The 64,253-nt window shown below is 40.1% G+C and overlaps 3 protein-coding genes across 6 annotated transcripts in view; 1 reads left to right on the forward strand and 2 right to left on the reverse strand.

The window, feature by feature from the left end:
* LOC145657525 (protein NLRC3-like) overlaps positions 1-4,809 on the reverse strand; it is a 22,213-nt gene extending 17,404 nt beyond the window's left edge. For all 4 annotated transcript variants that reach the window (XM_081712795.1, XM_081712799.1, XM_081712803.1 and 1 more), the window contains exon 1: positions 4,660-4,809. The gene's annotated coding sequence lies outside the window, so the exon portion shown is untranslated. The remainder of the gene's footprint in view (positions 1-4,659) is intronic.
* A 21,364-nt stretch (positions 4,810-26,173) lies between these two features.
* On the reverse strand, positions 26,174-41,436 carry LOC113568406 (uncharacterized). The gene is made up of 5 exons (XM_035526386.2): positions 41,390-41,436; positions 38,582-38,628; positions 37,658-37,954; positions 37,136-37,426; positions 26,174-32,669 (listed from the first exon to the last, which is right to left on the reverse strand). Exons 2-5 carry the CDS (start codon positions 38,625-38,627, stop codon positions 32,524-32,526), a joined length of 780 nt encoding a protein of 259 aa, XP_035382279.1. The 5' UTR covers position 38,628; positions 41,390-41,436; the 3' UTR covers positions 26,174-32,523.
* Positions 41,437-42,634: 1,198 nt separating this feature from the next.
* LOC145659483 (uncharacterized) lies at positions 42,635-55,294 on the forward strand. The gene is made up of 10 exons (XM_081722258.1): positions 42,635-42,715; positions 42,955-43,582; positions 45,209-45,337; positions 45,627-45,673; positions 45,866-45,995; positions 47,694-48,807; positions 49,514-49,624; positions 49,820-50,000; positions 52,532-52,734; positions 53,046-55,294. The coding sequence occupies exons 1-3, from the start codon at positions 42,635-42,637 to the stop codon at positions 45,241-45,243; spliced, it is 744 nt and encodes a 247-aa protein (XP_081578384.1). The 3' UTR covers positions 45,244-45,337; positions 45,627-45,673; positions 45,866-45,995; positions 47,694-48,807; positions 49,514-49,624; positions 49,820-50,000; positions 52,532-52,734; positions 53,046-55,294.
* Positions 55,295-64,253: the final 8,959 nt, after the last annotated feature.

Raw genomic sequence — 64,253 nt, forward strand, 5'->3', positions numbered from 1 at the left:
AGGCCTGTACAGAACAACAGATAAATTCTGTATTAAGATTTCAGAAAGTGTTGGTGTCTTTAGGGGGTTCTAAAGAATGTATGTCACACTCAGTATATACACACAAACAGACAGTAAAGACAGCTGTAAGTCATATACAGTAAACACACACACAGACAATGAAGACGGCTGTAAATCATATACAGTAAACACACACAGACAATGAAGACGGCTGTATGTCATATACAGTATATACATACACACAGACAGACAATGAAGACGGCTGCATGTCATATACATGAGTCAGGATAGTTCGAACAGTCTGTACTATAGCTAGGAGCCATGTCTCCTTTTAATTAAGCATACACATACACACACATACAGAGTGTGTTACAGGATTCAGCTGTAGCAAAATTACATACATTTATGAAATATTAACAGGGGGCATGATCATAAACGTAGGGAAAGGATTATCAATTATTACTGATTAATTACCAAATTAAATTAGTTCATATTTTGTGCAGGGACCGAATGCCATTGTTTCAGATATACTTGCCATTATGTCCAACTTAATGAATAAATGTGAAGTTTACTGATTAATGAATAAAACAAATCTTTGACATTGTAAGACAAGTAGCAGACTTGCAGACAAATAAAAAAGGAAGGAGAGAAGGAAGAAAAAAGAGAAAAATTATAAATTGAAATAAGTTGAGTAGAGAAGAATGACTGGCATGAAAAAAAGAACTGAGTAACCAAGAGACCCAGAACTACACACACACACAATTTAGCTAACGCTAATTAGCCAAGAGGCTACTATGGTTAAATTAATTAATTAGCGAGAATTGAGTAAAAATGCCTGAAAGGGAAGAACAACTATCTGGGGAATCCTAACGTGAAATTAGACCTGAGGTTACTATCTGAGCTAACAGGAGAGAAAAATAAATTGGTACAAAATTATCTATGTGAATGACGGCTCATGGCTGGCCCCCCGAGCTTAGCCTGTGAATGAAGCAGAAGATTTTACGTTTCAGGGTCAGTGAAGGGCCAGATGATCAGTCCGGTCAGGGAGAGGTTGCAGAGCTTCGGAGTGGCTGAATTCTGGATGAATTCATGCCACACATAATCCCAAACTTTTCTCTGCGCTGTCAGCGGCCCTAGTTCATCACCCAAGTCAGCAAAACTGGCCGGGCTGAATCTTTTGGAGTGCCCTGAACTTCGCCAAAGTTCCTGAGATTTTGTAAAGGTATTTCAGGAAGTACACAGGTTTGTAGCTGGGTGATGTAGACTGTTTTAAACCTAAGGCTGGTGGTTGGCTAAATTAAAACTAATTACTGTTGGCCAAACAGAACAAAAGCTAATTCTACCAACAACAAAAAGAAGATGATTAAGTTGGCGGCATAGTGAAGAGCAAATTAAATAAGTTTAGATAGATTTGCAGACTGGGTCTAAGACAAACATATGAAATTAAACACTATTATAATTACATAATTCTTCTCATGAGAGGTGCAGCCTTTAAGTTACTTCTTGTAGAGTATGAACTGACTATCCGATACTGAGAATTGATTTTTAACTACTGATCTCAGGGGCAGCATGGAAGGATTGGCTCAACAGCTCTGTTCATGCATATTCATAGTTTCTTTGTCTCAATCTCAGGTTTTGATTCATTCAGGCATTTATCTCGAGTTAGCTTACAAGACATGATTAATCTAATACAGTAAATAAAAAGAAAAGAAAGGCAGAATAAACAACTGGAACACATACTGATATATTGCTACTTGGGGTTGGGTGGTAATCGTCTTGTCATGGTACGCTCCCCTTCCCTCTGATCACATGGTATGGCCCACCGCGTGCAGTGGGCTCACTGTTAACTGTTCATGCTGACTTGTTTGTAACCACGCCCCCTTTTAGCACACACCTGCACCCAGTTCTTGGTTTCGTTTATGTATGTATTTAAATGCCTGTTTGTGTGTAGTTTGCAGTCGGTCATTGTTCATGTTAAATGTTAGGTGTGTTCACAGTAGATGTTCATGGTGTACTGGATGTTGCGTGTGAATGCTGTTATCTTTTGTTTTTTACGTTAATAAGGGTGTGTCTTCGTCGACAGAGGTCTGTGCGCCCTGCTCCTTGCCCTGCGGCACTCGGGCCGTCACATGTCATTTAAGCCATAATAGGTGGGAACAATTTTATCACACTAATTTCACCTGAGCACTTAGTCCACATATTTCTAAATGAAAAGAAAAAGTTCTTACCACCAATATAAAGCTCATAACTATATATAGGAAACAGTTACATTTTTCATTAAGAGAAAGCATGATTGTTACACAAATATTATAACTGTTCTCATATTAATAGATCAAATAGTCTTCCTCTGTCTATTATGCTTGAAATGAAGAGGTAATCACATAATAGCAAGTATAAAGGTTAATATGTAAATACAGCAATGAGAGGTTAATTCATAGGTAAACTGCATTCACCATACTGGGACTCCGTCTCCGCCTTTCATAGACAGGGAAAGTTAACATACATTTATAAAGAGGGACTCAGAACAGTTCAGGTTGAAGAACCTGTTACAGTCACTAAGGGGCACTGTAGATTCATAGTCCACACAATCAAATATCTTGTTGGATTCATGAGAATTAATAAAGAATTTTCCTTATTTGAGTTTGGTTTTGTTGCAATGCTTCCGAGCGAACACTTTGTATCGGAAAGGTTAAAATCCAGTATTCCAGGAAAGTCTTGCAGATCTAGGCATTCTGAGATGTGAATCTGACCTTAAGTTTATATGACTGGTTTTCTGAATCTGGCCATATGGTTGGTTTTATGAATTTTACTGAAGGTCATAATTAATAATTATGATTAATGAATAATATGAATGATGAATAATCATAATTAAGGTCATAATCCTAATCTTTGGCCACTGACACAGAGTTTAACTGGATAATCAACCAATATCTGACAATGACAATGTTTAACTGGATAAATATATTATATAGAAAAACAAAAGTAAATAATATTCACTCATAATTCTTCCATCACTTCTGGATCTTTAGAACAGAAGCAATCTGACAACAATCTCCACAGTGACCACTTTTGCTAACATTTTGATTATTCTATTCTGTGAAACAACAAAGTCTGAACTACTTTGGCTAGAAATTATTCTGCTGGGTTATGCCAGGTTATCAATACATATGATCAATAAATATTTCAGAGAAATCATCACAATAAACAAAGAAACAAATGATGTTTCTGTTTTCTGTTGTGTTCTGTAAGGTATTTCAAATTCGTGTTATTTCAGTTTCATGTGTAAATCATGACATTTAGAAAGATGATTTATTAACAAAAGGCCAATATGTTTACTAGGATAAATAACCATATGGATTGTGTGGGTTCACATGTACTCTGTAGGATTGTGTGGGTTCACATAAACTCTGTAGGGTTGTGTGGGTTCACATAAACTCTGTAGTCTATGAAGTGCAGACCTATTTAATGAACTGTCAGTGTGGAACAGGTTTCATCTACAGCAGAAGGAAGTGTTGTGAATGTAGATAATTAAGATTATGGATAATGAAGATCAATAAAGTAAAATAAAGGAACAATTTATATATTTATTATTATTTATATTTATATTATAAAATATTAGTTCTTCTGCTGTTTTGGGGGCTTCTTCTCTTCCCAAATTACCTCCTCAGTCTTGGAAAAGATTAATTCACATAGTACACTTTTTGCTGGTATGCACAGGTGTTTTTACCATTATATAAATGTGTGGATGTACAGCACATCACTCCTGTCAGTAAACCAGAGGATCTCTCTTTACATATACTTTCTATATATCAATGTTACTATATCTATCCTACCTACTGTTCACTAGATTTATCTCATTAGCATATCACTCAATATGTCCTATCAGTAACCTTCTATCTAGACAACACTGAATCTCTCCATCTCTCAAATTCTCTATTCTCACAAAATCCTCAAAGTTGGGGTGTGTTTTCTTGACGTATAAGCATTAATAGAGTTTGTGACTGAGACAAATGTGTGATCAGGTTTGTTTCAGACACTGTCAGTCAAAGACAGGAGCGGCAGGTTCTGTATGACACTTATAGAAACACAAGCTTCGTTTAGCCGTGGTCACGTGACATGGCCGTTTTGCGCAACACTTCATATCAGTGATTCAAAGCGCTGCGCTTCAGAAACTCCAAACAAGCGTAGAAACGTCAGTGTTGACCGTCCGATCCCAAACTATAGTTAATAATACAGATAATTAACTATACAGGGAATTTGAACTGTCCACTGAGGATTTGGCCAACACTACAAATGGCTGAAACTGAACAGGAAACTAACTGTAAAAAACAAACGTTACAGCAGCAACTTTACGCTTAGGTCAGAGGAGTTTAAACTGGGAGCATTTGGAAAGATTACTGACTAACTACGACTTAAAATCGAGATTTACAATAACTGACAACGTATATCTGAGCCAGTTAAATATTTTTAAAAATATAACTGTGCGATCGTACTGGGCCATTTTAGTGTCCGTCATTTTAGATGCGTACCGTTAACTTCACCAGGACTTTAATCTTTACATTTAATCCACGTTTGGGTGGACCTACGATTTAAACACACAACTATGTACTTACAAGACACGCTGTTTAAACTGCATTTTAACAAATAGGATGAACTTACCGTGAAATATTTTAAACTATTTAAATATTTAAAATATCTCCAATCTGCCCAACTTTCAATAATGGTGACAGTTCAGAAAATACTTCCGTTTTCTTGAGAAGGAACTAACTACAGGAACATCAGTGGGCGTAAGTAGAGTATATGTCAATAATTTTCGTATGAAGCCAATTACACAACCGATTTCTTATTCCAGTCATTGAGACAATCATCAGCCAAAGTTAGCTGTCCATCATTTTGCTGCAGCCAATCATAGACTAAGCAGTCTATACAGCCAATGGCTTCACAGTCCCGCCTACACGGACTTGTTTTGCGGCTAGGCTGAGAGTAAATTTCCACTATGTCGGCACTTTGAAACATTTCGGAACTTAACAAATCATTTTGTTTGTAGATCTAACTTACGAATGATTGTAATTTAGATAATCAGCTTCACAATAAGCCTGTAAGTGTGTGGACTTTCATACCATGTTGTGCATATGACAAATAAAGAATCTTCTTAATGGCTGAATGCTGGGCGTGTGTGTCTGTGTGTGTGTGTGTGTGTGTGTGTGTGTGTGTGTGTGTGTGTGTGTGTGTGTGTGTGTGTGTGTGTGTGTGTGCTTATTTCAAGTATTGTGGAAAAATTATTTATTAGTTTACCTGTATTTGGTACATCAGAAAACTACATGGCGTACTTAATAATAATAATAATAACACAATTAAATTAATGCAAAACATAACTACCAGTTTGAGGTTTTACATTTGGTGTGGATTTTTTCAGAGAATCAAACTTCTTATTAAATCACATTAGATACAATCACAATAGATAACTCCATATAACATTAACACATAATATTCTACATTGTAAGACAAATTTAGGAGTCCTAAATAAGAAGATTGCCCACCCTCCTGGCATCCCCGTTTCCATGGTTTCCCTGTCGCCTCTTTGTTTTCCTTTACTCCCTTGTTATTATTCCATTCCTTAGTTTCGTTTTTTCCTCCCCTCATGATTTACACCTGTGTCTTGTTTAGCGTCCATTAGATCATGTATTTAAGCCCTGTGTTATGTTTCCCACGTTGTTGGTTATTTTGGTTCATCTAGTTGGTTGTAGGTTTGGTGAACCATGTCTGTCTGGTGTGTCCTTCGATTCGTTCAGTATGTGAGGTTCTTGTTGTTTTGTGCCCTAACCTTCATTATCTTTATTATTCTGGTTCAACTATGTTTATTTATGTTTGTTTGTTAATAAACTCCCTCTGCACTTGCGTCCATCCCCTCGCCTCACTTCATGCTTTAACGTTATGCTTAGACACTTCTCACAACACATCCATAAGCCAGTTAGACACAAAAGAGTATTATGCATTCTTGATCTGAAAACCCAAATCACCACTGTACTCTAGTACATTTAGTAATAAGTGGCAACTTGGCAGAGGTGGGGCCACAGTGGTTGGACGAGCAAACTTCCGATTACAAATACAAGTCAAGTACCTTAACCACTGAGCTACCATTGCCACAGATCTCCAGGAGCAGGGGGTAGGACTAAACCGCTGGAATACCGATCTCCAGGAGCAGGGTTGATGTGCACTGGTCTACACAGGTCCATTTCAGAGTCTTTGTCCTGCTCCTCTGTTCAGTCTCTGTGTGTCCCTCACTCAGTGCTGACCTGCTGTCTGTCCCTTCCCTCTCTGCTTCTTGCTCTGTGGCTGTTGTGCTTTGGCCTTTTAAACAGGAGGCGGAGTCTGTGTTTCCTCTCCTCCTCTTTTCTTTTCCTCCTTCTTCTTCCCCCCTTCCACCCCTCCCCTTGCAGTTGCTGGGGCGACTGTAGTGTCTTTTCCCTCCAGTATGGTGAGCTTCTTGCTTTTTTTGCGTTTCTTGCTCTTGGGAAGGAACCCTTTCTTCTTTGGCTTTGGAGCCTCCTGCTCCATCTGCTCTGCTGCTGCTTTCTTCACATTCTCCACTCGGGGCTTCCTGAGGAGACCACAAGACAAAGATCTGACACAACAAACCTGAGGAGACCACGAGACAAAGATCAGACACAGTAAACCTGAGGAAATCAGGAGATAAAGATCAGACGCAGCAAACCAGAGTAGACAAGAAGACAAAGATCATTTACATATATTGCATTTAGCAGATGCTCTTATCCAGATGACTTATAAAATGCTTTGTCATTTACTCATAAAATACATCCCAGCCAGTAGAGTAGGTTAGAATCCAATATACCAATGAGCTAGAATACTGTAGAAATACAGGGATCACTGCTGATGCCTAGAAGTACAAGATACATAAGTTGTATCTAAGTGTAAGTGTAATAAACAATAAGTACTAGTTTCTTAGATAACATCATTGTTATAAACAATACCCTACAATAAGTACTAGTTTAGTTAGTCAATATAGGAGCAAGGTCAGTGGTCATTTAAATAAATAAAAAACGAATAGATGGGTCTTCAGTCTGCGTCTGAAGACTGCAAGGGACTCTGCTGTCCAAACAGCAAGTGGAAGTTTATTCCACCATCTGGGAGCCAGAGAATACTCTTGATGCTTGTCTTCCATGAGACTTGAAGCATGGTATTTCAAGCTTTGACCACTGACTTCATGTATGGAGGGGCTGGACCATTTTTTATGTAGGCAAGCATCAAGGTTTTAAATCTGATGCATGCATTTACTGGAAGCCAATGAAGGGAGCACAGCAGCGGAGTAACGTATGAACTTCGGAAGATTGAAGACCAGTTGTGCTGCTACATTCTGGACAAGTTGTAGAGGTCTGATGGCTCTTAGAGGAATACCAGCAAGTAGCGAGTTGCAGTAGTGGAGCTTTGAGATCACAAGAGACTGCACAAGTACCTGAGCAGCTTCCTGCAAGAAAAAGGGCTGAATCCTTCATATGTTACAAAGGAGAAATCTGCAAGACCGGGTTAGATTTGAAACATGAGAATGACAACAGGTTGTCCAAAGTTACACCCAGGCTATAGGCAGCTTCGGCTGGTGATACCAGGGAGTTCTCAAAGGAAACTGTGATGTCATGGTAAGGGTTGGGAGTACCTGGGATGCTTTGTTTTACTGGGGTTGAGCTTCAAGTGGTGGGCTGTCATTCATGATGCAATGTCAGTCAAGCATGCTGAGATACATCTGGAGACCTGTGTGTCAGAGGGTGGAAAAGAAAGATGTAATTGAGTGTCATCAGCTTAGCAGTAATAGGAGGAACCATGAGAGATTTGACTTTTCCAAGAAAACGAATATACAAAGAGAAGAGAAGGGGGCCCAATACTGTGGAACACTGTGGAACCCTGTGGAACACCTGTGGTGAGTCTACATGGTTTGGATGTGGATCCTCTCTATGTCACCTGATAGGACCGTCCCTCCAGATAGGACTGAAACCATTTCCATGCAGAGCCAGTCACACCAAGCCTGGAGAGAACATAGGAGAATGTTGTGGTTTACTGTGGCAAAGGCTGCTGAAAGGTCTAGAAGAATCAAAACAGATGACAGCTTGGCAACTTTAGCAGCATGAAGTTTCTCCATAACTGCTAAGAGGGCAATTTCTGTAGAATGTGCTGGTTTGTAGCCAGACTGAATGGGCTCATGCAACTGGTTCTGGGTGAGGAAAAGAGACAATCGATTAGAAATTTTTTGTTCAAAGGCTTTTGAAAGGAAAGAGAGAAGTGATACTGGTCTGCAATTGGTAGCATTGGAGCCATCGAGTGTGGCCTTCTTGAGGATTGGTACCACCCTGGTGGTTTTGAATACAGTTGGCACATGTCCAGAAGATAAGAAGTTTTTGATGATGACAGAGATGAAAGCAAGCAGATTGTCTGGAACAAAGTGGAAGGAATTCGATCTAGCAGACATGTAGTTGGATTGCTGGAAGTCAGGAGTTGAAGAATTATATCTGAGGAGAGGAGAAAAAGAAGTCAGAGAGGTGGATGTTGGGGAATGCACACTGGTTGGAAGAGTAGGAACAGAGGAAGAGGAGTGGTGGATTGCTGCAACCTTCTCCTCAAAGAAGGTGCTGAAATCCTCCTGAGTAAGAGATGAGGAAGGAGGGGGAGGGGGAAGATTAAGGAGAGAAGAAAAAATAGGGACGAGCTTGTATGGATCACATGCTGATGATTCAAATTTTTCTCTGAATTTGCAGATGTTACTTCCAGTGAGAACTTGAAAAGGAGAGACTGGTATGAGCTGAGGTCTGAATCTAGGTGAGATTTCCTCCACTGCCCTCATTAGTTCTCTCCTGTGGCAGCAGAGTGTAAGCCAGGGAGCATGTGGGGAGGACTTTGCAGGTCTAGAGGAGAGAGGGCACAGAAGATTCATTGATGAGGAGAATGTAGAAATGAAAGTATTTGTAACTGTATCCTGTCACGGTTAGTCCCTCCCAGCTTCCATGTTCCATGTTTTCTCTGTCTTGTGTATTTTAGTTCCATGCCGTAGTTTCATTTTCTCCACCTTTCGTTTGATTGCTCACTCCTGTCCCTTTGTTAAGTTCATGTATTTAAACCATGTCTGATTCCCTGTGTTTTTGCTATTCATTGCATGCATTTGTGTGGAATATATTGAATGTTTGAAGGTATTGGATGTATGTAAGCCCATCTTTGTTTCTAAGCCTCTGTGTCTGTTAGCCTGTTTGATTCTAGCTGTTTTGCTTTTCCTTAGCCTCCGTATGTTACTTCTTAGTTTCTGTTATAGCCTGCTTTCCCTGTTTGCCTTTGTGTGTTTTTGGTTTGTCATTACTTCCCTTCGTTTATCCTAGCCCTTGGTTTATTTATCATGTATTCTCTGACTCTCCGTATTGGTAATATGACCCTGGACTACCCTAATGACCACGACTTTGGATCTGCGCATGTCCGCCTCATTAATGGGGCTGGGGATGTGAATAAAAGAACACAGCTTTTTCAGTTAATCAAATTTAAAGGAATTGACGTAGAAACTCAGAGTGATAGGCAGAATGAAGCAAATTGGCTGAGTGAGTGAGAAGGTAAAGCTTTTCTTAGTCACAACAGAACCATGTCTGGGGGCGTGGCTGTGTCACGTCTGGGGCCATGGCTCTGCCCCTTCCCAACAGCTGGGTTCCACAATTTGTAGTGGAGGATACTGAGGCTCTTAAAGTAGTCGACTTGCTTGGGATAAAGGCACAGGGGGCCCTGGTATTTCTCATTTTCAGAATGTGACACAGATGGTCTCTCCAAGTTTTTATTTGGTTTGGAGCATAAAAATGGTCAGAGGAGATGGATATGTGCCTTCAAGTCTGGTACTGTACTCTCAGATCCTATGGAGATTCATAGAAGAGCAGCACAGTTTTACACTAGGCTATATATCAGTGAATATAAATCACACCAAGAGTCGGAAAATATTTTCTTAGATGGTTCTCCTCATGTAGAAGAAGAGGCTGTATTGGGTCTCGAGGGGCCACTGTCCCTGGTGGAGTTGCAGAATGCCCATGAGAGCATGGAAGGTGGTATTGATGGTATTGATGGACTGCCAGTGGAGTTTTACAAATCCTTCTGGTGTGTGGTTGGAGAGGATGTGCTGGAGGTTATGAACGACAGTCTCACAAAAGGGAGCACTCTTTATTTGTGGGTATAATTACACACAGAAGAAGAAAGCACAATGTCAACTTCTGAATTTCATTTTATGGCAATCTAAGATGGCAGTGTGGATCAGTAGGAAGTGTTTAATTGAGGGTCAGAGAGACAGTAGTATTGTAAATGTGTTTAAAAGATTGGTGAGGAGTTGTATAGTGTTAGATTTTAAGTTTTATTCTGCTATGAATGATATGACTACTTTTGGAAATATTTGGGGTTAGAATGATGTTTTATGCTCTGTGACAGATGAGGAAGTGTGTTTTGGTGTTTCTTTAATTTAAATGTTCTTTTTCCTTTTTAAAATTGTATGCTGTGTTTGAATGTGTATGAATATCATAATTGATTATTAAACTTTATTGAGAAATCTCAGAATGTCTCTCTGTCCTTCTCCATCTGGGTCCCTGTAGGGCTCTCTCTCTCTCTCTCTCTCTCTCTCTCTCTCTCTCTCTCTCTCTCTCTCTCTCACTTCTCCATCTGGAGTCCAGGTCTCGGAGAGGGAGAGAGAGAGAGAGAGAGAGAGAGAGAGAGAGAGAGAGGGAGGCGACCCAGACTCCAGATTGAGGGACAGACAGTGGAACAGAGAGAGGGATGTGCGCACAGGCACCCAGACTCCGCATAGAAAGAGAAAGATGGAGAGAGAGAGAGATGGAGGGCCGCACGGCGACCCAGACTCCAGATGGAGTGAGAGAAAGAAATAGAGGGAGAGAAAGAAAGAGGGTGAGCCGCATGGGGACCCAAACTCCAGATGGAAAGAGAGAGAGAAAAAGAGAGAGTAAGTAAGAAAATGTAAGTTGAAGTAAAAAAATGGAGCAATCATAAATTCTCCAACCCCAATCAACTTCAAAACACTCAACTGAATTTCCCTTAGAAACCTATATAAGGAAAAACAGGAAATTATTTTCCCTCCAAAACAATATGGAAGCTTCTTCACAAAAAAAATTCACAGGTAACCTGTTTTATTTACTTCATTAAAATATACAAACGTTCCTGGCCAGATAAACATTATACTTAAACTCTAGTAATATATTATAAGAACAATATTTCATCTCAAATACTTACATATATTTCTCTTCCTCTGCAGGTCCTCACTAAATAACACTATTTCCATGTTAACCATCACTTAATAAATCACATCATCAATAAAGTTTTACCAAACAATTCCTGTGTGTTAATTTACATGCACACATATATACACACACAGCACATGTGTATCTCCAACACAGTCCATATGTACACACTGTGGTGGAGGCTAACTGTCACAAGACTTTACACTCATACTGTGTACAACATCTGCATCTCTGTCACTCCAACACTCAGAAAACAGAATGAGAAACCTTTCACAGTTTCCAAAGATTTCCACCTGATTGGAAAGATTTCTGTAGATTTGTACAGAGTTTAACACAGTGAGCTTATGATTCCACAGCATGTGTAACTTGTAGAACAGTATTTATGATATATGTACAGAAATCAACTGCAGCTCAGTCCTTTATTGGAACATCATTTATTGTGTGTGGTGTGCGTATGTGTGTGTGTGTGTGTGTGTGTGTGTGTGTGTGTGTGTGTGTGTGTGTGTGTGTGTGTGGTGTCCTTTGTTGGAGCATCAGAGTGCTGGTTTACAGATTGTCATTTATAATGTGTGTGAGTGTCAGAGAGAGACAGGTGTATTGTGTGTGGGAATGAAGAAAGAGTGTGTGAGAGGCTGCGTGTGTGAAAGAGGTGTGTATGTGAAAGAGAGGTGTACAGTGCATGTTTGTGTGTGTGTTTGTGAGAGAGAAAGAGAGAGGTGGATTGTGTGTGTGTTTGTGTGTGAAAGAGGTGTGTTCGTGTGAGTGTTGTGTGCGTGAGACAAAGTGAGAGGTATAGAGTGTGTGACAGAGAGATGTGTAGCGTGTATGTGTGAGAAAGAGAAATGTAGTGTGTGTAAGATTATTTGTGTGAGAGAAAGTGAAAGGTGTAGAGTGTGTCAATGTGTGTGTGTGTGTGTGTGTGTATGAAAGTGTAGCGGTTAAACATTTTAATAAATTGTCAGTAACAGTTGATAAGGTTAATTGGGGCATGACCCTGATTAACAGGGAAATAATTTTATGAATTTTAAATAATTTATTAGTGATTAATAATTCAGTCTCGAATCATGAGAGTCGCCAATCTGATATGTGATTATTGCACGTCTACCAAACATTATAATATCACTCTGGGCTCGCAGACGTTATAACCAAAGTATGTTTATTGAATAAGCAGAGATAAGAAAAACAATCATTGACTAGGATTCTATTAATGACCAGGAGTGTCTAGTTCACTAGACTCACTATAACGATCATAACTATGTGAAAATGATCACTGATGATTTGTGGTGAATAAAAGTAGCTAACTAGGCTAATAACGAAAAAAGAAAAGTGAAATTGTGTTAAGCAACCTGTGGGAATGCCCAACCAGCAATCTACTACTATCTAATCAACCAAACAAGACCAACGAATTAAACTTATTAATCAAACAAGAGTCGTGATGAGAGAACATGAGTGAAGTATAATAGATGTGTCAGGGGGAAAAGGGGAAACCATTGAAGCAGCTGAAGGGGGAACTAATTCTAGGAGTGAGGAGGTTGTATCACAGGTGAAAGGAAAGAGTTAACTAATCTAATCTGATGTATAAACAATAAAGTTACTAAAATTACAACCGGTAACATAAAAAGGGAAATGCCTGTTCTCACGACTCACTGGCGCTCGACCACGTAAAACCGTCTTGGTGGCACAGAGAGAGAGAACCAGCTTTCCATTCTCATATACACTGCACACATTGAACATCTACCTGTGTTGGTGTGTCCATTTTATTTTTTCTGTGTGCTTCCTCAAATATTTTAACTGTTTGTGTACATCTGTAACGGTGAGTGGTAAGGAGGCGGACGCATGTGCGGAGAAGAGCAAGCTTTATTAAGGGCAAATCCAGAGTCGTAGTGGTTAGGATAGTCCAGGGTCATAGAGCCAACACGGAGATTTACAGGGATACATTATAAACCAAAACACATGAAGGCAAACAAGGGAAGCAGTTTGTAACAGAGGCTTGGAAACACGAAGGCTAAGACAAACAGTCAGACTAGGATACACAGAGTACAAACTTACAGATACAGATATGGGCTTTCAAAAATATCCAAACATTCAAACATCCAATACAACCATATTTAACGAACAGCCAAGACACAGAGAGTAAGACAGGGTTTAAATCAGGAACTTAACAAGACTAGAAACAAGGAACAAGTGTGGAAAACAGATGAGGGACAGAGAAAACGAAACCAAGAAATGGAACAACTAGGAAGTAAAAGAAAACAGACACGATCGGGAAACCACGGAGACAGTGACGCCAGGAGGGTGGACATACGTGACAACATCCAAAAGCCAACATGAAACACACTGCTGATATGACCTACAGAGTCATACACAAGTTTCAGACTCTCTCTCCTGGCGCCCCAAACTTCATAATGGGAGATTTTAATCATTGTAATATGAGAGAGACTCTCAAAGATATCCAGCAGTACATTACCTGCCCTACAAGAGGAAATAAAATCCTGAACCATGGTCATGCATCTATAAAAACAGGAACCCCCACTGGCTGTGTGTGACCACCACACTGTTCATCTGGTCCCAGTATATAGACCAGTTTTAAAGAGGGAGGAAACACAGTCTAAAATGGTTCAGGTCTGGATTGACGATGCAGTGAAGTGTCTGCAGAGTTGTTTTGATTGCACAAACTGGTCAGTTAGGCTTAACGGTTTTAATGGTGATAGGGAGAGACACCAGACCAGTTAGATTTAATGGTTTTAATAGTGATATGGAACTGCCTGAGGCACTTAATTTTATTTGAGATTTAAACAGTCTCACTCTCTTCAGGTAAATAGAGTGTTCAGATATATACAAGTACACAGTAAAAACGAAACAATGTTCCTCCCGGACCATGGTGCAGCATTTAATCTTGTGTGTAGATGCGTGTGAGCTCACACTGGACCCCAACACAGCACACACACGTCTCTCTCTGTCTGAGGGGAACAGAAAGGTGACACGTGTGGGGTGGGAGCAGTCATATCCTGATCATCCAGCGAGATTTGATTACTTGTATCAGGTTCTCTGTAGAGAGAGTCTGACTGGACGCTGTTACTGGGAGGTGGAGTGGAGTGAAGATGCTGCTCTAGCAGTGACATAAAGGAATCAGCAGGAAAGGAGTCACAGATGACTGTGTGTTTGGATTCAATGTAAAGTCCTGGAGTCTGTACTGCTATGACAACAGTTACACTGTCTGGCACAATAAGAAGAGAACTGACATCTCTGCTCCCCCCTTCAGCTCCAACAGAGTAGGAGTGTATCTGGACTGGCCTGCCAGCACTCTGTCCTTCTACAGTGTCTCCTCTCACACACTCACACACTTACACACATTCCACCCCACATTCACTGAGTCCCTCTATGCAGGGTTTAGACATTGGTGGTCTCATTCCTCAGTGTGTGTGAGAGAGCTAGGATAGCCTCCTGTGTCCTGGAGCAACACCAGAGTCTGCAGGGAAACACACACTCCTCTACACACACAACTGGTGAACATCATAATACACACATGCTTGCTGAGTATAAAACACATACACGTTACATCTCTCGCAGTATACACTACCTCACGAACACACACACACACACAATGCAATCATAACCTCACTGTGTTAAACTCTCTGTACAAATCTACACATTAAACATGGAACTCTTTGGAAACCGTGAAAGGTTTTTCATTTTGTTTTCTGTGTGCTGGACTGATACAGGTGCAGATGTTGTACACAGTATGAGTGTAATGCCTAAAGGATTTTTACAATAAAATACTGTCAACACTCAAAATCTCATACCATAACACCAAAACAGCAAACACTGGTGAAACTGGGGAAACAACACAGTAGACAGTTAGATGCACTCACATCTCTCTGGTCCTCACACACTCAGATAAACACACACAGCACACACTGAGGTGCACCCACACACTCACATAGGCTCAATCAGCCAGGCCCCATAAAGGTCCAGGGCCTAAATTTAATTAAAAACACACAGCCAGTCATAACTTGGATCATAAATAGCACTAATTTCTGTGTATGTGTGTGAGAGAGAGAGAAAGAGTGAATGAGAGAAGGAGAAGAGGAGAGGGGTGCCGTCATCTGCTTTCTTCAGACTTTCTTCATGGTAAAACCGTTCTGTTCTTTCTCTGCCACTTCTTTTCTCAGAAAACTTTCAAAGCTGCCTCTTTGTTTCCTTTGATGCTATTGTCCCTCAAACTTAAATATCCCCAACTGCCAAATAGCCCCCCACAGCCCCTTAACAGCTACTCCATTATCCAAACTGCCCTCCAACAATTAAATACCCCTAAAAAACAATTACCCCATTAGTCAAATAGCTCTCAGCCTCAACTATTCCACAGCCAATTACCCATCAACCCTAATTAACCCCACAGCTAGCATTTAAATGCAGTGTCTCTCGTTGCAAAGCAAAATGAATAGGACAAAACAGCTCACTAAAATGGCCTATATTTAGCTGCTAAATGGCCAGTTGTCAGGTGACTAATTAGTGTGCCTACAAAGCTCTTGGCGAACGATACGCTAGCAGACACCCACAGTTTTAGATTTCATTAGGCATCGTTAGTTAGCCAGCTAGCTAAACTTAACCAAATAAGACTGTAGCTGAATAAAGCAGTCCGGACCAAACACACACACATTTATCAGGCTAACTAATAGTTAGCTAGGAGATTTCTGTCATGTTCACACCGTAAAATAACTAGCTAGGTAGCTAATAAAAATGACATAATTACACCATGATAGATCCAGATTATAATTACAAAGAACCGAGTAGTTACAACACTATTTCGTGACAACTAGCTAGCTACAATATTTGCTATTCGTGCTAAAATGTGTTCGTTATGCAAGTTAAAATAAACAGCTAGCCAGATAATTTAGCTAGCTAGCTAACTAGCTTAGCTACCTTTCTTGAGGTACCTCAGCTAACTAGCTGGCTAGGTTAGCTGGCTAGGCTAGCTAAGATTCCAGTTATAATAGACGGAACATTTCGCTATTTATATCTAATAATACATTTCCTCATTTTTAGTTCCTCATTCCTCAAAACATTTTTGTTTTGTCAAATTACAACGTTTATCTTTGTGTTATATGTTGTACGAACGTTGAATGATAATTATGGGAAATGAGCAGCCGTTTCGCCGCAAGTCAATAGAAATCGGTTAAGCTTTCTCGTACTTAGATGCACAAATTTCATCTTGTTAAAGCGGTTAACATAATTAACATGATTGGGTTTTCATTTAAACAACACAGACCATCCTTTCTCCTTCACTCCCTCTGCCAGAACTATAGGGACAGCTAATCAAACGCTCACCCACAACTACCACAGCCAGTTACCACTCAACCCTAATTATCCCCACAGCTAAACAGCCCTGGAGCTCTTGTATGTATTCATTGTTAACTACTGTATATATTCCTTGTGTCTCTAGTTTTTATCGCTGGTTATTGTTCACTCATCCTGTGTTCATTGCACTAAGCCTGCCTTTATATTAAGCCCCTGTCGTGTTCGCTGTTCGTGTAGCATGTGTTCTTTATTCCACATTTTCGCCATGTAACCTGTTCACAGTTGTGTTTCTATCGGTGTATTTGTTCTTTGTTATTGTGTTTTGCTTTCGTTTTCTGGCTCTGTCCGTCTCTACATGTTGACCCCCATTCTACTGACCCTGATTTTGTTCGAGTATGTTCCAGAATACTTGCGTCCTCTCATTGGTCTTTTCCAATTTGCTTCTCGAATTTTCATTGGCTCTCCCGTTGCCATCCCGTTGCTTTCCTGTTGCTTTGTTTCACTTCTGCTTTACAGCGTGCGGTAAGTGAAGCCGTGCGGGCATTTTACATTTTCCTTTCGATTCTTTTTTGCTAAGTGTTGGGCTCAATATCTTTTTGTGGCTTTAATTCCGGTACGTCAAGACCTTACTGGAAAAGTGAGATTTAATGGGCGAAGTTAGCGGCCAGAACCGCTCGAGCTAGCTAGCTGCTCGTTAACCTGTCTGTCGGTCATTTCTGTGTGAAATACAGGGTGTCTGACTATCTGGCTACATGACATGATTAAAATGATCTAAATGATTGATTAAATTCACCCAGCGCACCTGAAGTGGTGCTTCACATCTCGAGATGGACTGTGTTGCTGTATTGTATGTTTTCCAAGTGTTGCTGCTTTTGTGGAGAGGCGTGCGTGCGTGAGTGAGTGTCTGACTGAGTCACCGAGTGCCTTTGAATGTGACTCCTTTCTGATGGCTGAAATTATTCCTTGGGTTCGTATGCAGGCAAAGTAAACATCAGATATGTTCACATTTATAGTTATGAGAAAATATGACTCAGTGAATTAACACTTTCCAGATTAAGCAAACTGTCAACCCACAAATTGAGATTAATTCTGATTCACATTGTCATGATGGGATTCTTGATGTAAACATAAAAAGAAAATCTTAAAAAGAACTTAAAAAGAAATCCTCTGAAATATTTGGTGTTCTGGTACAGGTGCAAACACCACAACCTTGGTGTTCTGGCAGCTCACAGTTGCAATACACTGAAAGAACTCCATAGTATCCTTGACCATTAATGCGCAGCGTTGTTCTTCAGCACCTGCAGGTGTATAAATAGAGAGACACGATGATGAGGAGTAGGTGTCTCCAATCAGTTTTCAGGTGATTGAGAACAGGGTAGACAAACGGTATGGCCCCTGTCTGATGTGGGCATGTCCCTCTCGGTGGTGGACCGGCCACCATGACAGCATGCATACATTTTAAAGATATTGGAAAAGAAGACACATTTATGACACATAGATATTGGAAAAGATGACACATTTATCCAAGGTAAGTTAAAATTATGACTGAATACAATCTGAGCAAGTGAAGCTTAAGGGACTTGCACAGGGGCCCAACAGTGGCAAATGTTTAGTATTGGGGTTTGAACTGGCATTTTTCTGACTGTAAGTTGAGTACCTTAACCACAGAGCTACTACTCAGTTTTACCTGGTTTATGTTTTTTGTGTGTGCAAACAAAACTCTATATTGTCTTTCCATTCATATAAGCAGTGTACTGTCTACATTTCTTTTTTGTAATTAACAGTCACTTAGGATCATTACACCAGCTTTGTCCAAATAGTGTTTAATGACTATTCCATTCACAAACAGATGTTCCTGCACATATCTTGAAAGACAGAGGTCCCATGAAAAATAGTATGGGTACATTTATTTTTAAAATCATTAGAAATTATTCGATACAATTGATATTCGATTGATAAAGTAATCCAAAGTTGAAGTAATTGGCAGAATACTCAATTACTAAAATAACCTATAGCTACAGATTAATTGATTATTTTACATATTGCTATGTACGGTTTATCAGCCACAAGAAAACTATTTCAGGTTTTATAACATGTTTGTCAGATAAATTTAAGGCTCGTAGCAGTGCAGCCAATGACTGACAGTTTTTGGGTTTCCCTGCCCCAGTACACCTGATCCAAGTCATCAGCTCATCATCAAGTCTTCCATCAGCTGGATCAGGTGTGAAACTGTGCAGGGCAGTGGGTCTCCAGAACCACCAGATGTAGCAACCAGCAGATGTAAACTACTTTCATATGTAGGCTACTTTCATACTTCTCACGTGTGTTAGTGTTCCTAGAAATATCTAAATGAATGCTGGGAATTAGGGAATTTAACTGGGTGATACAACATAATGGCAGGACGTTGATGTTTTGGATCCTGGATTAATCCTCCTCTGGCAAATGAAGACTACTGTGCTGCTGAGGTGTACTGGGGTTTAGTTCTTTTTTTACTGTGGGTTAGTGGTTTAGTCCTGTTTCTAATGTGGGTTGGTGGTTTGGTCCTGTTTCTACTGTGGGTTAGTGGTTTAGTCCTGTTTCTACTACAGGACTAAAGACTAAAGGCTAAAGGCAGACTATTGAAACACAGGGCTATAGGCCTGAGATAAAATGTGAAAACTCCTTTTTTATAGGGTATGACATAATGTTTACTCCAACAAGGCATTGTGCACATGAATAAAATAACCTGTTATTTCCACTATTCATTACACAAAGGAGATTGAAAGTGGATTACTGTTATCTTCTGAACCCCAGTTCTGAGTACCCACTGCCCTGCAACCATCCTTGTACCTGACAAACATGGTAATAAACCTGAACTAGTTTTTCTAGTAGCTGATACTGTACATGGCAATATGCAGAATCATTTAGTCTACAGGTCTGTAATGCACCTATAAACCAGGAATACCTACTAAAGTAGACTGTGACAGTAGGTGCAAAAGTAGCCGTGTAAAACACAGACATTTATTGAAAGACAACAAAAACAATGTAGCACTTAAACTAACTTGGTCAAACACCAGCAACATCCACATTTAAACAAGAGACTTATATACACTCACAATAATGACACAAAGTGAGGAACAGATGTGATACACGGGGAGGGCGTGGCCATACAAACGAACACGCACGCACACACACATCTGAGACGTTTGGGAGGAGGGGCTGTACTGTGACACCAAGAAAATGTTTCCATCTCAACTAAGCTTTAATTCCCCATATAAACATCATTGTATTTGGCGCATGTTGTTTCCATGAACTTTGAGTTATGACATTTATACCGATACATTTAACCTGTCAATAAATAAGCTTTAAAAATAAATAAATAAATTATAGATCTAATCTGTCAATAACCACCGACAACCCACCATTGCTCTGGTAATCTGCCTCTTTGTTTGATCTATTTGTCCTTCGGTTTTAAGTAACAAGCTGCAACTTTGGATCAAAGCACAAACTTTTGAAACTATCAAAATATTCTGAATAACTACAGGCCTTCATTTGATGACAGTATCATAAACGTTTTCGCATCTAATAACACATTAGACAGTAGCTATGTTCGTCTGCCTTACCGTCACAATGAATCTGTTCGTAGGTCAGACTTTCTGACCCTGATCACTTCTGCCTGAAATCCTGCTTCAACTATTCATAATCCAAGACATCAAAATGTTTCCATTCAAACCCAACAAAAGTGCTAGTCACTATGATACTGCACATATTTAACAGGCATAAGAAGCACCGCTACAGATCATGTCGGTATAACATTAAATTTACTGCCTTCCTCGTCCTGCCTCCCGCTAATCAAAGTGAAAGTACCTGCTTGTTTTGGACTGTGCATGTGTAGAACACCACACTATATTACACTACCTTTGTACAGCGGTACCTCACTTGAAGTTTAGAATTTTACGGCACTGACCACATCTGCAGAATACGCGGTTAAACCAATTGCGGATATAGAATACTCACTGCATTAATGGGTTGACTGCCAGGAAATGCATGTTCATTATTTCATATCAAACATACGAACATTACATAGATGTGCTTGTTTGAAAATTACAGCCTTAAATAGTCAATGGAAAAACTTTTTAACAATCTTCTGTTTATACATAAATGCAGAGTTCTTAGTGTTAAACATATTAATACAATAAATGGTCTATGTAGTGTCTTCGTTTATGTAATTGGTCAACGTAATTATTATAGGTTTCTACACGTAATTATTTATGTAATGACTGTGTATATTGTTGCATCTATAGCCAGTAATGCCACACTACTAAAGTACTACGTCAGAGTAAGTAGACACAACACTTCAAGAGACACGGTGGTTGGCTTTTCTTCAGTTTCCTTTATTCTCCAAAGCCACAGTAACCACCTACAATGGGTTATTAGTGCCCTGCAGTGTCCAGTTATGCAAACTACCTCCAGGTGCAAACAAACCATATACAATACAACTGGTTTAATGGCCTCTGTCCTTGCAGATCAGGCAGCCACACATACCCCCAAGAGCAGGGCAGACTTTGGTTTAAGGTACGACATAAAAATATTTAAAAAGCTCTCTTACTGTGGCTAAGAACTGTACACATAGCGGTCACAGGGGTCAAAACAAACCAAGATGTACAACATACATATGAAATATAATTGGAGACATTGTCATCTAGAAAGCAGAACTAAAGCCACAGACGCAGCACATTTCATCAGGACCTTCACTGAGAATGACCTCAACAACATTAAACAATGTGACAAAGGAAACAAAATAATACAACAGGACTTTGATTGTACCTGATCAACAGATTGTTAAATATCAAGGGATGAGAAGGCCATCTACAGTGAACATGTCAAGAGACTATATAGAACATTTTACCAACAATTCTCTCATCTCTGACTGGGTGCCACTATTCCACACTGAATATAAAATATAAAAGAAATGTTTCAGTAACTATACACTTATTAATTATAATGGACAGTCCTCTGGCACAGCCTAAATACACTTAACAACAGGGAGAAAAGAATAAATGCATTTATTAAATTTCAAGCATACAAATTCTCACTTGGCAATGCAGGTAATCAACTGTCTCTAGAATAAGAAGAAAAGCTTACAGTCTTCCATCAGTGCATATAAATGGAATGTAATGAATTTTCAGTGCAAAAATACACCTACCTGTGAATATTTTACCAGTGATCTCAGTAGCTTTGCCAGATCTTATTTACAATATACTGTATTTGGAAACAAAGGTAAGACAACAATGGTAAAACATTCAGTGATTGGAAGTTCATCATAATGAGTTTCTGGCTGGTCATATGACCCAAAAGGTTGGGGTTTTTGTTCTGTTTTTCAATAAACACCCTGCTGTAACACAGCTCACAGGTGATGGTATCAATCCTCCTAAAAAAGCAAGACTTACAGTGCGTGTGCGTGTGTGTGTCCAAGTTGAAACCTGAGAGATAATCACACCTTTTCTAAATTTATTTATACTCCATAAAAAAAGTTTTTCTTTTTCACAGACCAAGGTGTGATCCCATCAATGGATGTTACAAAGGCACTTTTGATCATTTTAAGAAAGTAATGTTGAAATGGAAATATGTAAATACTGTTTGAATTAGTGATAAAAGAGTGGATTGATTATTTTAGCACATAAAGTGACATTAATGCTAAATTTAATCGATGTATTTGGATGTAGGTGGGATTACATAGGGGTTAATGCTATAGTGGGATTAATGCTATAGTGAGATCAATGGCTGTAGTACATTTCCAGTTCCAGTTCTAGTATGAGACCCCATGGCCAGCAGCTGCCTGAGAGTGTGAGCGCTCCTGTTCACTATGAAGGTCTACATTTATCCTCCATTACAGCCTCTCACAGGAAGAGTCATTACAGTATATACACACACTGTCTTCAAGGGGTCGTATTCAGAGTGTGAATATACACATACTATCTTCAAGGGGTCGTATTAAGGACCACGCATTTCCTCATCCATACAGCGATCTCTGCTAAAGCACTGTACTCTTCTCCTGACTTTCTCACAGTGTGTTTGCAGTGGAAAAATAAAGCGGCATATCAACACCCAGAGCACCAGACCCCCGGCAAACCCAATGAGAAGACCTTGGTAGTTTCTGACCACCCAACTCTCCTTTACACCTGAACAGAGGAACACAGATCCCTCAGCATTCATCACATTTCCCCGTTATTGTAATATTTAAATACGATCCCTCACACAATACTTGCAACAAAATATATATGATCTCCATGTATTATAACAAATTAGATTTGTGTGGTTAAATTGGTTACCTTAGTTTAACTGTGTGCATATGTGAGATAAATATTACTTACAGTAGTAAGAGGAAAAAACAAACTAAATAACATGAAACAAACTAAACACCCCCTCCACCGTCCAAGTATTTAACAGGATATATTAATCCAATAAACTGGTCCTAGTATTTTATTCAGTAGATGGGTGGTTATAACTCAGATACTGAATGAAGTGCTACTCTCATCAGTGTGTGTGTCACGGACTGCTCCTCCCCCATAAATCATGTGGTACAGCCCGCCGTGTGCAGGGGGGAATTCACAAATGTACTGTGTCTCTGTTTGTAACCACGTCCACTGGGATTGCAGCTGTAGAAGTCTCCCCAGTTGGCGGTCCCTGGCCCGCCTGGTAGTGAGTGGGCACCCGGCAGAGCCATGCAGTGTTTGTCTGTGTGTGTTTGCACGGTAGCCTGAGATTCACACTCCCAAAGGTGGACGCTTCAGGAGCTGCGGCCCTTGGGATGGGGTTCTGTCATGGACTGCTCCTCCCCCATAAGTCACGTGGTACAGCTCGCCACGTGCAGGGGGGTTCACAAATGTACTGTGTCTCTGTTTGTAACCACGACCCCCGGGATTGCACACACGTGTAGAGGGTGTAACGTATGGAGGCTTAAGCAGGATGTGGGGATGAGACATGTTGAAACAGACGTTTATTAATACACTTAACAATAAGACTTAGCAGGCTAAGGTTTCAAACACCAACAACATCCATGATAAGACAAGAGACTTTTATACACACACAACAATGACATACAACAAGGATCAGTGAGAAACATGAGAGGGCGTGGCGATGCAGACAAAGACATACATGGAGATGTTTGGCGGGGGAGGGGCCATACCGTGACAGAGATTTTAATGTTAAGTTCTTATGTGTCTATTTAAACTGTCCGTGTGTGCTCCCTTTGTTGGTTATTGTTGCGACTTTGTGTTTACATCAGTCTGTACGTACATTGTAACAGTAATGTGGGTTTGTTTGTTCCTTATTGATGTGTATGTGTTCATTGTGTTAATTATTTAAGTATGTTCTCCGTAGATGTTATATGTGAGTGCCACTATTGTCCACGTTTTATATTAATAAACGTCTTTCACAGATGAGGGGGTCTGTGCGTCCTGCTCCGCGCCCATTGGCACTTACATATAACATCCAGCGTTACAGTGTGAGTGTTTGTAAAAGCTAATATCTGTCTGTAAAGCATCCTTGAGTCTAAGAAATTTATATATTATGTAACTAATAAGAGGAAAAGGAGGAGGAAGTGTCTACTCTGATGTGCAGGGTTCCCCTCCACTAGAACCTCTTCATGTCGATGTTCTACTGTAAAATGTAATCAGTGTGGATGGACCACACACAGGTGATGTATTTTCTGTTTATTAAGTTTATTAAGAAATGGTTTATATTACTGGTCAGTAAATGAGTTTATTATTCAAAACTGAGTTTCACTATATTTTGATTGTCTTCATACTGAAGTATATAGTGAAGTATATAATGAAAATATAAAACAGCAGATTATACTCACCTTTTACTGAAGGCACAGTCATTTTCTTTCCTACAACAACATCAGACTTATAAGCAACCAGAAATCACACAGATAGAAACATAAAAAAAAATGAAATCTTGCCATTTGATTTACACATTAGGTTACCTGAGAGTATCCTGAACATGACTGTGCTCTGGCAGATTAAAGTCTTACCTTCTATGTTGACTCTAAAGGTGAATACAGTCTCCTTATTCCTGATGTCCCATATGATGTAAACGCCACTATCAGACGCTTTCAGCTCCTTCAACTGCAGACTGGAACTGATTGACACTCTCTGCTCATACTCAGAGACACTGAATTTCACGACCTATGACCTCACATAATCTGACAACGTTTGGACTGTCATCGCTAGTACCAATATGGGCACATCCAGGATAAGAGATTCTCCAGAGGTAAACTGCATGGAAACCTCAGGAGCTTCAAGGACACACACACGCACAGATTACCACCAAATGGATCACCTTATTTTTATTCTCCAATTGCAAATGTTTAGTAGGGAAAATAAAGGAGGACACTTACCCTCTATCCGTAGAATCACACTCACAGATGTACCAGGTCCTCTTAGTGTAATCGGCATCAGTGATGGTGAGGGAGAGATCTCCCTTCAGGTACTGATCATGTGACATGTGAAATCCCTCCTCTGACTGGCAGGATGTCTGGTCACACTGAGCCAGAATGTCATGTGGTTTACGGGACACAGTCCATGTGACCACACCAGAACATGTCTGAGTGCAGGGGAGAGTAGCATTGTCATGAAGATTCACCTTTAGTGAGCTGAGAGATGATGCAGAATGAAGAACTGGAGAAGAGGAGAAGACGGCGGATGGAAAACTCTGTGTTACACAGCACACACTCAACACATTCAACAGCATACATTCAACACATTCAACAGTACACACTCAACTTTCTTCAGCTGCTAGATCTGAACCAGTCCTAACTTTTTCATCAAATTGACACTAGCTGTTAAAACATTTTATACATTTAATCTCACTACAGTGTAAGTGAGAAAAGCTCATTATTTATGAGACAAGATCACTGCACAAGAACCAGTTCATACTTTCTGACTGCATAAGTCATTGCTATACCAAAACACCTACTATGAAATACTGAACTAAATTCCCAACTAACAACCTAAGTCACTAACATCTCTGTGTTAGTCAGTAACACCAAAACATATCTTATGAATGAACATGTACATGATTGAAAAAACTGCAGATACAGAGACAGAGAGAGAGTGTAGAATACAAGGAGAAACTGTGTCCCTCTTCAACTTTATATTTGATTTGACTATGAAAAGATAGATAGAAAGATAGAAAATTTAATAGATAGAAATTTAAACTTTGAATGATCTGCAACCCTGGTTACTTATGCAGTGGTGCCAGCAGAAAATATTTAGTGGGGGACAGATGGGACCAGTGAACATCTTGTGGTGGTACACTAAATTGTGTTACTGCCAGTGGGTTAGGGTTGTGGTGGTACACTGTGTTACAACAGGGTTAGGGTTGTGGTGGTACACTAAAAAGGCCTCACAGCACAGAGTAGTTTCAGGCTATGCAGGTTAATACAAAGATACAAATCAATATTATAATAGTGTATAATAAACTGAACACAATTTCATTCCTTATCAGATTATGATATTCTCATGAGATCAGCCAAGGGATCATCAATAAACCTATGAAATTCCAATTTGAATTAATTATCACCAATAAATCAAGGGTGTAGGTTAATTAAACATAAATATTAATAATTAGCTGAGAACAAAAGGTTTTATTTATGTCCAGCACAAATTACAAAAATATATTCCATTCAGATCAATCTGCTGTAATTTGTTCATCTTAATGTTACTGACAGAGGCAGAGATTGAAATGTCAGTATACGAGTACAAGCAAAAAAGCCCAGATACAGGCTACAGACACAGCATAATGCCCAGATACAGGCTACAGACAGAGCATAACGCCCAGATACAGGCTACAGACACAGCATAACACCCAGATACAGGCTACAGACAATGCTTAAAGTAGCCAAACACAGAAATGTAACATGTGACCCCAGTAAATACTGCATAAAGCCACACTAACCAAATGCACAGAACTGTACATGTAAGCCCAGTAAATACTACAAACACTACAATAACCAAATACAGGGAACTGTATGGGTATCCCCAGTAAATACTGCATAAAGTCTAAATTAGACAAATACAAAATTGTAAATGTAGCCACAGTAAAAAAAAAAAAGTAAAATAAAAATAATAAATTACACTAAGCGTCTAAGAAATTGTGCTTTAAAAAGCAGTGTGGGTATATGAATGTTATTGTGTTTCTAGCGTTTCGTGACACTTACTTAAACATACATGCATCTAATACGAATTTAATAACAAACTGCTGGAACCGATTCATTTAACACACATGTGCTGAACGGCAAGTTTAAAAATATTCCTTCTTATTCAACTAAGATGAGATTTTCCAATACAATAAAGCAAAACAATGGATTCCTTTCTCCAGTTTATCATGCATTCCTTTATTCCAACACTACACATCAATTTGTTTAATTCCCCAAAATACAAGCAAATACTAGTATTGTAATACTGTATTAAAATTGTAAACTTCATGATTAATAATGATTAATCATAGTCTATTATTGTGATTAACTGGAATCATTTTTAATCGACTGAAACCACTTATTATATATACAGATTATGTTTGGTTAGTGATTTTCTAAAGATTTTCAGTGCTGGTTCAGAATCCCCACAGTCCTGATATTTGTTATAGTTAATCAGTTAAAAACCTTGAGTTGTGTGCAACATGTGTAATACATGCGGATGAAAAAGCTCTTGTATATCTATCAAAGTTCCCTCAGCACACAGATACTGAAATGGCCGTATATGTGCACATTGTTTTGTAGTGTATCTTTGTCCTTAATCATCAGTTGTTCACTACATTTACAGTACACTATAGGTGGTGGTACCTTTGTCCTTAATCAGTGTACATCAGTTGTTTGTCCACTGTATTTTGGTGCACTACAGGTGGTTGCTTCAAAACACCTGACACTGATCTCCACGGTGACACCTACTAACCACTTTTACTAACATTTTGATAATGCTGTTCTGTGAAACTACAAAGTCTAAACTACATTGCCTAGATATTGTTCTGGTGGGTTATGCCAAGTTATCAATACATATGATCAATAAATATTTCAGAGAAACCACCATATAATAATAAAAGAAACAAAATATTTCACATTGTCAGAGACAGCAAGTTGGGACTGTAATTAACGGTGTGTTTCAATACAGTTTCTGTTGTGTTCTGTAAGTTTTATGTTTAATATGTGACATTTAGAAAGATAAAAAAAGGCCAGTATATTTACTGGAATAAATAACAACATGGGTTCTGTGGGTTCACATGTACTCTGTAGGGTTATGTGGGTTCACATGTACTCTGTAGGATTGTTTGGGTTCACATGTACTCTGTAGGGTTATGTGGGTTCACATGTACTCTGTAGCGTTGTTTGGGTTCACATGTACTCTGTAGCGTTGTGTGGGTTCACATGTACTCTGTAGTCTATGAACTGCAGACCTATTTAATGAACTTTCTGTGTGGAACTGTCACAGTAGGCCAGTTCCCTACCGGGAAGGACACGCCCACTCCAGACCAGAACCGTACCTCTTACCTGCCCCGCTTGCAATCACCTGTCTTCTAACAGGAGACACCTGCTCCTCATCACAACCTAATACTATTTATATTCCTACAGGTTCGGCGGGACAGCGCTGTGCATTAGCGGACAGGGTCACATATGTCTGTCGGTGCAACACTACTCCAACTCAGGAGATTTAACTGAACCCATTTATTGCTTCATTAGAATTCAATGGAAAATAAAGAACATATCTGTTCGACTTCGCCTCTCGCTTCCTCTGTGCCGCCTACGTCACAGGAACATGTTTCATCTATGGCAGAATGAAATGTTGTGAATGTAGATAATTATGATTATGGATAATGAAGATAAATAAAGTAAAATAAAGGAACAATGTCTCACATTTATTATAAGAATATATTTTAAAATGTTAGTTGTTCTGCTGTTTTGGGGCTTCTTCTTTTCCCAAATTAACTCTTCAGTCTGATTGGTGATTTACTGTAACAGGAAACGGCCCTTCCATCTGTTCAGCCTAACTGATTGGTTGGTTACTACAGCCAGTGGCAGAGTCAAGGCCATGCCTAGAGATGCTTGACCAGTGTGGCCACCATATTAAACAGAATCCAGTGTTTGAAAAGAGTGGCCACCAGATTAAACAGAATCCAGTGTTTGACCAGTGTGGGACACCATATTAAACAGAATCCAGTGTTTGAACGGTGTGGCCACCAGATTAAACAGAATCCAGTGTATTAATGGTGTGGACCACCAGATTAAACACAATCCAGTGTATTAATGGTGTGGACCACCAGATTAAACACAATCCAGTGTTTGACCAGTGTGGGCCACCAAATTAAACAGAATCCAGTGTTTGAACAGAGTCACCACCAGATTAAACACTGGAATGATTTAATGTATCTTGACTGAAATGCTGAAATGATGAGCAGTGTCGCACACAGAAACACATAAAACAGAAAGCAAAACACAAACAGCGATACTACATATAAAAGAAATGTTGCAAACACTAAGTAGGACACTAAACACTACAGAAGTGGCTGGTAACAGCATATGTCAGGTTAAACACTGACAAGGGCTGACTATTACTCAAGGACTTACATATACACGTTAATGATGACTAACAAGGGACAGGTGTTGATGACTAACACGCAACTAACGAGGGAGGGGCGTGATTCACACACATACACACATACATAAACACAAACACACACGGATATGGGGAGGAGTAAGAATAGTAAACAAATACTTCATGTCTTACCGTATATATTTAGTAAAGATACTTCATGTCTCTTACCGTATATATTTAACATCTCACAAAGCCACTCTGCCGATTGTGGATAATTTTGACTTCGCCAAAAAGTTCCCTTTAGCAGATGTTTTAATTGCAAATATCTCCAAATTTGTGATCTGGGCAAGTTAAATACCTGCACCATCTGGTTGAAAGATTTTAATGAGTTTTGATCCAAAATGTTTTTTATACCCTTCATAAATCATAAATATCTTCTATCTATATATATTTAATATAACACAGTCAACCCACTCCTTTCACATAATGGGGGATTTTGCAATACATAACTTTGGGATTAGTGAAATGTTAGAGGATTCAAATAGGGATTACATTTAAACATATGGCTTTATTCCACATCTTTATTCCATATGTTTAGCAAATTTGAAACCACATGGTTTGAACTACTGCACCATGATAATTTTACTGAGACACAGTGTAAAAGTGGCAGTGGGGCTGATGGTGAATTCCGTACCATGGGGGAGACCTTTCAGAGTGGAGTGACCAGTGAGCCAAACGTCTAAGGCTAAAGTGTAATAATAAAATAAACTTTTAGGTAGCCCTAGACCACCACTCACAACAGCTTGCTGTAATTTTCAAATAAATCTCACACAGAGCATCGAACTGTTAAAAACTGTTAAAATATATCAGCGGGACCCCCAGTGGAAGTGACTGTAGTAGATCATTAATTTTGGGTACACAGTTCATGTTAAGAATATTAACCTTCCCTCAAAAAAGGATTCAATAATTATAAGAAGCGTGGGTACTGAATTAACTGGAAGGTGAGAGTGGGGATCCCTGACAAGTTCCTCAGGAGAGCTTAAAGTAAACTGAAATATATCCATTAGAGTTTAGATCAATACTTAAGAGCAAAATTACATTTTTATCCAGTTGGTCCTCTAACATAAATCCACTGATCAAATATGTTTTTCTTTTAGTGTGCTGTTTTTACTTGCTAACACTTGTTAAGAAATAACAGCTATTTCACATGAATCATTTCCATAAAGGCTCCCTTTTTAAATGCCTCAAACATTAAAAGTATTCATTTTGTGTCTGTTGTTACTGCAATAAATTGTGTTCAAACTGGGACTTGTAACATTTACTTCAAAATATCAAAAATATCAATCAGACTAATCGACAGTTTCAGGATAAACAGAGCATAGATGCATTTAAAATATTGTATTTTGGTAACAATGCATCAGGCATCAAAATACAGTAATACATTTAAACAAAAAGTTCTGTAAAACATGATTTCTTCTTGTATTTCAAAATAAACGCATTACATCTTATATGCCTGAGATAAAAAAAAAAACAAAAAAACAAAAAAAAACAAACAAAAAAAAAAACACATGGCAGGTTTTTACCCATAAGGCACTGCAAGAGAAGCAGTTGGATTTGCAGAGGCACAGAGCAAAACACCTCATTAATATTCATGAGCAAAGTTTAAAACATCATTGGCTCAAAGTAGATGAAAAATAAAATTTCTAATTTTTCAAAAAGATAAACATTAAGCAACTCCTGGGAGCAAATTGCATTTTGTACTGATGACATTTTATCTCCCTGAATTTGAAGGCTACAGCCACCAGGCTTGGCAAAAAGACTCAACAGTGGACCTCAAGCTCCAATGTAATGCGTGGTGGCCCGAGTGCCGCAGGGTGAGGCGCAGGACACACAGACTCCAGTGACTGGGACGTACATTACACACGAAAAACATGAACCTGTAACGGTTAACATGAAACAAGCACAATAAACACGCATACGTTTAATGATGACAAGAACATTAACCATGACATTAAGACGTTACATCCACAATGACCAACGATCCTGCACACTATGATGAGGGTTTAAATACATATAAACAAATGAGGTGCAGGTGTGGCCACAAACGAGGATCCTCCCACTGCACGTGGCGGGCCAAACCACGTGACTTGCAGGAGGCGAGCAATCCGTGACATCCAAACTACATATTATACCAAAAGCACCAGTCTGTGTACTCCTTCTCCTTTCATTAATGCCTTCATCCTCCCTTTGGAACCATTTATTTTGATACTGTACCTTAAACCTTTATGGATTAATCATAAAATTTGTCAAATTTTCATCTTATTACACTTAGAAAATAAACGTAGTTAAGTACATATCTGCACTTCATGACAACTCTACTGATTCTAACACTGTTTGTTTACAATCTTTACTTTCTAATTACTTAATGCCTGTTGATTCATCTTGTTATCCATATATATCTCAGCTCTAACTCTAGTGAACTGATCTTGCCCTTAGACAGATTACTCTACAGACTGTTAACTAGCAAGTGCATTTAATAATAGCCAGCTGATAAAAACAGTAAACATCACAGGGTCTGTCAACCTTGCTCAAAACCAAATGACATGGAGCAGGCCTGTTTCCATAATACATGTATGATTTACTTAATACTGGAGATTGCTTTACCTGGGCAGGCAAACCTTAGCTACTTATTGAGCAGAATGCTTTGAAATTAATGCAGCATTACAGCATTGGGAAGATTAACCACAACAACTGACCATAATCACCAAGACCACAAGTGAACTCTTGAAAATATACCCTGGACAATAAGGGGAGACTCAAATAAAAAGCAACTAAAATTTAAAAGATGCTACAGAAAGAAATACCTGTTTTTCCATGACTTGACACAAAAATATTTACATGTGCATTAAATTACATCACAGGATCTCATAGTAATATTTGCATAAACATCTTTATATTACATTTTTTACATAAACATCTTTCCATTACATTTACAGTATTGGGCAGATGCTCTTATAGTGACTGATGTATGTTTATCAGTATGACAGCATGTGTCCTCTCTGAGGATCAAACCATGATTCTGGAGATGTATCTTACTGTACCTGCTCTACCAGGTGAGTTCAGGAGTGCTAACGTCATAAAACTCTGATCAGGTACGATCAAACATACACTGATCTCTGATCCCTGAATGGTACAGAGAAAGGCATTGTGGGTACATATGTGTGTGTGTGTGTGTGTGTGTGTGTGTACAAGAGAGCCAAATCATTTATCATCTCTCAGACTCTCATGGTAATTATTGGGAGATCACCTCTGCTCTTCATCTGAGTGGTTTAGTCCATTCATATTAGCTCCTCTGTTGTCATGGTTACGGTCTCCATTCACTGTATTTCCTTTCTGGATCTGCTGATTTTTTTCCTCAGCTGCACAATCACCAGCACTGCTGCCACAAGCCCCACCCACGTCAGAGCCAGGAGCACCGTCAACACCGTCACTGTGGAGGTCTGATCGGGACATGGCTGGACTTCTGCAACAGACACACACAAAGAATTGTCAGTAAATATAAGCCACTATTTAAACAGTATTGACACAACCACAACCACAACCACAACAACAACTACTACCACCCTGACCACCACCTTCCTCCGATGATCCACCTGTGCTCTGTCATAACTATGATCACTGCTGAAGCTCCAGACCATCATATTAACACACAGCACAATTACTACACCATCACTGGCTATACATATACAGTGACTCCAAGTGGTATTCAACCACCTGCAGATTTTGCAATTTTTGGCTAGAATCTCCAGGTAGGCTGTGCTATCCATCTTCCTGTGCATGCAGACCAGATGGCTGGGCCCCTTGGCTGAGAAGCAGCCCCACAGGATGATGTTAACTCCACCATGCTTGACAGTAGGGATGGTATTCTTGGGATCATATGCAGTGCCATCCTCTCGCCAAATGCCCTGGGTGTGGTCGGCACCAAAGACGATCTTGGTCTCATCAGACCAGAGAACCTTGAACCAGTCTGCCTCGGAGTCCTCCAAGTGATCATGAGCAAACTTTAGACAGGCATTGACATGACGCTTTGAAAGTAAAAGGTACCTTACAGGCTCGCCTGGAAAGGAGACCATTGCGGTGGAGTACGTTACTTATGGTGTTTATTGAAACCAATGTCCCCACCACCATGAGCTCTTCCCGGAGCTCCCTCCTTGTTGTCCTTGGGTCAGCCTTGACCGTTCAGACAAGCCTGGCTTCAGCACAGGAGGAAACTTTGAAAGGCTGTCCAGGCTGTGGAAGGTTAACAGTAGTTTCATAAGCCTTCCACTTCCGGATGATGCGCCCAACGGTGGAGACATGTAGGCCAAACTCTTTGGAAAGGGTTTTATACCCCTTGCCAGCCTTGTGACCCTCCACAATTTTGTCTCTGATGGCCTTGGAATGCTCCTTAGTCTTTCCCATGTTGACTATGCATGAGTGCCGTTCACTTGTTTGGGGAGGGGCTTTTATAGTCAGAAAAGGTGGGGAAAAAACAAAATTAATCCAAGCATGTGAAGCTCATTGATCTTAATACCTCAGTTACTTCTTAATACTTGAGGGAACCAAACAGAATTCTGTTGGTTTGAGGGGCTGAATAATAATTGACCATCTGGTAAACTTTTTTTTTTTTTTTTTTACATTTTGCAAACAGAGAAATAACACTTTTTTGCTGCAGTGCATTTCACATGTCCAGGCCCATCTACAGTCCAAATTTCATAATGCTAAGTTAACTCCAAATGTGTAAACCTTGAATACTACTTGGAGGCACTGTACATATTAACACACAGCACAATTAGGTAATTACATTTATGTGCACACAACAGCAGGACTATGGCTTTGAGAACCAGGACTCTGTTTTAAAGACTAGTCTGTTGATATTTATATATTTCTGTCTCATTTACATGTACAACAGCACAGTCTGACTTTACAATGATAAACACCCTCTTCATGACACAATAAAGTTTATCAATGCGTGAGTTTACAGATTTTTAAAAAATAAAATCACACTACTAGGGATTCTTAAGATGACAAGATGCCATTCTTTAATAGTCTGGAGCTGTAATGCAGTTATTGAGAACTACATTAACTGTAAAAATATCACAACTCCTTTCCTTGATTCCCTCTACAAACAGGATTATAATGACTATGGGATTATATTTATGATGGTGTATTGGGGCGTCTTGCCCTTCTCCTTGTTATCACCTGGTCTAGTCTTCAGGTGCTACAGCACTGAGAGACTTGAACAGTGATATTGAGGGTGAAGTGTTTGTTGATTTATTGAGGGTCGTATGTAGGGATTGAGCTTCAGGAGCAGACAAGGCCAAACTAAAAAAATATAAGCCACACTAGAAATAAAAATTATTATTTAGTTGGTTACATTTATTTAGCACCTTTCTCAAACTCAAGGACGCTTTACAGGCAGAAATCAGCTTTTATTCTCAAATCACTCGTAGACCGATGAGAAGCGGCAGCCAATTTACACACAATGTTCTCTCTATCAGAAACCACAGAACCCACAGGACTGCAGGGTGCACGGCAAGGGGAGGAGGTTAAGACCAGGACAGAGCAACACCCATAGCTGGACATACATACACACACACAGGGCACCAACCATAGCTGGACATACATACACACACACACACACAGAGCACCAACCATAGCTGGGACACACACACACACACACACAGAGCACCAACCATAGCTGGGACACACACACACACACACACACACAGAGCACCAACCATAGCTGGGACACACACACACACACACACACACAGAGAGCACCAACCATAGCTGGGACACACACACACACACACACAGAGCACCAACCATAGCTGGGACACACACACACACACACACACACACAGAGCACCAACCATAGCTGGGACACACACACACACACACACACACACACACACACACACACACACACACAGAGCACCAACCATAGCTGGGACACACACACACACACACACACACACACACACACACACACACAGAGCACCAACCATAGCTGGGGCACACACACACAGAGCACCAACCATAGCTGGGACACACACACACACACACACACACACACACACACACACACACACACACACACACACACAGAGCACCAACCATAGCTGGGACACACACACACACACAGAGCACCAACCATAGCTGGGACACACACACACACAGAGCACCAACCATAGCTGGGACACACACACACACACACACACACAGAGCACCAACCATAGCTGGGACACACACACACACACACACACACAGAGCACCAACCATAGCTGGGACACACACACACACACACACACACACACACACAGAGCACCAACCATAGCTGGGACACACACACACACACACACACACACACACACACACAGAGCACCAACCATAGCTGGGGCACACACACACAGAGCACCAACCATAGCTGGGACACACACACACACACACACACACACACACACACACACACACACACACACACACACACACACACACACACACACACACACACACACACACACACACACACACACACAGAGCACCAACCATAGCTGGGACACACACACACACACAGAGCACCAACCATAGCTGGGACACACACACACACAGAGCACCAACCATAGCTGGGACACACACACACACACACACACACAGAGCACCAACCATAGCTGGGACACACACACACACACACACACACAGAGCACCAACCATAGCTGGGACACACACACACACACACACACACACACACACACACACACACACACACACACACACACACAGAGCACCAACCATAGCTGGGACACACACACACACAGAGCACCAACCATAGCTGGGGGACACACACAAACACAGAGCACCAACCATAGCTGGGACACACACATACACACACACCTCTATCTATATCTACATGCATACACAACTCACATTGATACAGGACAGTTTTAGAGGATCCAGTCAACCTAACCTCCATGTTTTTGGGAGGAACCCAGAGGAAATCTACGCAGACACAGGAAGAACATGGAAACTCCACCCAGATAGGGACTTGAAGGCTGAGAGGCAAACATGCCACCCACCAAGCCCTGCTGCACAAAAGAACCAACTGTCCCAACTGAACACAAACAAAATTAAGTACAATATCCTTCCTTAACTCCCAAAAATGAATAAACACAGGTAAAGAATGGAGCAAATAAAAAAGGCATCAAACTCCCTATTTCCAGACAACAATTCACACAGGACTATTATAATACTCTATACACAGAATGTCATGTACAACAGCAAACATTCCCAGAAAAGCAATAAGTCAGAATGATTTAACCAGCAAAGGACCAAAAACACAACAATCAGCAAACAACGCTCACTGAACAAACAAAACCAGCCACAGGAAAAGTGGAGATGAATCTCTGTCCATCGCTTCTTCCCGGGCATTCTGCGTAGGGTAGAATGTGACAGCCAATCAAGACACAACACAGCAGTACAGGACAATTCCAGCACAGGACAGAACACTTGATCAGGTGGAGGAGGAGCATCAAGAAGAGGAGGAGCCACAGGCTATAACACAAATGTAAACAAACCCAAACAACCCTACCCATAACCCAAACAGGGTTCTAACACCTTAAAACAGAAACACTCATGATTGTTTTGGTATCAGTAAGCAGGCATCACACAAAGTGCCGTATAACATCAGTGGCTGGATCCAAGAATGTCCATGTGAGAATCCACCTCAAAGAGTCCAGTGAAAGTCAACCAGCTCCACATGACCCCAACCAAGACCAAGACCTCAAACTATGTCACTCAGTCCACACCATTTACATGATTCTACCATTCATAGTCTAACTAATACTGAACCATTGATGTGCATGTAAACATAGTTATTGACACCACCTACACCCCCCTCCCAAACAAAGTAATTCCAGACAACATTAAAATCACAGTAATCACACTTACCTTCCACAGTAACTGTGTATGTTTGAATAATCTCTTCATTCCTAGTGTCTCTGATGATGTAAACTCCACTATCAGATGGAGCTGTTCCTCTCAGCTCAACAGCAAAGATGAGTGATGCTCTCTGAGTGTATTCAGGTTCACATTTCAGTGAGTGTCTATCCACTGTGCACATCTGTTCACTAGAGGGAGCAGCTGCACCTGTGCTGTTATAAATCACCTCCACTAACTCTGACATTAGCAAATCCAGCACCAGAGGTTCACCAGGCTTAATCTGAACTGAAGAACTCAAGGCTGAGGAAAAACCCAATTAGAAACTTCATTGTAATATACAACTGATTTGACCATGTAACCTCAGAACTGCAAATCTGATATAAATATTTAACATTATATACAAGCTCCTTCTATTTTCCCTCAGATATCTGATGTTTGTGAAGTTTACAATTTTATGTTGTACTTTATATATCTGTCCACATAAATAATGGTTTAGTAACAATAACTGGGTAATCCAACAAGGACACTTACCCTCTATCTGCAGACTTACATCACAGATGTCTTTACCATTACAGGCGCAGGTGTACCAGGTCCTCTTAGTGTAATCAGCATCAGTGATGGTGAGGGAGAGATCTCCCTTCAGGTACTGATCATGGGACATGTTAAATCCCTCCTTTGACTGGCAGGATCTCTGGTTACACTGAGCCAGAATGTCACGTGGTTTATGGGACACAGTCCATGTGAGCAGACCAGAACATGTCAGAGTGCAGGGGAGAGTAGCATTGTCATGAAGATTCACCTTTACTGAAGAGGAAGCCGATACAGGCACTGAAAGACATTAAGAAAGTGGACTTTAAAAAAGTCATTAAATAATAAAATATAGAATAAAAAACAGAAATAAATTAAGTGCATAAGAGCAGAAAATGAGACCACAACCCTTTTAGACCAGATGAGTGACGGATGACTTTGCTGCCTTGAAGCCAGACTGCTTTCCAATATGCTTTCCCACTCCTCTAACCTCAATATCACCCCCGACCCCCTGACCTCTAACCTCAATATCCACAATATCTTCTAACCCCCCAACTCCACACCAGCCTCTGTGGGAGCATATTGCTGAAGAGAATTACTGAAGAGAGGCTCTGTTCCTCTCTAGTACCCAAAGCTAGTCTAGCAAGGTTGGCTATTTCAGATATAAGGTAAACATTCATCTCTATCGCTTGTTAAATACATCCAATACCAAATAATAATGGCTGCAAATTTCATGTATCAATAACAAAATAACATTTGCCTCAATTTATATTCTGCCAATTACTAAATGTTTTCTATGCTCAGGTATGTTCTCTGTTTTCTATGCTGAGCACAAAAAATATAATGTTATAAAACTAGATTATAATACAACAGAATGGGACCAAGCTGAAACATTTAGAAAACAAAGAAGCCATTCTGTCAACTTACCAGTGATGACTGTCAGCACAGATAACAGCAGGACCCAGGGACACATGCTATAGGATAGCAGGGCAGAGGAGAATCTAGTCAGTACTGTAGGGATCACTGGAAGAAACTGGAAAATTATAATAAGACACAGTTATGCAGTCCCCTAATCAACATTACCTTAAAAGAACAAGACAACAACAACTTAAACTATAGCAACAGCAGTATTCCCCAGAGAACTACAACACCATACATTATAGCAACAGCAGTATTCCCCAGAGGACTACAACACCCTACACTATAGCCCCAGAAGTATTCCCCAGAGGACTACAACACCTTACATTATAGCAAGAGAAGTAACTATAGCAACAACAGTATTCCCCAGAGGACTACAACACTTTACATAACAGGCATCCATAGCAATAGCGGAATTCTCCAGAAGTATACAACTTCAGACGCATGTACTGTCATTACTCTTGCCGCGCTTGCATTACTTGAGGCACAAAACCTGATAAACTGAGACTTATTTGGGATTGGATAGGTAAAAGACATACTTGAAACTTGCTTGATACTTAAAGCCAAAAGACCTAAATGTGCTTGCACTTATTTTCTGAAGCCACCAACTTTTTTGTTGTGCATGTCTGTATATGGTCTCATTAATGGGTGTGTAATGAAGACCATCATTTAGGAAGGTTAAATGGCTACTCTAGCTTCTGTGCCAGAGAGCTAGTTCTTTTGTACCGTGGTCAGGGCACAAGTTTGTTATGGATGTGGATTTGCTACCACACTGCCCTCAGCCTTCATGTTACTTTTTTTTTTTTTTTAAGATCTGAGTTCTGTTATGGTGGTATGCTCATCAGACTGAGGTGCTTGTTAAGGTATCATAATTTTTTAAAAAACAATTAGATCTGAAGCAGATTATATGTGATACCCGTTTAAAGAGTAATGAGTCAGACTGCCATCAGCACGTGAATCAAATGAAAACATACAGCATAAAGCATACAGTCGTGGCCAAAAGTTTTGAAACTAGCACACATTTTGGTTTTCACAAAGTTTGCTGCTTCAGTTTTTATTGTAACAATTTTTATTCTAGATTGTGAAGAGTGATCAGATGAATTGCAATTATTTGCAAAGTCATTCCTTGCCATGAAAATTAACAATCACAAAACTTATTGCATTCCAGCCACTGCATTTGAACCCTGCCACAAAAGCGCCTGCTAACATCATTTCAGTGATCTTCTCATTAGATCAGGAGAAAGTGTTAACGAGGACAAGGCAGCTGATATCACTCTGTCATGCTGATTAGAAGAGCAGACTGGTTTCTTTAAAAGGGTGCTGGTGCGTAACGTTTTGTTATGTTAACCATGGTTATTTCCAAGGAAACATGTGTAGTCGTCATTGTATTAAAAACAAAAAGTCTTCACAGGCAAGGACACTGCTGCTTTTAAGACAGCACCTAAATCAACCATTTAATCAATCAACTACATCAAAGAGAGAGGTTCAATTGCAGTGAAAAAGGCTTCAGGGCACACAAGAAAGTCAAGCAAGCACCATTCCCCTAAAGAGAATGCAGCTACAAGATCGAGTCACCACCAGTGCAGAGCTTGTTCAAGAATGGCAGAATGCAGGTGTGAGTGCATCTGTGCACACAGTGAGGTGAACACTTTTGGAGGATGGCTTGGTGTCAAGAAGGGCCACAAAGATGCCATTTCTCTCCCAGAAAAACATCAAGGACAGTCTGATATTCTGCAGGAAGTAGAGAGACTGGACTGCAGAACACTGGGCTAAAGTTATTTTCTCTGCTGAAGCCCCCTTCAGACTGACTGGGACATCTGGACAAATGATTGTCTGGAGAAGAAAAGATGAGTGCTACCATGAGTTCTGTCATACCAACAGTGGGGCATCCTGAGACTGGTTGTTTAGGTTTGCTCAATTTCCTGTGGACAAACGCAGAAACTGATCAACTCCAAGCACTGATTAGGCAAGGATGGGTAGCTGTCAGTCAAGACTTTGCCCAGAGCATGCCCAGGTAAATTGCAGAAGTCTGAAATGCTTAACTGTACTTTTACTATACTATATAAACATCCTAACAAACTGAGGGAGTAAACGTTGTGCAAACCAAAATTTGTAAATGGATCTGGTTTAGGGTATCTGAACAGTCATCATGATGCGTGAAGGAGGGGACACTAAGCACACGCATTAGTGCAGAAGGCCTCGCACTAACTTAGATTAACGTCTATAAGAGCACAAAACGTCTCTTTGCGTCTTTCGATGTTGCGTTACGGCCCGATAGGCCCAATAGCTATTACTAATTTAGCGGTAATATCGCTACAAGGTGAATACGGATTAAAGCATTTCTTTCATATATAACAATTCACATGTCTCTAAACATAATCCCTGGGGAATTGATGATCCCATGTAGAAATAACCATCATACTACGATAGGCTACATTTCTGGTTAACTTAGCTAGCGTTGTAGCTACAGACGTTAGCTAAGCTAGGAGAGTTAGCTAACAAACACGGACCCGGAATGGAGACATTTCTGAAATTTAGCGGGCATTCAACAAACTAACCGATGTGTTTATACAAAATAAAGCTAAATCGTAACTGCTGTAATTCCATTTCATTACTTAGTAAGCTAGCTTCTAAATAACATATGGGCCCGACCTTAGGTTAGCTGACCGAGTCCCAAGCAAACGTTTTATTTGTAAATATATCAGCTGCTCACCACTCTTGTGGATCGAAACAGATCAAACCGCACAAGCTGAGCTATGAGTGTGTCTTAGCTAAACACTCACGTGTGGTAAACACCTGTGCACGGTAAATCCTTACTTGTGGTAAATACCTATGCACGGAAAGCACCCTTTTGTGGTCGTAACATCCACGCACGCCACGCCGTGACGTCATACGTAGCGCCTTTCGTGCACGCAATGACAATCTGAAATAAATGTGCTCTTCAGCTTAATTAAACATATCTTGGGTCCAGTGCACCTAAAGAAAATGTGTGCTAAAGCATATGTAGAAGAGAAATGTTTTATTTTTTGGAAATTCAAACCTTCCCCTTTTTCTGTTAAATCCACTACATTTACAAAGATCACTTTCTTAGCTACTCATAAGATTTCCTAATGTGGGAAGGTGGATAAAATATTATGCAAATGTATGCAATATTGTGCAAATAGCTAATCAGTTCACTATAGTATATTTTCAAATTACATAAACACAAATCAAATTATCAATTCACTCTGATTCTTGGGAAACACTTTGCAACATATTCGAAATATGACACTGCAGTGTTTTTACTGTAGAAATTGAGTATTTGGATGGTAAGCTTGTGTAAAATGTCTCTTTGGTTCACTAGATATATAGCACATATTGAATCTTTATAAAATAAACAGATCGCATAATCCACTAAATTCTTGAAATACACTCTCCTATGTAGTTACTTTTAGTATGACTAAGTTATATTTACTGTAGGAATTTGGAGTGAAACATGAAACCTTTGGTATTTAAGGCCTCCAGCACGTTAATATATCTGCAAAAATGTCTTCCCTCAAAGCACATCTGCTTAGATCAAAAGGTGCAGGCTCTTTACTAATACCAAGAATAAGAAAATCTACCACAGGCGGCAGAGCCTTTTCCAATAAAGCTCCCACACTGGAATAACCTTTCTGTAAAGGTTCAAGACTCAGTCAGGCATTTTATTAACTACTTCCCATCTTAGGTAAAGGTGTAGATCTGGTGGTCCATGGGCACTGAGAGGGCAAATATACTTACAAATTATTTAATATTTCAGTTTTACTTATGTGTTTAGCCTAGATAAGGAGAATGCTGTATGGTTTAATTTCAGATAATGTGTTTTAATATACATTTAGTGGGATATCAATTGGTAAACTTTAATATCAAAATGATCACTATTATTATGCACTTTTTGTACTATGTAAAATCTTTTTTATGTATGTTATTTGCATTGAGAATGTTGCATAGAATAATACAAGTTTATAGAGGTATAATTTAATGTTTATTTATAAAGTATTTAAAGATTTAATATATTTTCTAGTTTTCCCCAGTGAGATCACCATGAGGGGAGCTGGAAGTACAAAGAAGAATGTTTTACCTGATGTGAAGAACATCCCAGCTCTACCCAACAGACCTACGGAGGCAATGACAAACCCGAATATTCTCCTTTTTGTTTTATTGACTCACAGGGGGGAGAAAGCAGCCACCATTTCCCAGAGATTTTCCCCCAGAGGAAGGAATATAAACCACAAGTCTCTCAAAACCTGAGAAAGTCTGGCCCGGGCACAAGATTAGCGGCACTGCCAAAGGCCACCGATGGGGGGGGGGGAAATGGTGAAAAGTCAACAGGCAGACTCCTTGAAGGTCAGTGATGCAGCCAGGCTCAATTCCTTTCTCTGGTTATAGAGCCAGACACCAAGAGCGGTGGTGTGAGTGTGAAGGCTGATCACACTCCACCAGCTCTATCCATCTCAGGGCTACCCACCCTCCACCCAAAGCTGCCTGCTTTCAAACCAAAAAGCCCCAAGCCTGGTGTGACCCTGCATGTCCCCCACAAACATGTCAGGGAAGTACCAGGAAAGGTGCAGGACAAGGACAGTGAGGTGAACTCCACACTTTACACCAGGCCAGAAGTGGGTGAGGTCCTCTACCAGGACCTGGAGAGCCTAACGTCAGACCGCCAGCATGACTCCAAGGTCGAAGCTTCCTGGCACCAGCAAGACCTGAGCTGCCACAATCTGCTGCTCATCAGGAGGGCGACCTTACATAAGGTAGAGAGCAGAGCTGCGTGCCCAGCTCCGCCTGCCGCCTACCTGGTGCTGCAGTGCAACCGTGTGCCCTGGGTGTGCAAGACTGAGGAAAAAACAAAGAGTCAGGACAAGTGCCAGGCTGGCCAGGCTGCCTCTAATCCCCCTGGAGCCAAAGACACATCTGTTGTGAAGGTTTATTTCTCTCTGTTGTTAATAGGGAGAAGGAACTGTGGGCTTGACCAGGTGGGACAACAGACAGGTGAGCATAGGATCAATGGGTTAAAAAAAATGACTTCTTTTGACATTTACTTCACCCTAGAATACTAGAGTATTGAGTTGAGTTATTTGGTTCTGTGTATCATATAGCATTTCATCAGCAAAACTAGAAAATGTATTAAACAATGGCACCTCTAAGGATATTTGAGAATGGAGTCTGTAGCGAAAACTGCAGCAAGAGAAACAAGAATGTACGAAAGAGATTACATATAAAACTCCTAAATTAACCTTATATTTCATAAGTAGTGAAAAAACAGTCAGTCAGTCATCTTAGGCAATAGTCCTGTTCAGATTTGTTTTATTTGTCTTGTATCTCAGCTCTTGTACCTGTGCATGTGAAATAAACCAGGGTCAGTGCCTTGCATCCGCTGGAAGCAACAGAAACCTTCAGTGCCATGGTTGCACACTTGTTCTCCAAAGCTGATTTTAAAGACTGCATAGACCTACAGATCTTTATGTAAATGGCCGCATTACTTAGTGAGTAAAACCATAAGACAATAAGTAAGTAAAAGATAACTGTCTCTAAGCCCCATTAACCACATTAGTACTTTAATCCTGATTTCTAAATAAATAAATAATAGTACAGTAGAAATTGCCCGATCTTGCAGTTGTGAAAGTCAAAGGCTGTCACTCTTTGGTGGTAGTGGAAGTGATTTGGCATTATGGGAAAATTCATAGATATAGTAATCATACGTTCTCTGTATGAGTGAGCATTTAAACCCCATTAAAAGTAGGACTTCAATATAGATATATTTTTTAAAACTGCCACAGCAGAGTTTTTTCAAATTTGATCTGATAGCCAAGTGCCACCACTGTTTTTTTTTTTTTCAGTGTGATTTTTCAGCACTGGAGATCCCCTATCTATTCAAAGTATACATACCAGCAATGTGTACTATCATGCAGCAGCACATCTTCATACAATATACACATTTTATATATATAACATCCGTTTTAATTTTGTTTTAGTATTCTGAGCTCATGGTTCAAACTTTGTGAATGTTTTGCTTTTAATCAAGTAAACTTAATTTTGTATTTATAAAAGTACGTGTCTAAAGCACTTCAAAAAAAAACTGTCTCCATTTCTCTCTGCTTAGAAAGCGTTAGTTTGAGGTGAGCAACCAAATACCGCAATATTGTGCATGTAGGCGCATTCCAAAGACAAAACAAAAGACAATTTCAAAAAATAATACACAACAATCTTTCATCCATTCAATAACTTACTGACAAAGGAGTAAACCAAACATATAAAATGGTGAGATACTTTTATTGACTCTGCTCCACACTTATTATTCAACTGAACATGAGATCAGAGTTCATGCCAAGAAAGTCTTAATAAAACCACCCCATACTCAAAAGAAACAAAAGTCACAAACAAGGGAAATTGCTTGTTGTACATTATATGTATATTCAGATTGTAATTATTTTTTTAGCAGCACTATAAAACATTAACTTTATTTTAAACTTTAGTATTATTATATTCTATAGTCTAATGTATTATAAAAATGTTATAAAACATTTTATAAAAGTAAATGATAACACTGCAGCTTCATGTCTTTGTTCTGTCAACATGTCTTGTGTTTACACTCCTTTAACCCCATATTGTCTTTAGGTATTGTAAGGTGGGCTCGAACCCAGGTCAGCTAAGTGATGACCCTGCCAGCCTACTCAGTGAGCAACCATGCTCAAACAGTGGGACTGTGTGCAGAACAGTTAGATCGTGCACAGGTAAACAAGAAAAGTAAGTAACCAAAGGGAAGTTGAACCCCAGCCACTTTGCTGCAAGGCACACAAAGACCTGCTAGACTGCAGCAGCTAGCTTGTGCCTTTACATTGCTCTACTGGTGGCTGGGAACAGCATGGCACAGCCTGACCTCTGAAATCTCTCTGCCTGATGTTTTTCTGATCAGCAGGTTAAGTTTGTGTGTGCATGTGAATGTGTATATGTGTGTACACGAGTGTGTATGCGCATGTTTGTGTATACAACTCTGTACTCTGTATTGCTATGTTCTCCCTCTGTCTCTCCACAGACAGTGTGTGAGGAAGGCTATCCTCCTCCTCCTCTTGCTGCTTTTTGGTGAGTCTGCATTTCTGAGTCACTACACAATGACAGAAACACACATGTACCGATACAGTGTAAGATAACAGGTGTGCTGGAACAGTTAGTAAACGATGGCAGGTGTATTTGTAACAGATGATTTGATGACTACAGTGTTAGTGATGTGTGTAGCTGACAGGGTCTTTAGTGACAGGTGTAGTTTTTTTACAGGAGCATGGGGCTGGTACTCCTTAGTCACTGCACAACTGTTGCACACTGCTTGCAGAAGAATTCGGATTGATCCCATGCACCTTCACACACCTGTCTGAGCCCTTCTGGATGCGAGTACTCTCTTCAGCCAGTGAGTTATTGCAGGACCGAAACCACACACGTTTATTAGATGCCTCCTATGTCCTAGAACACGTACTGTTATACTGGTAATTAAACCCACTGTTTCAAAATTTCTCTCTCTCGCGCTCTCTCTCTCGCCTGAGGTCTGTCTGTAGAAGTGGAAGGTTTAAGCTCTTTCGTGGTGCTGTGTGGTAGCTTTACACACCTCATGTCTTGTCTTAAACAGTGGTTGTTTTTTTCACACCCAATACTTTTATGCTTTATCGTGTACGTTCATCCAAAACCATCATTTTGGGCCAGCAGACGTTTACCTGTCCAAAAGGGTATCTGGCTAGATAGACGAGCTAATTGGAAGATTTCCACTCTCGAAGAAAAATCATGAACAACAAGAAAATGGTCACAGAAGACGGAAAATAAGTCATATCTGCTTATATACACGCAGTGTCCCCGATAATATCAGCGCGAAACAGGTAATTTAGTTGTGCAGAGATGAGCACCGCCACGCAGTTTGTTTCTCACTAGACAAACATGAGGGTCGCGGCTGCCAGAAATTCTACACCAGTTATATCAATAAGAGAAACAAAAGTATTAAGTAAGCATCGATGATAAATTACTGTTTGAAATGTAACCGTGCGTGCAACGAATGGAGCGAAGTGTTTCCTAGTTTTACATAGTTTTATGATCTCGGTTAATGGCGAACGTTTGCTGCTAGCTAGTTCTATAAGCGAGCTAGTTAACGCTATATTAGCTAGCAAAAGTGAATCTTTTATACCATCAAACCAATGCATTTAAGATGCACAACACCACATAAGGAGCCATCTATATCGCTGTAAATGGCACCTTTCCAAAGAATGAAACATGGTAGCTAATTAATCTTTGCTAGTTTGTTAACACCAACATAACTATTAATCCTGAGCCAGAATTTCAGTAGCTAGTTAGCTAGCTAGGTAGATAGCTGGTTAACTTGCTAGTTACGAAGCCGCCATCTTAGGATGTCATACTTCGCTGTCAAACGCTTTTTCCAGTATGACGGAGCATCATGTCACAAGGCAAAAGTGATAAATGGCTCGGTGAACAAAAAATTGAAATGTTGGGTCCATGGCCAGGAAACTCCCCAGATCTCAATCCCACTGAGAACCTGTGGTCTATCCTCAAAAAGAGGGTAGACAAACAAAAACTGTGATCAACTCCAAGCACTGATTAGGCAAGAATGGGTTGCCATCAGTTAAGATTTTGCCCAGAAGCTGATATCCAGCATGCCGAGGTGAATTGCAGAAGTCCTAAAAAAAAAGGGTCAACACTGTAAATGTTAAGTCTATGCTTAAACCGGATGTATTTGTCAATAAAAAGTTAAAAAATAAAAATTATGAAATGTTTATAATTGTACTTCACTGTACCATATAAACATCTGACAAAAGGATCTAAAAACTTGTGAAACCCAACATTTGTCAATCTCAAAATTTTTGGCCATGACTACACACACACTCACGCCTAGTGTATGTGTATATAATGCACAGTAACGGATCTCAATCAGACACGCTATGGTTTTTACCAATGAAGGATGTGCAAAATGTCTGCTATTGTCGAGACTGCAGAATTGACCAACCATAACAGGATCTGCAGTTCCAAGATATGGAGTAATGGATGTAACCTCTTCCCCAAAGTAAAACATCCAGATGAATCTTTCTCCTGTTTTCTGCATTTGTAGGTGTGTGGGCATGATGGTGCCGATCACTTGCGTAGAGGTCTATGGCCTATGTCCCCATGACGAACATGTGGAGAGACATCCCCATGGTGCTCAACCCATGAAGCACACTCTCAGCAACACACACACACACTCACTCACAGAGGTGATGACGGTGATTGTTTTGGGCAGTTTTTTGTCACATAAAACAGTCTCACAAAGAGGACTGTATACAGGTGTATGCAGGCACAATAAAGAAAGACAACAGTCTTCCCCATTTTACTCAAAACAGTGGATACACTGTCACACTTAAAATACACTACAGTTAACAGTTTTAATAAAGGTTTAATGGAGGACAAACCTGGAGAAACCTCATCTTAGTGCAGGTTGTGTTGGCTACTCTCTTGGTTGGATTTGATTGGCCTGACTAATGATTTAAATGAACTGAAAAGCTACTAAAAGTCTTTTCCTTTTTAAATACCAGCTGTTCTTAGTGACACATACTCAGAAGATGATTTGAAAAAAATATTATCTGGCATATTAATACAAGCACAAATACTGGCTTTAACTGTTTATCAACAGTTTTCACTCATCAAAACATTTTGTCTTCTGACATTTTGGAAATGTATGAAGAGGTTTCTTTGAGAGGTAATTTAATTTATTGAAAAAGTGTAGGACATTAGTAAAGAAAATCACATTCACAAATCCAAAGAAATAACATGGACTGGGATTGGTGGGGGACAGTTAGATGTGTTAGATCAGGGTCAGAGTGAATGACAGTGTTAGGTGGACAACTTGTATCTAGGAGTCGTGTGGCTTGGGGCACCCGTGTCAGGGAGTCGTGTGGCGTGGGGTACTGATATCAGGCAGTCGTGTGGCGTGGGGTACTGATATCAGGCAGTCGTGTGGTGTGGGGCACTTCAATGTAGGAAAGTGGCTGCTGCAGACATTTTAATGGCTGGATTGGCGCTCTGATGTCGAGCTGTATGTGTGCTGTTGTGACCACAGTGAAGACCCTGTTTCAGTCTCTGCTTTAGTGCATCCATGGAGACAGTCACCATCGTCCATCCTTGGCCCTTTTCCTACCACCAATGCCGGGAACCTCTATGTCCTCATGGCTATGGACAGATTCATGAAGGTTCAACACCTTTAACATTATTTGAATCTTTTGTTACAGGCATTGTTAATTGTTTTGTTTACTTACTTCAGATCATTTGAAATGGAATGTATAGATTAGAGTTTTTGTCTAATGATCATTCTTAAATTCTGAAAAACTGACAATGTTTAATGACCCGTTATATCATGGGACTGATTGCTGAGTGACTTTAAATGAACTGCAGTGAACTGAAAATGAAATGCAATGCATATTTACCATATATTAGTACTAAAAAGACATTTCCAAAACATCATATAGTCCAGAGAGCATGTATCTGACCACAATGGTCAAGCCTTTAATGGTAGCCCATGGACTAATGGGAGTGATGTATAGCTCCATTATTTTGTTCCTTTAATTAGTAAAAATATATCTTCATATATTTTTACTGTTCATGTGCAAGTGCAGTAGATCAAGTCCAGCTTGTGCAAGAGACACATGGTGAGGTCCAAATGCACCAGCTAACTGACAAATTTATTACAGTTTGAAAGTCCAGTTTATTTTTTTCTTTGTGTTTTTCCCTTTATCTCAACACAGATTTGTATAGACATGTTTTACACTGTGGTTATCCTACCCTTTAATGGCAATGCATTTTATACTTTAGCTAATTCTGTACAATTAAATTTAGGAGTATAGGTCTTACTTTGAGGACACTAGGCTAATTTGAAATTTGTCTGTATGTCATTTTCAGCAGGAATAACCTGCTTCTCAGGGAACAGCAGCAGAGATGAGACGGCCAGTGGAAGAGGGGAGATTGATGAGACCTTCCCAGCACCACCTCGGGAGGGACCAGAGAGTTCAGGCAAGAAAAAAAAAAAAGATTATTTGGTCCAAAACAAACCATTCACCAACATGTTTACTGTTGCAGGTTTTTAATGAAAAAATATCAGATCAGTATTGCTATCGGGTGACATTAAAACACAGGATGTTGACATTGGATTGGTACAGAAAAACTGGTATCATGCCATCTCTATTATTTACAACTGTGTGATAACAGGCTGAAATCATGGAGAGCTGATAATGTCCTCGGGCATCAGATTCAATGATGATGACACCTACTATTACAACGTCCTTCTAATGACCTACAAAGCACAACGGTCTTGCCCTACAGTACCTTAGCAAATTCATGAGAACAGGAGAGAATATACAGCAGTGCCATGAGTTCTATATCGCATCAGGTAAAATTGACTTTTTTGGGTATTAAAAGCAAACAAAAAAAACAAACTCTATTCCTGATGCTACTCCATTATGTATGTATGTGTGTGTGTGTGTGTGTGTGTGTGTGTTTGCGTGCGTTCGTGCGTGTGTGTGTGTGGTGTATAATACATTTAAGCTACCTTGGTCTTTCCTTGTGTTTCCATTCCTTCTACTTTCACTTCTGTTTGCTGGTTTTCTCATCACTCTTTTACAGCTTTGTTGCCTAGCCAAGGCTGTTATAGTGGTCTGATGATCTGAGTCACAATTATAGACAAACACAGTCTAACAATAATTAAAAACACACAAATTCACAGTTGTACTCATCATGTCTGTTAGTAAGCATATTGAGTAAACATCCACATTGTTGGCCAAAAAAGGTCAGTGAGCACTTAGAACCCTTAAATATGTACAACCAGCAGCCTGTATCAGAAAGCAGGTTTAGTGAAAACTCAGTTAGTTGGCTTAGAGTTGAAACAAACTTGAGGTTTTCTGTTTCACAAAGAGGGTTTGGCTGACTGGGCTCACTGCACAACACCGGGTATTTGCTATTTATTTGATGGGCTATTTATTTTTATCTGATGGATGAGCAGCCAAGACAAAATGATGCTGTACCTGTAATCCTTAATCAAAACCTGCACAAAGGAAAATGTTTTTAAGATCCAGATTTAAATAATCGCACATAATATGGAGCAGTCACCATTTATAGGATTTAAAAGTAAAAGATGTCAAAAAGATGTCTGTCTTAGAAAAGCAATGTTAATCACCTCAAAAATGATGGACGTGCTAATAGCAGTTTTCCTGCACGCACTGCCTTTAGCAGAATGCGTGCCAACAGTTTGGACTTACTCATCCATGCAGTCTGTACTTCACATGTGGACTTGCTATCCAAATGCATCATTTTTTCTTTCTTTTTCAATTTTCATTTGATAAAGCTGTGATTGCATATGAGGTCTTGTAAACCTAAACATTTGTAATTTGCAGGACAACCTCGGCCAATTGAATGTTTGCTGTCTAACACTGAAGCTTGAATATCTGACAACAATTTACCAGGCTTGAATATCTCTACAGTTAACCGGACATTGAGAGCGCTTCCAAACGCACACAGCTTAAGTCAGTGTTAGCTTGCAGCTAGAACACAAAATGTTCAGATTAATGCATCTGAGTTAAAAATGAAACACAATGAAATCAAATTCAATTGACTCACCTGCAACAAGCTCCGCAATCACATTTAATTTTACTGAGTGGTCAGCTAGCCGGCCTATACAAAACAGGCTATTGTTAGAAATTCTGCACATGTAATTCACTTAGCTTCACATCTCACACTGCTTATAATTATAAGATAATGTATCCACATTCGTAATAATGTGATGAAATCTGCCAACAATAGTGAGACTGACCATATTAAATAATAAGACAAACTGATCACTTAGTCCACATATTTCTAAATGAGAAGAAAAAGTTCCTACAAACAATATAAAGCACACAATTATATATGGGGAAACAGTTACATTTGTCATTAAGAGAAGCACTACTTTATTGATAGAAAGCACTACGTATTACACAAACGTCATAACTGTCCTAATATTAATAGTTCGCCAGTCTTCCTCTGTCTATTATGCACACTGTACACATGTTAAATATCTGCCTTGCTGTTACAATGAAATGACTTCCGGCACCCTGAAAATTGTTTTACACACACGCAGCTGTAACGAGGTGGCCCGAGTACCGAGGGCGGGGAGCAGGATGCACAGACTCAATCGACATGGACGAACATTTATTACATACAACATAACGGCACTCACATATAACATGAACATGAATACGTTTAACAATAACGAGACTAATCTTGACATCCACAGGCTACACCAACAATGATCAACAATACTGTACACACTAACAAGGGTTTAAATACACAAACAAGATGAGGTACAGGTGTGTGCAGGCATGGCCATAAACATATACTCCCAAGTCACGTGGCAGGCCAAACCCTGTGACTCGTGGGAGGCAAACGTTCTGTGACAGCAGCCACACTCATACACACACAAGCATAGTGCAACTCTGTGTTTACACATCAGTGATTGAATGTGCAAGTGCATGTATATGCAAGTTTAAATTATTAGGCACAAATGTAAGTAGTAGGCTATTTATGTGAAAATGTTTCATATTTATGTGCAAGTACAGTTTCCCTGATTTCTCTTTAAACAGGCCCTCATAGTTCAGCAGTAATGAGGCTAGTTAGAGTTTGCTCAGAATTAAGTACACTTTGGAATGTTATATGTATCACAGTCTCCGGTGGTGAGCCATACATGGTTAATCAATCCAGGTTGAGGAACCTGTTAAGAGTCACTGCATTAATGACATATCTGTTTGCATTGTCAGTTGTTGCTATGGCAGCAATTAAATTAGGAAATTCAAAGAAAAACAACTCATCTCCACCCTTGGAACTTTAGAACCCCATATGTCCCGTGTCATAATGTCACACATGAGGGGAATCCCATGAACACCTTTACAGATCAGTCTGTGGAAAGACACTGAAGAGGACAGATTGAACAATGAGGCGTTTCTGGAGCTGGTGTGCTGGAGCCATCGAGAATGAATATATAGACACAAAGGAGGTGGAATCCAGGAGAGATCTAATAAAGAAAACCAAAAGAGGAAAGCAGAAGTGGAATCTGAAAAAATTGAAGATAGAGTGGAAAAAATGTCCTACAGTTGGTATGGATATTTGATTATTTTTTCTGCTTTTTGGCCTTGTCTTTCTAAAAGGATTAATTTAAATCTCATGTATAAAAAAACACAGTAAACTAAATAATCTTTACAATAAGGGACAAAAACTGACTTATTGAAAATGCTTTTATCATCTGATCAGCGATGACTAAAACTCTCATTTAAAATATGCAACACCACTTAGTGCAGTATTAGTGCATTATTCATCTATTACAAGGTTTTAGGCTCATCAGGCTGTATGTAGTACATACAATATGTGTTCTATATATATCCAGAAGTAATGATACTTGCTCCGGCAGATTTGAAGACGGCCCATGAACGGACTGTGGCAGCATGTCTGAGTGAAGTGTCTGATGGATATGACTTGTACAGATCAGCCAGAACCAAGCAGAGGCACTCTATGGCACCTGCTTCACCAGCCCTGAAAAGGGTCAACAAAGACACCAAACCAGGTGTGGATGCAAAGCAGTCAGTCATCTTCCCTCTAGGGCCAAGAGAACATGAGTGGCTTGTGAAGTGTGCTGCAGGACAGCAGGAGCAAATCTGCCAACTTCTGCTCCAGGACATCAAGCTGGCAGAGAAGAGAAACTTCATTTCTGGCTTCACAGTACTTCACTGGGCTGCTAAACAAGGAAACAGTGAAATGGTGCACAAGATCCTTCTTCTTTCACAACAAGGTGGGCCAGGGGTTGACGTTAACATCAAGAGCTACGACGGCTACACCCCACTACACATGGCTGCTATTCACAGCCATAAATCAGTCCTGAGTGTTCTGGTGCGTGATTATGGTGCCAACTGCAACATACGTGACAACAGTGGCAAAAAGCCCTATCACTACTTACACAAGGACGCCTCACCCAAGGTGAGAGAGATGCTCGGAGACCCTCACGCTGCGGATTACAAGCCCTCAGGCCATGAGCAGCACTTTTCCAATCCATCCAAAGGGTTCAGCACTTTGAGTAAACTATTTCAGTCCAAGTACAGAAAAATACTCAGATGCGGATCAAGATTCCACTCAGGCTTGAAGCAGCTTGACCAGCCTTGACCATGAGGACAGGATAGACTATACATTAATTTCCAGAATGTTTCCATACAATGAACTTCCCAAATTAAATAGCATAGCCTCAAATAAACATTTTCTCTAATTTGTCTTTCACTCCTGATTTTGAATCTGTGATCAAAACCTTAAGCTTTGAAATAAATCATTTGCACATACATGTTTGAAATATTGCATAGTCATATCTGCCTTGAACCATTATCTGTTTTCCTTGAATATTCTCTAATGTTTTGTCTTTGAGTAATGAAATGTTTTTGAGGTCCTTCCTCAGCTGTGCAAGCAAAGTGCTTCTGAATTAGTAGTAGGAGAAGCCAGATAATATATGAAAAATTAGTAGTGTGCTTTATATTGTTTGTAAGAACTCCTTTGTATTTATAAATGTGCAGACTAAGTGCTCAGGTGAAATTATTGTAATAAAAATTGTGTTCCAGTTGTTTTGTTTCCCTCTTTCTGTTCTATATTCTATATAATGTACTATATCGAATTAATTTATGATTTGTAAGGTAACTCGAGCTAAATGCCTGACACAATCAAAGCCTAAGACTGAGACAAAGCTATAAATTTGCATGAACAGATCTGTTGAGCCTTTCCTTCTTATGCCACCCCTGAGATCAGTAGTTAAAAACTGATTTCAGCAGAGTCATTTTAAACAGAAGTAACTACAAGTCTAGAACCTCTCACGAGGTGAGAGTTAGTCTGTCTAAACTCGATTCATTTGCTCTTCACTACTCAGTCAACTTAAGGTCATCTTCTTTTGGCATTGGTAGAATTTGGATTAGTACTGTTTGGCCGACATTAATCACCTGATTATGTCACCTGATATAATGACCTAAATAACTGTTGCAGCTAGGATTAGTAAGCACAACATCCAAACAGTGTCACCTGAAGTCCAGGTTTAGCATGCTCTGTGTTGTGGCATTGACAGTATGCATAAGTGAACAGTACCATTAGGTACACTAAGCCTAGTGGGTTAATTTGGCCTCCTGTTTCTCATGTGACGTTGGAGTGTGAGGTTGGCTGACTGACCCTCTCCGACAGGTCACATCATTCCAAACTTTCACTTTCATTGCACATCTGCCATCATTAGGTGCTGCACCGGGCCACATGAAACCCATCCAGGGGAGTAGGTGCCATGCACAAAGTCATACACACACACACACACACACACACACAGTCTAAAGTTTATTCGATGTAGCAATTTTATGTAAGTGCCATTGTCGACCTTAGTTCACATTTCTCTCTATAATAAATGACTGCAGCATGCAATGTGATAGATGAGGGGCAGGGTTACAGGCAGCCCCGCAGGCCCGACAGGGACTCATCACTGGGATCAAACTCAGCTCAATCTCCTGCCCTGTACACACCTCCAGTGGCCAGCCAAGATTTGCTCAACACAAAGCACACACAGCACCCAAGATTAGTATGATGAACTGTTTGACTGTGAAGGACACCACCTCCTTAATCAGCCTGTAATGTAGCATCAGCAAAACTACATCTAAGGGAAGAGAATAAAAGAAAAGAAAAAAGACAAAGGTCATATACAGCAAACTTGTAGTGTTACCATCTGAATATGATGCACATAAGTTTAAAAGCAGTCTGTGAGAATTTCAAATCACTTCTTCTCATGTCAAGCACCTTTGTGTTTGTTCTTTCCAGCAGGACGAATGTCATGTTTTCTGTTGGAGGCTGTTCACCTGTGACTCCTCTGTAAATCCAGAAAGAATAAGACTTAAGAATAATGTGAGGTCTTTCACTTCTCTTCTGCCAATCACCTAGGTGTAGGTTCTACTAGGTTTTGCTGTTATTCTCTATATCTATGAAATACTTGTTAGATAGAACTACATATACGCATTAGTTGGGGAAAACAGTAGTCTTTGGTAAATGTAGCTTTAAAATGGTCATGTAGCTTATGCCAGACATAAATCAAGCATTCACGTATATGCAAACCATTCATGAAAATAGTCAACCATGTTCCTGCATTGACCAATGGAGAACATGAGATGAAACTGGAAAACACAGCAGGCATCGATCCGCAAATCAATTCTTCTTTATATAAAATAGGATAAAGCATGCATTTCCATTGGACTTCCATTACATTTCCAAGAAGTCATCGCTACGGAAATGCATTTGTGCTCAATTATGTGCGCTTAATTGAAAACGTAGCAAAAGAAAAGCCTTTCTAAAGAATATACATAAAGCCCAAGAGAGAAAAAACAATTATTTACATCAAAGTTGGAGCTTGATTCACACTCCACACCCACTAAGGTTGCCAGGAAGACCCATCGCGCTGCAAATACATAAAGCACATTCATCAAAATGACAACACAACCCGGTGCAAATTCAGAAAACTTACACAACTTCAGAAATGCTGCAAATCCAGTCACAACAGAATGGAAGTTTGCCACAACAACAGAATGGCTGTTTGCAGAGGACACGGGGAGGAGATGGACTTCTGAGATCAGCGCCAAGTCTTTTGGAAGTGAAAAGTAAGTTTTTTGGTTACCATGGTTTTATTATGATATACGTGATACAGAATGAAAGACTGACCTATTCGTGCATATTTATTTATGCTAGGCTGTAGGCAGCCTTAAAAATGATGTTTAAAATCCAAAATACAATTAGATTTTTATTTATTTCAAATCACATTTTGTATGCATGTAGCTATAAACATCACACTTCAGATAAAAGATAAGAACAAGATAGTTCTTGTTGACCAGTATGAGCAATAACCAAACTGGTCGACCAGTATAATCAGATTTGACCAGTATGACCCTGCTGATTATACTGCTTGAATAGCTTGGTCAAGTTGTTTATGCTGCTGGACCCACTGTCCAGTTGGAAATTGTAGCTAAACCATCAAACTTGAACCAAAACATAGCCTTTGCTGGTCTACCAGTTTATTCAGCTGGTTTAACTGCGTAAGGTACATCTATTGCCCGGATGTCCAGCTTTTCAACTATCTTGACCATCATTGACCAGATTAGTTCATCTGACAGCAGCAAATTAGCTGGATTTTGTAGCTAGGGCTGTAGCATGCCTGTTACTGAGGTCCAGTTTACCATAGATATATACAAATCTAACAGTGCAAGCATAATAATAGAAAAGTAATAACCTAACCGTCAAAATGATTTATTGCCTGATTTGATTGATTAATTTGACAACTGTGGCCACAAACATCCTCTCAAGTCATATGGCAGGCCAAACCCCCTGACTGGCGGAAGGCGAGCGTTCCGTGACAGAACCCCCCTCCCAATGGGCACGGTTCCTGCCGCGTCCGTCCAATGAACGCGAACCTCCGGGTGCCATATACACGCACACAAAAACACAGCATGGCAGTGCCCGGAGCCCACCCAGTACCAGGTGGGCCAGGTGCCGCCAGCAAGGGAGAGCTTGCGGTGAGAGGGAGAAAGGCAGCTTCCCTGCCTCTCTCAGGGCAGTCCAGTACACTCCCAACAACATTGTGCCTGTAAACATATAAAAGGCGCATAGACAAACACACAGTAACACCCACACACAAACATACGGCGCTTTGATGTGGTGCCTGACGTCCGCACAGGCACCTTGCCGTGTCGGTGGTCTCAACGGACACACAGGCGTGCACGTCCACCCCGGTTCCAGACATGCCACCTCCCTCAACAGTCCTCTCTCCCGCTGCTCTAGGAGCATCCCAGAGGCGGTTTGCCTCCGGGACTTTGACCCCTCCAGTCTCGCTGGCGAGTCCGCTGAAGGGAAGGGACTCGGGCTTCAGCTCTGCCCTCCTCCTGGTCGTTGCAGTGCCCTTCGGTCCTCCTTGGCCCAGGCTAAACAGCCTCAGGCCTCCCCCAAGAAATTCCTGGGGGTATTCCCATCCGCTTTTGGAGAAGACCCGGACAGCAGTCGCTGTCCTCTCCCCAATGTCCTGGGATCCGGGTAGCAGGGTGGGGGTGCCTACACACCTCCCGCTAGGAAATCTGTTTTTTGCCGCGGAAGCTTGCGTCCTGTGTATGTTGGTCATTCTGTAACGTGGTAGCCTAAGTGCCGAAGGGCTTGGAGCAGGATGCACAGACTTCCTCGACATGGACGAACATTTATTCCAACACAACATAAAGGACAAATGTGGCACTCACGTGAAAAACACGTGAACATGAGCACACTAAACGCTAACGACTTTTAACATTTAACATGATAATTAAACAAACAGTCAAGCCTCAATACATAGTTACAAACACGCTACACCAACAATGACCAACACACTGCCAGCTTGACATGAGTTTAAATACACAGACAAGACGAGGTACAGGTGTGTGCAGGCGTGGCCACAAACATCCTCCCAAGTCATGTGGTGGGCCAAACCCCATGACTCGCAGGAGGCGAGCGTTCTGTGACACCTCAAAATAGTTTTATTGACTTTTTAAAAAATTATTTAATTGAGAAATAATCAAGTGATTAAAGTGAATAAAAGTTATGAGTCTTAAATGAATACGTACCACCCAGTCTTTAATGTCCACTCTGCTCTGCTGCCAGTCATGTACTGATACTCAAACACGCATATGGGTCTCGGTTGTGTGTGTGTCTCTCTCTCTCTCTCACTCACCCACTTACTCACCCATCCCACTCTCTCCCATTGGCTGATTCTCTAAGAAGTCACACCTCCTCAAAAGTCCTCCCCACTACCATGCAGTAAACACTTTCTGACAAAATTGATATAAGGTGTCCTTCTGCCTAAAATCAAACTCCTCCAAGAGTCAGGACTAGGCCAGAAAGATCAAATTTTGCCACCTTTTTTTCCCTACCCAACCAACCGGTCTGACCAATCCTGTGCAGCGTGCAACTCCTCCCACAAAACCAGACCCTCATACCCGCTCATTCAAGTTTATTTGTACCCCCGATGTTTGAGTAGGAATCTTTGAATAGACAGAGAAAGTGGAGAAAAGCTGGTGTATGAGACTGAAAACTTTAATTTTCTTTAATCACATTATTTCATTATTAAAGAATTATTTCAGTGTCCTCTCTGACACACACTCTGCAGTGAGAGGTCATTGATTGATTCATTCATTCATTCTCTCTCTCTCTCTCACACTCTCTCACACACAGAGACACACTTCTCCCCAACACCTCTTCACATCTTATCTGCCATATGTACTCAAACGGGGCAATAAGCAAACTTTTCAGAAAACATCACAAAGTTCTCTTTTTTTTTTTTCCTCTGATCTCTAACCAATGTGGTTACTCTATAAGTTTTATCACACAAGGTTTTTGTCCGTTATCACACATTGTACTCTTACCACTTTCAGTGCATTCCAGTACTGAGAGAGGTGTTTGGGGGAGGGACATAATTTACAACTTTTATCTGAAAACCATCTCTTTCCCCACCGATTTTTTCTTAAAGCCGTATATTCAGTACTTCACTCCTTTAGTTCACAGCTGTAATTGTAAGCGATACATCTGAAAACCTTGCCAAGTCGTGCGAACGAACATGGACATGGATCAACCGTTATCCATTTTTTAAATAATTCTGTTCTATGTATTTCTATAGTTTCCGACATTCACTTTCTTGACTCTGAGGAGAATTGCCGACAAAGTTAATTTCTTATTTGTGAACTTTTATACATTTGTTTTGTTTACATTTTTGTTACCTTTTATTTGCAGATATAAGGACACAAGCTGATGAAACAGTTCATATATCGAATGAGTTATTACAAGATAATCTTTTCTAGAGTGCGTCTACCATATGTTAAAACTCCGCTTTATGTCTAAAAGGTTATGCAGTGCATTAATTTGTCACACAGAGGCAGAGGGGGTGAATCCCTCTACCGTCATCCACTATTCATCACTATTCATCGAGCCCTCCGGCGGAGCTCACAAATATTTCACCTCGTACAACCGGCAACGTCTATAGAAACGTATACAGAGGTCACTGTGGCTTATAAGATACATCTAAATATCTCTATGCCTATTCACGCTGTTCAACCACATTAACCTGTAGGCCACCATCTCTACGTAAGTATATTTTTAAAAGCATGTTTATTAATCACATTTATACTAGAATAATTGGATCAATTTTTTTTTTTTAAGATGGCTCGGACGACAGGGATAAGGAGTCGAGTCTGTTCGACTGGGAGGCTGAGCGGTCTAGACCTGAAATTAATTATGACACTAAGCCCCACCGAGTTAAATCATACAACGCATGATGAAGTATTTCAACCATTAGCTAAATAAATAGCTAGATACATGCCAGCCTTTTAAGTAACTTATACTAATATGTTTTAACATGAACGGATAAAAAAAGAACGTACCTGTTGAAAACATGTGAGCCATGTCCATGTTCATTCGGAGGTCTTGACAAAAGTTTTCAGATGTATCGCTTACAATTACAACTGTAAACTAAAGGAGTGAAGTACCGTAAAACACGGCTTTAAGAAAAGAAGTGTAGGTGTAGAAAAGAAATGGTTTTTGTATAAAAGCTGTAAATTACAATCCACCCCTCCCCAACACCACTCTCAGATGTAGAATGCACTGAAAAATGTTAAGGGCCCAAACTGTGATAAAACTTATAAAGTAACCACATTTGTTTAGACATCGCAGAAAATAAATAAATAGAGACTTTGTGATGTTTTCTGAAAAGTTTGCTTATTGCCCTGTTTGAATACATCTGGCAAATAAGATGTGAAGAGGTGTTGGGGAGAAGTGCGTGCGTGCGTGCGTGCGAGAGAGAGAGAGAGAGAGAGAGAGAGAGAGAGAGAGAGAGAGAGAGAGAGAGAGAGAGAGAGAGAGAGAGAGAGAGAGAGAGAGAGAGAGAGAGAGAGAATCAACGACCCCTGACTGTAGAGTGTGTGTCAGAGAGAATACTAAACAACATAGAAAGTGAAGAAAAACTGGTGTAGTATAAGACTGAAAACTTAAATTTTCTTTAATCATAATAATACTTCTCAATTAAAGGAACCTATTTTAAACAGGTCTGGTTGGTTAGGTACAAAGAAAAAAAAGCACCAAATTTTTATCTTTCTGGCCTAGTTCTGGGAGGGATTTGGTTTTGGGAGGGGGTTTCCTGCATGGTGGTGTTAATGGGGGGGGTGACTTCTTAGAGACTCAGGAGGGAGGAGAGTGGGATGGAGAGTGGGATGGATGATGGATGATGTCAATTTTTGTCAGAAAGTATTTTCTGCATGATAGGGTGACGACTTTTGAGGAGGTGTGACTTCTTAGAGAATCAGCCAATGGGAGGGAGTAGGATGGGTGAGTGAGTGGGTGAGTGAGAGAGAGAGACACAACCGAGACCCATAGGCATGTTTGAGTATCAGTACATGACCGGCAGCTGAGCAGAGCAGACATCAAAGACTGGGTGGAACGTAATCGTTTAAGACTCCTAACTTTTATTAACTTTAATCACCTGAATATTTCACAATTAAATAATTTTTTTTAAGTCAATAAAACTATTTTGAGGATCCCTCATTGTGTTTTAATGTATTTTCATATAATATTGCCACATCATAAATCATATAATAATATTTTACACACACACACATACATACATACATACATACATACATACATACATATACACATTATATATATATATATATATATATATATATATATATATATATATATATATATATATATAAAATAAATATATATTAAATATGTGGAGGGGGCAAATCAAATCAAGCAATAAATAATTTGACAGTTTGTAAATTCCATTATCAGACTATTCACTATTACATTACATAATGAACTAACCTATAACTCACTTACTCTAGTTAGTACACTGAGAGACTATATTCAATATTATATTACGTTACATAATGAAATAACCTATAACTTTGCCATCAAGGTTCACTTTCATCATATTAACCCTAAGACATCACAAGTCAGCTGCATATATTTAGCTAATAAATAATAATAAATAATAAATCAATTACATTTACTACTGCTGTGTCTGCACTTACTAAAAGACGCACACAGCTCTTCACACAACACAGACTAACAACAACACACTGCTCTCCACACAACAAGGACTAACTGGAAATTCAGACAGAACCCTCTTAACTTCTCCAGTACTGAACGTTGTTCTTCTTCAACCTGAACTGCGCTGAGCAGAACTGCGTCCGTCACGTCATCAGTTTTTCATACATAACTTAGCCAGCTAGCTGCGGATCACAACACACAATAAACACACCTGAAAAGGTCCTGCTGTGTAAACTAACTAGTATTTATGAACATGGGACACTGTGCAGCTGGAGCCACTGTTGAATTAGCTGTAGTCACCAGTGTGTAACACAGATGTTAACAAACAGCGCTGAAGGCAAAAACATGAGCTGGACACTGAAGGACTGTAGGACACATGAACGCTAACTAGCTAATAGCAGAAAGCTAACTAGCCTGCTAGCTAATGCCTGCCCTACGCTTCAGTTCAATCTTTGGCAAACTCCACACCTAAAGACACATTTCCCTTTACGTATGCACCTATTAACCCGTCATTACAATATTTAGGATAATTTCACTGAGTATCTGTTCAAAAATAGCTAACATTTCTTACCTGCGCGCTGAGTTGTCCTGTTGGACGCATCGTAAGCAGATATTACGCTGCCCTCACAGAGCTCCATGAACGGAGAAACCTCACTTTAAAGTGTCTGTTAATCATTTAAACTGAAACAACACGTTTCCTAAACTTTTTAGTTGGAATACAGTGTTGTATTTTTAAAGTTCAAAATCAAGACTTGAAGTTTCAGTTTTAAAATTAGTTTATTTTCAAAATAATAAAACTATTTGGCCGGATGTGGCTCAATCTCAGGAAACATTGAAGATATGGATTAACCATGAGGAACTATGGTGCCGCTGCAATACTCGCTACGGCCACTACATTTAGCTGACACTTTTATCCAAAGCGACTTACAGTTATGACTGATTACAGCTTGAGCAGTTGAGGGTTAAGGGCCTTGCTCAGGGGCCCAACAGTGACAACTGGTGGGGCTTTACCCAGCAACCTTCCAATTCTAAGTCAAGTACCTTATCCACTGAGCTACCACTGCCACATGGTCATCTTGCACTCAGTACATACAGACTATTGGGAGTTGTGTACTAAGCGTTTGAGGCTTATGTTTTAATTGTGAGGAAATGCAGAATAAAAAGAGTTGAACTTAATACACATTATGGCCACTAGATGGAGACAGTATTCCTCTCTCTCGTCAACAATGAGAGCTTGTTGGCATCAGTGAGTGACTTTAGATAAAGTAGCTTGTAGGTTCTAAATTCTAAATTACAGCTAGTAACAACAACTTACAACCTTTACTGTGTCATAACACACACACACACACACACACACACACACACACACACACACACACACACACTAACTTTAATATATAATAAACACACTCCAGAGTATAAAAGTGCTATATACAAATAAATATTTACTTACTTACAGACACACATGAACGCACGCACGCACGTGCACACACACACACACACACACACACACACACACACACACACACACACACACACACTAACTTTAATATAAAATATACACACTCCAGTCTATAAAAGTGCTATATACAATAAATATTGTACTTGTATACTTACTTACTATTTACCACTGCCTGATTAAAAAGATGCCCTCACACTCTCTCACACTTGTCTTTTATGTTGGCCACTCGGTCTTTCCTTTATCTCAGAACGGTGTCCATTAAACACTCAGTACTTCACTCCCATTCCAGTCTAACTCCTCCTTGTCAGGGAAACATGACGATATTGTGGGTGTTACTTCACTCTGGCCCCAGAGCTAAAATGCTAACAGCTCCCCTGAGGTGTTCAGCCCATGGTTCAGAGTCAAAAGATAACAACCAGACCTGCTGAACTGGTTTCTGGTAATGAAAACTGCTGTGGGCAAATTCCAAACTGTTATTCAGAACTTGAACTGAAGCTAAATCCTAGGTGCTCATTCTTTGTACCCCTCCAATGTCTCTCTCTCCATCTCTCTTTCTGTACCCCCATGTCTCTCTCTCTCCATCTCTCTCTCACACACACACATGTGACAGCAGCACTACACCATGATGGATCTCTCTCTGTCTCACACAGCACATGTTGATAGAAAGTGTTTAATTCTTTCTTGAACTAAAGCATCTAAACTGCTTTCTGTTGATGGCAACTGATTGTGTCTGAGTTCCAAACAGAACCTAAACAGAAAAATGCCCTGTAAGAATGAATACCTACACTGTTAGTGTAGTGACCTGAAGTGCTAAATGTGTAAGGGTTGGCACCAGGCTGAGGCTCCCTCCAGCCACCAGAGGGAGGCCTCGTGGAACACCACTAATCAGGGTTAACGCCCAACAGCTGGGGTAGACCTTATATAAGCCCAGTGACCCAAGCATTCAGTGTTGGGTTTTTGCCAAAGCTCTGAGCCAAGTGCCTAGCTGGTACCTTCAGGTATTGAGGTCTGTGTGCCCTCATGCTACGCCTTACTTCTGTG

This window comes from Electrophorus electricus, chromosome 1, assembly GCF_041902795.1.
Source record: "Electrophorus electricus isolate QZ-2024a chromosome 1, ASM4190279v1, whole genome shotgun sequence".
Classification (NCBI taxonomy): Eukaryota; Metazoa; Chordata; class Actinopteri; order Gymnotiformes; family Gymnotidae; genus Electrophorus; species Electrophorus electricus.

Bases quoted from the DNA above. Each gene is read 5' to 3' on its own strand.
- LOC145659483 (XM_081722258.1), top strand. From the start codon at position 42,635: ATGAGGGGAGCTGGAAGTACAAAGAAGAATGTTTTACCTGATGTGAAG. The intron at 42,716-42,954 runs GCAATGACAAAC...TGATGCAGCCAG, and splicing joins TACCCAACAGACCTACGGAG to GCTCAATTCCTTTCTCTGGT. The intron at 43,583-45,208 runs GTGAGCATAGGA...TATTGTCTTTAG, and splicing joins CCAGGTGGGACAACAGACAG to GTATTGTAAGGTGGGCTCGA.
- LOC113568406 (XM_035526386.2), bottom strand. From the start codon at position 38,627: ATGTGTCCCTGGGTCCTGCTGTTATCTGTGCTGACAGTCATCACTG. The intron at 37,955-38,581 runs GTAAGTTGACAG...AATGTCTTTCAG, and splicing joins TGTGCTGACAGTCATCACTG to TGCCTGTATCGGCTTCCTCT. The intron at 32,670-37,135 runs GTAAGTGTGATT...TGTCTGTTGCAG, and splicing joins ATACACAGTTACTGTGGAAG to AAGTCCAGCCATGTCCCGAT.